Below are 72,089 nucleotides of genomic sequence, written 5' to 3'. Positions count from 1 at the left end.
CCTCATCCTTCTTGACCTGTCTGCAACCTTTGGCAGGCTTGACCACACCATCCTCATCCAATACCTATCCTCTGTCATCCAGCTGTGTGGGATTGCACTCGCCTGGTTCCATTCTTATCTATCCAGTTGTAGCCAGAGAATCACCTGCAATGGCTTCTCTTCCCATTCCAACACTGTTACATTTTGAACTATACTCGGCCCCTTCCTACTTCTCATCTACATGCTGCTCCTCGGTGCCAACATCCAAAAACACATCAGGTTTGGAGTCATGCCTAGCACAAAGGAAGATGGTTGTGGTTGTTGGAGGTCAATCATCTTAGTCCCAGACAATCACTGCAGGAGTTCCTCAGGGTAGTGACCATCTTCAGCTGCTTCATCAATGACCTTCCCTCCATCATAAGGTCAGAAGTGGGGATGTTCGCTGATGATTGGACAATGTTCAGCACCATTTGCAACTCCTCAGTAATGAAGCACCCAGTGTCCAAATGCAGCAAGACTTGGACAACATCCAGGTTTGGGCTGATAAATGGCAAGTAACATTCACGCCACACAAGTGTCAGGCAATGACCATCTCAAACAAGAGAGAATCTAACTACCCCTCTTGATGATCAATGACATTACCGTCACTGAATCCCGCACTATTAACATCATGGGGACTACCATTGACCAGAAACTGAACTGGACCAGCCGCTTAAATGCTATGGCTACAAGAGCAGGTCAGAGGCTAGGAATCCGACGGCAAGTAACCCATCTCCTGTCTCCCCAGTGCCTGTCCACCATTTACAAGGCACAAGTCAGGACTGTGATGGAATACTCTCCAGTTGTCTGGATGGGTTCAGCTCCAACAACACTCAAGAAGCTCGACACCATCCAGGACAAAGCAGCTCACTTGATTGGCACCCTTCAACACCACCTTCAACGTTCACTCCCTTCACCACTGACATACATCTACAAGATGCACTGCAGTAATTCACCAAGGCTCCTTCAACAGCACCTTTTAAACCCATGATCTCTACTACCCAGAAGGACAAGGGCAGCAGATACATGGGAACACCACCACCTGCAAGTTCCCCTCCAACTTACACATCATCCTACTTGGAACTATATCACCGTTTCTTCACTGTCACTGGGTCAAACTCCTGGAACTCCCTTCCCAACAGCTCTGTTGGTGTACCTCCATCCCAAGGACTACAGCAATTCAAGAAGGTGGCTGACCACCACTTTCTCAAGGGCAATTAGGGATGGGCAGTAAATGCTGGCCTAGCCAGCAACTCCCACATCCCACAAACAAATCAAAAAAAGGTTCCACATATATGCTGATGACATCCAGCTCTAATTCACCATCACCTTGCTCGAAACCTGTTCCCACCTCCCCCCACAACTTTTTCAAAATTGTCAGACTGCTTAATTGCCTGATATCCAGTACTGGATGTGTAGAAATTTCCTGCAACTAAATATTTGGTCTGACTCTATAAACACCCTTTCCTAGCCACAAGCTCCCCCGCACCCCCCTCTCTTTGGCAACTGTCTGAAGCTAAACCAGATCGTTCACAACCTTGGTGTTGTATTTAACCCCAAGATGAGCTTCCAACCATGTATCCACACAACAATGAAGACCGCCTACTTGCACCTCTGTAACATCCCCTGACTTTGCCCCGGCTCAGCTCAGTTGCTGCTGAAATTCTCATCCATGCCTTTGTGAAATGATTTATGACTTTAATCCCTTATAGGGGCTAAAACAAATCAGGAGTACATCCCCACAAATCTCCTTTAATCAAATTCAAATCAGACAAATTCTCAGACACTTATTTGGGTCCAAAGAATTGCACTAGGTTTCCCTCAAATAAAGAAAACCAACAGAGAATTTTACCATCTTTCAGATAGCCTATTTCTAATATTTTATGGTGAAGTCATAAATATCCCAGATATTATAAGGGTCTGGGAAACTCTCTTCAATATGTATCTCTCCACTTAAAGAGACACAGAGAGGGGGTTCTTGTAATTGCATACAGACTGCTACGTGAGACAATTTATTAACTTATATATATTTATTAAAGAATTTAACGTGCAATAAACTTCTTAAATGGATAGGCATATCACAATATCAAATATTACTGAGAGACTTAACACATATTCTTATTTCTAACATAGAATCCCAAAGTTTAACCTTGCTAATGTTACAGCAAAATTATCTTAGAATATCCAGAATATCCATCAAAAATTAAAGTCAATTTGTATCTTAAATCCTTGAATAAGGCATGGGATGAGAACTGTAGTTTGAGGATACAACATCTCTAAGTGTTTGCTTCAAAACCTTCTATTTTTATACTATTTCTAAGGTGTCATATGACTTTTGCATTAGATGTGACCTTCCTGTGTTCCTTTTAAAATCTATATCTTTAATTACCATTTCCACTTAATGTTTTACAGGAATTTGAAGTTGTGAGCTTTTATCTGGTCAAAATGTTTATAATTGTGTTTACTAGACTCCTTGTTCCTGTGAGTACATTCTCATTTATTGTTAATTGCCCTTTCCATGGCACTCGAAAGCAACCACCAGAGCTGATTTGTCTGCATCAACAACCCTATAAACCAATTAAGTTCATTCCTATCTCTTACTGACAGGGATATTTCAATGTATGTTTTTATCTTCCAAGTCCCTGACAACAGAGATTCTATTCTAATAGGGACCTTGAAATATTTAACTCTACCATCTTAAAGGGGAACTTCAGTGAGCTCTGAAAACTAGCCATTTATTCAATCTTTAACTCTAAAGGCATAATACACTATTTCCAAATTCTACTTAATCAAGCCTATTATACCTATATTCCATCACATTTGTTACCAGACCAGACTTGACAACTTCAATGTACCCCTGGCCCATCTTCCACTCTCTGTAACCTTAAACTCATCCAAAACTTTGTTGCCCATATCCTAGTTTGCACAAGTCCCTTTCAGCCATCACCCCTGTGCTCACTGATTTACATTGGCTCCTGATTGAGCAATGCCTCAATTTTAAATATCTCATCCTTGGTTTCAAATCTCTACATCATCTCACAGATCCCTATCTCTATAACCTCTACAACCGTCGAGATATCTGCACTCCTCTAATTCCAGCCGCTTGCACATCCCCAATATTAATCGATCCACTATTGGCTGCTGTGCCTTCAGCTGCACAGGCCCTAAGCTCTGAATTCGCTTCCTAAACCTCACCTCCTCTCTCTCCTCTTGTCTCTTTGAAGATGTTCCTTCATCCTACCTCTTTAATGAACCTTTTGGTCATCTGTCCTAATATTTCCTTCTGTCATTGGTATGAAATTTTGTTTGATAACACACATGTGATGCAAATTTCACTATGTTAATGGCACTAGATAAATGCAGGTTGTTGTTGAAAGTGTGAAAATTATTGACTTGAAATTGTTTTGTGTAAATATAGTAAACAACATGTTTCATAAGAAATGGGTTAACCTGTTAAAATAGCAAAGGAGTTTTAACAGTAGCATTAACACATTCATCACGTTTCAATGTTATTTCAAAGTATGCTTTGATATATGATGTGAAATACCTCCTGTCAATAATTTTAGCAAAAAAAAGTCACAAAATCCCATTTTGAGCTTGCACAATTTTTCCACTACAATCATTGACAAGACGAATTGCACCCTCTGAGAAAGGTACAAATTAAACTGAATGCTGCAACAGTGATTCAGTGAAATCTTCCACCACTGCAATGCAGACAAAATGTGAAATCCTTGTGTATGCTCCAGTGGATGATTAGTAGGGCAGCTCCAGTGTCTCAGGCTGAAACATTACCACCGCCAAAGACATTTGGCAGATCAATGCAGCAGCGACAATAACTTGCAGGAGGAAGAAACCTAACTGCGCACACAAATTGCCCATCATATAAGCTGCTTTATACCCCAGATCAAGCTCCTGTGGAATGCTGTTCCACCTGAGTGGCTTATGACTAATGATCATCTGAAAGAACTACAAGCTTTCAAGACAGCAGTACACAAGTACCATGAAAGCAGCATATGTTCATTCTTTTCTTCCTGCAAAGTTAACAAGATTATATTTTTACTTGCTATTGTTTACATTATCTGCAGTGCGGCTTAGGTTAATGACATTACTTAGAAAAAAAAATCAATCAATAAATGAGCAGGACTATCAGAACGCAGATGTATCTTGATATATTGCAAAGAATAGAAAATGCTCCACAAATGATAAAAGAAGGAAAAATTCCCTTGAATATTCAAGTCAGCTCATGTTAGAAACCCATGCCTGTAAGAAAGTAGAAATGCTTCTGGTAATGTTTTGATTTTTCATTTTTTTCAGCTTTCTGTGGAGCTGATTGCTCAAAGGAGGCAGTTAACCTGCGAGTAGATGAACTGACAGGTGTTCATTATGGCCACTAACCTAAACTGCTATATAGAATTTAGAGATCAACTTCTAAGTTAGAAAGATGGCTCAGAGGTGCAGCATATCACTAAATTGATCACTGCGAAAGAGAATGGCATGATTTGGGTGATCTCCTGTAATCCCTCAGGGAAGAATTTTGATCTCAACTTGATGTCAGAAGAGTTCTGGTAAGAAATTTTCCTGAGGCAGGATGGAAAATTGAGAGGGGAAGTTAACCCATACTGCTGTCATACATAAAGTAGTGTCAAATGACGTTCCACAAACTTACGAAAGGACTTGTGTTGTGGCCTCAACTATTCACCGTATTTGTTAATGACTTAGATGATGGAATAGAAAGCGACATATCCAAATTTGCAAATGACATGTCATGCAGCCTGCACCTGCCAAGAATGAGGCACATTGGCTTTGTCATGTGAACATTGATTTTTAACTGTTGCTGGAGTGAGGAAATGACTTGTTGAACAGATCAGCTCTGGCTGGAAAAAACATTTGCATACCAACAGATGGTGCTTGTGTAGACAAAGGACCATTACCTGACACATTCAACCCACAATGGATGTTGATCACTGGACAGCGAGGGGGTGGGGAAGGGCATTCTAGAGCCTGCTGGGGTGATGCAATCCACAGGGGCCAGGACTGGTTGGACCAGCTGGTCACATGACTAACTGGCTGTTCCAGGGGTTCTTTTGAACTAGCCATGGAGAGTTTGAACTGGGAAAGACTGTTTGCTCCTGGACTGATAACATCTATCCTGTCTGTTCCCATCTCTTTCTCACAAGGGTGGCACAGTGGCGCAGTGGTTAGCACCGCAGCCTCACAGCTCCAGGGACCCGAGTTCGACTCTGGGTACTGCCTGTGCGGAGTTTACAAGTTCTCCCTGTGACCGTGTGGGTTTTCGCCGGGTGCTCCGGTTTCCTCCCACAGCCGAAGACTTGCAGGTGATAGGTAAATTGGCCATTGTAAATTGCCCCTAGTGTAGGTAGGTGGTAGGGAAATATGAGATTACTGTAGGGTTAGTATAAATGGGTGGTTGTTGATCGGCACAGACTCAGTGGGCTGAAGGGCCTGTTTCAGTGCTGTATCTCTAAATAGATAAATAAAAGCCTTTGAATCCACTGAAGGCACATGGACCCCAAAAGAGAAAAGTCTCCTACAGCGAACAAGGTTTAAGAAGAATACTGGGCCCCAATGAAAAGCACGATGTACCTACAATCAGGGATTCTACAGCGAGCTCGAAGAACCACAACAGAAACTCTTCAGATATTGCCTCAAACTTTTCCACTTTATTTCTTCTGCTCTTTTCTGTCTCTATTTGCATGTGTGTATCGCATATGCATGCTAGCGTGGGTGCATCATGTATCCGTTGGCGCCAACTGAATTAGAGTTTAAGTTTAAGTTTAATAAATTTCAACCTTTCTTCTTTAAACCTAAGAAAACCTGTTTGTGGTGGTTTGAAAAGCGGTGAACCAGGATTCACCAAGGTGGCGGGGGGGTGGTGGGGGGGAACGGGGGGAGGGTGCTAAAAAGATGGTGTGTTTAAAATTAAACCCTGTTACGGTCAGACCAAGTGAAGGCTGAGAGGGACCCCTAGACGTTTTTTTCACCCGGTTGTAACAGACACAAAGATAGGCAGCATGGTAAGCATTGTAAAGGGAAGCATAAAATTACAAAGGGATATTAGTCGCTAAAGTGAATGGCAAAACTGTGGAAAATTGATTTCAATGTAGGCAAATGTGAGTTCATCCACTTTGGATCTAAAAAGGGTAGAAACGAGTACGTTCTAAATGGTGAAAAGCTAGAGACTTGGGGGTCCAGGTACACCGGTCATTAAAATACTATGAGCAGGTTACAGAAAACAATCAAAAAGGCTAATGGAATGCTCGCCTTTATATCTAGAGAAGTGGAATACAAAGGGTAGAAGCATGCTTCAGCCAAACAAAGCCTTGGTTAGACCACACCTGGAATACTGGGGGGATCTTATGCCTTTTGAAAATAATCACGTGTCGGGACCATTCTGGGAGGAAGAGAAGGAGCAAGAAGTGGAGGAAGTGGAGGCAAGGAAGCAGAGGAAGGGAGGTGGCATCCAGGGTCCCTACACTCCTGATAAACTGTCTATGAGCAGCTAATGAGACTCTGGTTCCCCTAAGATATCACCCCATCATCACCATTTCTCCCCACTTCCCCACCTTTTAATCCATCTGCTATGTACCATCATTGGCCAAAATCCTGCAATAAAAGCCATGAATAAAAAAAAACAAAAACCATTCAATACCAAATTTATCCAACAACAGATCAAATAATACAAACAAAACTGGACGGTTCACCCTTGTGCTACCCCATTGGCTGCACCATAGCTGGTGGAAGGCTGCTGACTTTGCTGACAGATGGTCTCGCAGATGATCTTGAACAACTTTGAATCTTGCAGACCTCGCTTTCGGCTGCACCACCCCAGCATGGGCAGCAGCAGACTGGCTGTCTAAGAGGCAACAGCAAGGGCACTGGTGGAGTGGCAGTGGTGAGAGCACAAATACTGTCATCCTGAAAGAGGACAGCAGGTTCCACGGTGCCACTGCCACTCCCCAGGGGCAGCCCCTCAGCAATCCTCGTAACCTGTTAGAGGACAGATTGTGAGACTGCCACAAGGGCCTGCATGCCTCCTTGGGCACTTTTATCTGAAGTCATGATGACAGCATCTAAATGTGCATGGCAGCAAGCATGTATCTCATGACCTCAGTGTGAGCTTCTACTGCAGCACTGAGACATTGGGTGGCTTCTGCCTGTGCTGCAGTGGAAGCTGAGACACCAGCCACCAGACGCTGCATCACGGTCTGCAAGTGCTCTCATGGAGTTAGCCATAACCTCCACATTGGAAAGGATGGGCTCCAAGCTCTGTGTGAAACCCTGTGTCAAGTTAGAGCTGGACTCAAAATCACAGAATCATTACAGTGCAGAAGGAGCCATTTGGCCCATTATGTCCGCACTGGGACTCTGAATGAGCAATTCCCTCAGTTCCATTCCCCTGCCTTCTCCCTGTAACCCTGCACATTCTTCCTTTCCATATAACTGTCTAATTCCCTTTTGAATGCTTCAATTGAACCTGCCTCCACCACATTCTCAGGCAGCACCTTCCAGAGCTTAACTACTCGCTACGTGAAAAAGTTTTTCCTCGTGTCACTTTTGCTTCTCTTACCAAATACTTTCAATCTGTGCCCTCTCATTCGACTTCTCCATGCTCCTTGTCAGTGACCACAGGCTGCCTGGCAGGCCTGCCAATGCACCAAGCATCTTGGTGTGCATGCTCATCAGCCACTGCCTGCAGGCTGCCCCATCAAAGTCCTCATCCCCTGAAACAGATTTTGTCTGCAATCTCACCCTCCAGGGAGCTGGCACATGACCTATCCTTTTCCCCGGCCTAGCTGCAGCCCACTAGTGCCCGGTGACTCACCACATGCTAATCCTAGCTCTATACTACTCTCTAAGGTACGCTCACTATGCTGTTGTCTAAGCTGGTGTTTATGATTGTTAGAGCTCTGGTGCAACTCTCGTCTTTCCTCATGAGGCTTTAGTGGCTGGTCAAGCGTCAATTCTTGGATATCTGAAAGCAGAAATGCAGAAGTGGGGGAGGGGTTAGAGTGAGCGAAGGGGGTGGGTGTAAAAGAAGAGATCCATCTGCAGTTTGCACTTCATGCCAAATGGCAGGATAAGGGTGAGATGGAATTTGGCAAGGGGCATAAGCCTGGAACATACCACCATCCTGAATGTTCAGTGATGCCAGATGCAACAACCTCAGTCACAGCCAGTCCCATGATGCAGAGCACCATCTCCTCCAGTGGGTTTCGGTGATGCAGGTGTACCTGTCCTCCTCCGGTTCTGCTTGACTCCCTCCTATTATTTGCCAGCTTGTCCTGCAAGAGAGAGGGGAAAATGCAGTTATTGCAATGTGTTTGGGTGATATGACTGCTATCGTTGAATTGCTGGAGGTATATGGAAGCAGCGAGAGGTGGATGTAAAGAGGGCAGCATTGGAAGGTGTGTGAGGGTGAGGTGGACTATCTAAATGGGAAGTCTGAGTCCCGATTGCTAGAGATTTCTGATGGGCGAGTGACGGAGGTATGGTGCATTGAGTAGTGTGAGAGGTTGGTGGTGCGGTGGGTAGGAGATGTCATGTCAAGATGTATGTGCTGACCTTGACCACCCTTATGAGGTCATTAAATTTCTTCTGGCACTGCTGCCAGGTCCGGGGGCCAGACTCCAGGAATTGACCCCTCTGGCCACCTTCTCCTATTCCCTTCTCAGGGTTTGCCTTGAGGGCCTCCTGCAGAAACATTGCTTCTGTCCTCCTTTCCAGTTCCTGTACAAATGCCTCCAGCACTGCATTCAAAAACCTGGGAGCTATCTTTCTTGTCTGCTGCTCCATCTGGACTGCTTCGCCTTGTAGCCACTTCCTTCACAGACAGTTTGCAGCAGCTATGGTATAATGAGAGAAGCTCCTCTTTAAGAGGGGCCGGGAAAATACCAGGCAGCCATGCCTTGCTGGATGGCTTGCCAATGCATTCCTGCCACTGGCGAGCTTTCCCAGGGGTGGCTGGGAAGTGGATCAGTTACCCCAGTTCACAGAAGTGGGCAGCCAATTAACATTGTTAAAGCTTCAATTAGGGTTGATTTTGTGGCCTTGCCGGCATTTTGCTGGTGGTGGAGTGGCCCCGCCATGTTTGGCGGCTGCCTCCTTGCGGCAGGCCAGGGAGTCATCAGAGGCTCCATGCCGCAAAGAGTGGGCTGCTTTTACAAAAGGCCGCAGTTGCAGCCAAGACCAATCCAGTGAATGGGTCGCTCTTCCAACCCATTTGACATACTGGTCTAGATCCTGATTTTTTATTCACTGATGTGCAAGCCAGCAAGGGTGCCTCCATGTTGAGTCGCCCTCTCAGTCTCCGACCTGACTGAGAAAATGTCCACCTCTCCAGGTAAGGCCACCGAGACTTCAGAGCCGTTGGCCCTCTGATTGGGCCTGCAGCATCAAGAGCCCGCCCACCATCCTTAATAGGATGGTGAGCTCGGAGGCAGCCAATTAGGAGGCTACCTCCAGAAGATCGCTTCGCTGGTCTCACTCCTGTCAAGTGCAGGCTTGGGACCCCCATTTGGTCCTGATGGCAGGGTCCAAAGCCCATGGCAAAATTCAGTCTATGAGCTCTGCTTCTCTCTCCACAAGTGCTTCCAGACCTGTTGAGTGTTTCCAGCAATTTCTGTTTTTAATTCAGTGGTTTTTACTTCCTGGTTTGTTGTCTGTGAGAATACTTCAATGTGATTGGCTGCTTCCCCTGCTTGATGGCATCACTTCTGCTGGATGCCTGGAGATCCCCTTGACTTGGCACCAGATTCAAACTGACGTCAGAAAAAGGGAAGTCTGTGCCACTGAGATCATTAGGTCTTTGTGGGCAATTTCTTCGAGGTCAGTGGCGGGTATCATTGCTTTGCTGATCCATAAAATCCATCTCAATCTGATCTACATAAAAGCAACTGTGAACTGGCAGGTTCTAGAACTCTATTTATGCATTCTTGAAGAATGCATAAGCTGACCTAAACAAGCCAGAAGCTTTGAGTATATCTGGGAAACAAAGAACAGAATTAACTAAGAAGGTTGTTGGTCCTCAGTAACTATTGTGATTCTGTTTCCATAGCACAGCTATTTAGAAACTGATCAAAAAGAATTAGCTATGGAATAGACAAATGCAATAAAGAAACCCTAATGCATTGAAGCAAAATCTGCCCCATGATACCACAATGTGTACCATGATTCTCAAAGAAGGTCCACTTTGTTGCAGATCTCAGCCTTGTCCATTTTAGAGCTGTTTATGCAAAAACCCCAGTAGATCAAATATACTTGGACTGCGAGGCAGCATCTTCCAATTGTTTGAGGCTCTCTATGTTTTCATTTGAACCAGTATAGTCACATATTCACTGTAGCCTTCAATTATAAACCCTTCAGCTCACTTTTCAATAGTCTTTCATCAAAGCCATCAACTCATATTGAACAACAGACACTGAAATGACAGGCTTATGATGACCAAACAGCGTACTGGTCAGCAAAGAATAACTCTGTGGGCTGTCTCTTGAAGAATTTCACAAAGCAGCAACAGATAACTGCATAGAAACTGATCTCACTAAAGCCCTCATTAATTTCTTCTCCTTTCATGCAATATTCAGAGCCATGATGCTGGAAGAATTCTAGAAAGATGCTGTGTTCAGCCCGTGCTCAGGAAGTTACAGACAGCTGGAAAGAAGATGACTGAAATTACGAACATTCATATAATGTCTTTCTCAATCTCAGGATGTCCCAAAACACTTCATGGCCAATGAATTACTTACAAAGTTGCAATGCAAGGAAGCATGGCAGCTAATTTGTGCATAGCAAAGTTTCATACAGAACAATGAGATAATGACTAGAAAATCTGTTTCACTGACCTTAGTTGAGAGATAAATGGTGGCCAGGTTTCTTGAAAATCTTCTTGCTCTTCTTGGAATAGTGCCAAAAGATTTTCTACCTCAGAGGGCAGATGGTGCTTTGGTTTAACATCTCATCTAAGATTTCAATGAGACGGGACAGAGTGTAAGACAGCTAAGGCCCCAGCATGATGCATCCTCATCTTCACCACTTGTGTTGCCCCTGACTCTACCCATTCCCACAATCTGCATTACTTGCTGCTCGATTGGGAAGAGGACCTGGACAGATGCTTTTCCTCCTCCTTTACTTGTCTCCTTTCTGTTATTGTTCACCAGCTTTGTCTGCATAAAGAAAAGGAGGATGTTAAAGGTAGCCGAGTGAAATGCTTTGTTATTTAATCTCCAGGCATCCAGCAGAAATGATGCCATCAAGCAGGGGAAGAAGCCAATCACATTGAAGTTTTCTCACAGACAACAAACCAGGAAGTAAAAACCACTGAATTAAAAACAGAAATTGCTGGAAACACTCAACAGGTCTGGAAACATTTGTCAAGGTAGAATAAATGTGAAGGATGGTGGAGGCGTGAGGAGGTGAAGGCAGTAACAATGAGGAAAGTTGAAGGTGCAGAACGTGGCATTAGGAGCAATTGGTTGTGGAGTGAAGTGTGCTGTAGTGAATGGAGAGGGTGTTGGTAATTGGGGAAGGGAAGGCTGGTGAGTGTTGGGACTTCAGGCGGTGTAGGGTGAAGCTGAGAATAATGTAAGATAGGCATTATCTTATCTTGATTCTTAACTTAGCAACCCTGCTCAGGTCATTGAACTTCATCCTGCATTACAGTCATTTCCTGGGGGAAGTGCTCCTGGAGTTGATGTATTCTGCCACCTGTGCCCATTCTTGCTGATACCTTCCTGCATGGTGGGAAGAGAATGTTGCTGCTGCAACCAATCCCCTCCACCAGGACCTCCAATGTTGTTTCTGAGAAGTGGTGAGGGGGGTTAGTGTGAGAGTGTGCCCTTGAAGCCTCTCCTTGGCCAATTGTCTCCTGAATTGCCTTCTGGTTTCCAGCAATCCTAGTGCATGACCCCTTTATGAGTTGCAAATTGCCTTTAAATATTGGCAGGGATGCCAAATAGTCACACCCCTGGTTAAGTGAGCTGCCAATTAACAATGGTACTGGTGTTTGAAGCCTGACTCTTTCATGATAATGAGGGCTCCAGACCAATTCTGTTTGCTAATTGTACCACCTGATTGGAGCCATGCTGCCTGTGTAGCTGCGGGAAACAGGCCCACATGAGTTTCTGCCCCATTGACTGTTATTTTTATAAAAATAACCTTTTGGTCAATGGAGCAGAATAAAATCTTTTTATTAGGCATGTAGGTGATTCTAGCAAGGTCGTATTTATTGTCCATTCTTCGTTGCTTGCAGAATGTGATGATGGGCCTTCTTCTTGAACAGCTCACTGAAAATTAGATTCTTTGGTGCTAAGCCAGGAAGTTCGTAACCTGATGTATTGGGGAATTAAGGTTTGGCAAAAGCGAAAGGATCAGAAAACAGGAGCACCCTTGCACCCTCGATTCAACAAATCTATCTCTAATTCCTTCCTACAATAAACACGAAAGACTATTATTCTGTTCTATTGTATCCTAGGAATTGTAAAGACGTTCTTCAAAATTTGAATAACTAGTGATATTACTAATATCTGTTCAAGCTGATAGTATGATGCAAGATATGGCCTGCTCAAAATAATACGCTCAATCAAGATAGGAAGAACAGCAACCCACATGCAACATAACATCTTTGACAGGTATAGTTGAACTCCCAGTAAAGTTCTGTATTCTTATGACAATATTTCAAATATCTAAGCAAATCATGGGCCAATCTGCACAGTGTCCATGCAGCAGTGGCAACCACAAGCTAACTAAACCAGTCAATAGTCACCTGTTTCTTCAATTCATACTTTGTCCCCTAACAAAGCACACAACCTATACATTTCAACTCTGTGCCATTAACACCAGATTGGTAGACAAGCAGACTCTACTATTTAAAATTATTTTCTAAGTGTTTCTTCATTAGTTTGCTTGATGATGTAAAGAACAGTCCTGATGATACATTATAATGATAAATTAAATCGATTACTTTCATTGTATAGTTTGGTCTGATTTATTGAATTCATAATGTTTATTAAGAACAGTCAAAATGATTCACCAGATCAGAAACTTGGGAAATTAAATAATATATTTAAACAGAGAAAGAAAATGAATTGTTCATTTATTCATTACTAATCATGTATGCTCACTTTCAAATGATTGCAATAATTAAGAATCTTCATGCTGTTTTCATTCTACAACCCATGACGGATTTGCTTCAGTGTCACACGTGAAGAATAGCCAAGTAGGCAAGGTGCCAGAAATCTGCTGGTACCCATAGAACCATAACTTAGTGAAAGTTTCCATCATCAGAAAATAAATACTTTCATTTATATCATACTTAATAGAATCACTCAAGCAACTTAAAACTCTTTACACGCAATTAATTATTTTAAAGTTCAGTGCAGTGTTAGGTTTGTGCCACTATTTTCTCACATGGTAGTTCTCTCAAAAAACACTGAGATTAATGATCGCCTATTTCCCCATTCATACCAGCGGTTGCCTCTGCCTCTACATCAGTCCATCTGCTGCTGGATAGGGTGGAAGCTGAGAGATTGTTTCCACTGGTCAGGGAATCTAGAACGCAGGGGTACAGTCTCAGGATAAGGGGCTGATCATTCACGACTGAAATGAGGAGAAATTACATCACTCAAAGGGTTGTGAATCTTTGGAGTTCTCTACCCTAGAGTGTTGTGGATGCTCCATTGTTGAATACATTTAATGCTGGGTTAGATAGATTTTTGGCTTTACAGGGAATCAAGGGATATTGGCAGCGTGCGGGAAAGTGGAACTGAAGTCCAAGATCAGCCATGATCGTATTGAATGGCAGAGCAGGCTCGATGGGTCATTTGGTCTGCTGCTGCTCCTATTTCTGTGTTCTTGTGTTCTAAAAACCTCAGACATGTCATTCCTCCAGACTCTCCTACTCCAATGCTCTACTGGTAAGCTTCACATCTTGCACCTCGTGTAAACTTTAGCACATCCAAAGCTTTCTTCGCATGTCTAATTCCACATCTAGTCCTGCTTGCCCATCATCACTGTTCTGGCTGGCGTGCACTGGCTTTCTGTCCCCCACATCTCATATTTAAAATGCTCATGCTCTCCACCTTCCTCTCTTTCTTTAATACCCTCCTGTAATAATTTTCTTTTAACCCATTTAATTGCAAAATGTTTTGTCACCCCTCTTAAAAACTAGTTTTTTGATTCAGCACCTATTTTTTTCTTTTCATTCTATGCAGCACCTTGGGATGATTCTCTACATTAAAGGCACTATATAAATGCACATTGTTGTTGTGGTTGTTGTTATTGTTGTTGTAGTAATAGCAGCAGGAAAAGATTAAGTGGGTGAAATTGGTCTTTGCTAATTGTACAAAATAGACTTACAGTGAACAGCAACCAATATAACTCATTCAATATGAGCCTCTTTTCCACTACTGCTGAAGACCAATTTATTTTATTTTATTCATTTGTGGGATGTGAGCATAACTGGCAGGAACAGCGTTTATTGCCCATCCCTAATTACCCTTGATAAAGTCGTGGTGATCTGCCTTCTTGAACTGCCACAGTCCATATGGTGTAGTTACACCCACAGTGCTGTTAGGGAAGGAGTTCCAGGATTTTGAACCAGCGACAGTGAAGGAATGGTGATGTAGTTCCAAGTCAGGATTGTGCTTGAAGTGGTGGGAAATGTGCAAGTGCTGGTATTGTCATGTGTCTGTTGCCCTTGTCCTTCGAGGTGGTTGAGGTTGTGGGTTTGGAAAGTGTTGTTGCAGGAGCCTTGGCAAGTTGCTGCAGTGCATCTTGTAGATGGTACACACTGCAGGCACTGTGTGTCAGTGGCAGAGGGCTTGAGTATTTAAGGGGTGCTGATCAAGCAGGTTGCTTTGTCCTGGATGGTGTCGAGCTTGTTGAGTGTTGTTGGAGCTGCACTCATCCAGGCAAGTGAAGAGTATTCGATCACGCTCAGGACTTGTGCATTGTCGATGGTGAACAGGCTTAGGGAAGTCAGGAGATGAATTACTCACCACAGAATTCCTAACCTCTGATTTTACCCCCTAATATGTTATCTAGCATCTTTATTTAGGGCAAGTGATCTATTGTGGTCAGATATCTGTCAGATAGAATTGCAGTGGCACTTATGTTACCCCTTTCTGCTTGTGTCTATCTACCTCCTGCACTATGCACTGTCCAAGCTGAAATTTCTTCCCTCTCTCACTTCGTATGGCACTGAGACTTTTCCATTTTTCTTTTCTATTGTTGCTGTTTGTCCTCCTGAGATAAAGGTCACATCTTCTTTTCAGATGCACTGTGCGAAAATGGAACCACAGAACGGAAATCAACAATTTTATGAGTTCAAGGATATTTTGTGTAAAATTTTATACTGCCCATGAAATAAATCATACTACAAGCAGTAAATATAAAAATGGTAGGATTTGTCACAGTTTGAAAAATCACTTTTCTCTGTGGCAATGCAGTACCCTTTTAATGCTTCCTTATTGGAGAAAAAGGGTAAAAAATCCATATTTTCAATGAAGGTAAGGCTGAATTTTTCTTGCTGGAACTAATTTACAACATCCATAACTTTTCATTATAAAGACAAAGCAACAGTGACACAAATATTCAGCATTCAGCTATATTGGATGTATGCATGACATCTCAGATTTTTGATTGAGGTAATGAGGCCTCCCAACAGCACAGTAGGTAAAGATACTGCTTGCTGCTCTGCACAGCAAAACAGTGCAAAAAGTCCAATGTTTTAATTCTTCCTCCGAGAACTCTACAGTCCTCCAACTCTGCCCTCTTGTGCATCCCCAACTTCCTTTGCACCACCATTGGCAATTGTCTTCAGCTGTTTAGGCCGTAAACTCTGGAATACCCTCCCTAAACCTCTCCATCTTCCTCTCCTCCTTTAAGGACTCTTAACGTGATTGATTCTTAACTGTACTCTGAAATGGCCCAGCAAGCCATTCAGTGGTATTCAAGAAAATGGCTTCTCAAAGACAATTAGGGATAAACAATATGTGTTGGCCTTGCCAGCAATGCCCACCTCCTGTGAATGAATAAAAAAAAGTCATAAAAAAGAATCAAATGGATTGCATTAAGAAATGCAAACAAAAGCAAGGAGACACAGCCAACATTTTGCCTCTGGGGAGATCGCAAACTGTGCTTCTTTTTTTAAAAAAAGGTCAACATCATGATCCGAGGAATTATAAGCCTGTTAGCTTGACATCTGCAGTAGGAGAAACCGTGTTATCTACTACAAAGGAAAACATTCAAGCATGTTTAAAAAGAAAAATCAATAATTCCAAGCCAACAAGACTTTATGAAAGGCAGGTCATGCCGAACAAATTTAATTGCAATTCTTTGAGGATGGAACAGAATTAAGAGATGCTGGTTATACAACCAATATTTTATAAAGGTATTGATCAATGACTGTACTTGTAATGGCAGACTGTTGACCTATGGAGTGTCCAAGATCAATTCTAGAACCCCTGCAGTTCACAATATAGCAAAATTAGCAAGGATGTGCCCACAAAGGAGAGCCTGATTGGAATGTGTGTTGGTAATTTGGGGCTTTGGGATTATAATGATATCCCTGACTTCTGTATGCATCTAATGAGGCTCTACTAGCTGAATTTACTGTTATAGTGATTTATAATCTCAATGAAGGGATTAAAAATGAAATAACTATGTTTATATGTACTACTAAATTTTTTAAAGAAGTAAGGCTGAATTTTACTAGCCCCTCGATGCCGCAGATCACGGTGTGAGAGCCGGTAAAATCCTGCAGGGAGAAGCCCGCCTCGACCTGTGACGTTGAGAAGGGCCCGCTGCAAATTACCGGCGGTGGGGGGGGACCTTGCGGCGGCCGGCCACACGGCAGTGGCACCCTAATTACAATATGTTAAATGGTACTTACTTCTGCAGATTATGCAGCCCGCTGCTTCTCCATTGACACTTCCCGATTTTTCACTGAATGGCGGCCATCACGTGCCGTCCCGTTCATGATTTGAAAAGCCGGTGGGTCCACAGAAACAGAAGGTTTCATGGCAGAAGGTAAATCCTTTTTAGGGGTCCCACTTTGCATACTGGAAGGGAGCAGGGGGGGCGTTACAGGGGTCTCACTCTGCATTCCTAAAGGGAGGGGGGTCTGGGATTACTGGAGAGAAAGCTCTGCTTGCATGAGGAAGGTACTGTGTACCCTCCCTCCATTAACAGTGTATGCTCAGTGTTTGCTTGTGTTTATGAAGGAGCAATAGCACACTAGGCACCCTGTGTGTGGGGAGGGTGCCAGAAACGGCAGGAGCATTAAGGTTATATGGACGGTCGGGGCAATCGATTCAGCTGGTAGGATCTTGATGTGGTCATGCTGTGCAACTCTGAGTGTTGACCAAGATGGGCAATGCCATGACATGCCACATAGTTGATCCAGGAAAGCAGCTGATGTACCCGTCAACACCAATCCCTGCCCTGACGGGAACCTTCGAATACATGAAGGGTTCAACTTTATTTGTCACATGGAAATAGGTACGGCTCATCCTACATTGTGTGATCCTCTGCTCGTCAGGATCTGTATGCGCCACAGGCAATATCAACAGGCAGGTGTGATCCACCTAGTGGCCCCCTTTCGTGAGCAGCAGCCCGCAAGGGAAGCCTGCCATTACGATTGCCGTGCATCTGCAGGCCCCACATGACATGCAATCGGTGTCAGAGCACCAGTGTCAGAGGCAATTGCACATATAGAGAGGGTGATGACATGTCTCTGTGCCTTGCTCAAGGATGACCTGAAGCCCATGGGCTCCGATGGACAACCCATAACTTTCTTCCTCATAGTGGCAGCGATTCTGAAGCCTGACACCTCTGCATCTTTTTTAGGGCCCACCAGGAACCTTTGTAGGGTCACACAGTCAGCAGTGCACCACTGCATCAAGGAGGTCACCAATGCTCTGCACCGGAGGGCCAGTGAGGATGTCTGCTTCAGGATGGACTCTCACATCCAGGGCCAGAGGGCCATTGGTTCTGGCACCATTGCCGGAGAACCATAGGTTGTAATGTTCATAGACTGCACTCATGTGGACATCAGGCCTCCCGCCAGGCTCCCACCTGCAAGTGTCACCATTAAAGGAGCCCTCTCAATCTAGGTGAAGCTGGTATGTAATCACCGCAGATGCTTGCAGCAAATGTGTGACTGCTTCTCAGGCAGCTGCCATGACACCTGGGTCGTGCGCCAGTCCCGGCTGCCACCACTGTTCACTGAACTGGCTCAGATGGAGGGTGGCTTCTTTGAGATAAGGGCTATCCTTTGCAGACATGGCTCCTGACACTGGTGAGAGACCCCACCACTGCTGCAGAGGAGAGATACAATGCCACTGAGCTACATGAGCCACCACTGAGCAGGAGATCGGCATGCTGAAAGAGTGCCTCCAATGCCTGTATGGATAGGGTGATGCCCTGTACTACGGGCCAAAAAGGCCAGCTCCTTTCTTTGCTGCTCTGCACAGCTACGCACTCAGAAGGGGCCAGGCCTGACATGATGAGGAGAGATGACAACAGGATTCCCCCTCAGACTATGAGGACGCTGAGGACCGACAAATGAAAGATGCATGGGAAGGCAGATGACACCCAGGCTCTCCATGCAGGGCTAGCAGTGAGGTAGGGATGTACGGAAGTGGCTTATCAGACAAAGGCTGTCTGCTCCATAGGAACTGACGTGAGCTCTGCAAGCCATACATCACCTTCGCTCGCCTGCTGTGCACCAGTCCACATCTGCAGCATCGTTGTGTAAACATTAGAGGCAGCAGCTGATTGAGCCATTGTCCATGTCACTGCATCTGTGGAGATGCTTATAGGTAATGATGGCATGGCAATGATGTTATTGCATACATTGGCTCTCCTGAGGGCCAACGGTGCAAAGGGATGTAACATTGGCACTGCATGCTAGCACACATCATTCACACAGAGAAAAGGACACTCATGTTGATGAGGAACATTTAGTGAAAGACATAGTTACATTGTTGTGACACCCGTGCATTCCCATTTGCATCAGTGTGTTCTCTGTAAACGTCTGTAATACTTTTATTGGTATATTTCAGTCCCACGTCCTGGAATGTGCAAAATTAAGATTATTTACCCAGGTGCGGCTACTAGAAGGAGTGTTACACTTGAGTGGAAGAAGAGGATCACAACTTCACAGGACACTGGGACACAGCAGGGTAAGTATGTGGCAGCAAAGCGGAAGGTGCTGGGGTCACTCAGCAGGTCAGGGAGCATCTGTGGAAAGAGAAGCAGAGTTATCTCTCAGGTCTGTGAACATGGACACGTTAACTCTGCTTCCCTCTCCACAGATGCTGCCTGACCTGCTAGATTTCTGCAGCACTTTCTGCTTTGCTGCCAAATTGACAGCAGCCCGACTCTTCAGCAGTCAGGTAAGTATTCTTTGACAGCTGTCAGGAAGCAAATGCTGGGCTCTTTAAATAGGCCCCAGCACCTGCTGCACAAGGGTTCCTCACTGTGCCGAATGTCCCTTCTCCCCGCGTAATATTGTGAGGGGGGGAGGCTCGGCGCAGTGATGTTAATGAGCCCCCGTGCGTAATATCGTGGTATTTAACGGCCGCCGCACTGAGTTTTAAGTGCGTCACGACGGAGTGTGGCGCCAGGATAAAATTCAGCCCATAGAGTGTGAATCAGGTTATGAGGCCCAAACTGATTCCAGAAGATGAAAATACGCTCATGGGAAACACGTACACACTTCACTAGTCACTTTGTTGCTTGTACCTTATTTCCTTAATAAAAACAAAAAATGTTGGTAATACATAGCATGTCTGTCAGCAATCGAAAAAGGTAGATTGCCATTTTGGGTGGAGCCACTTCATCAAACTCCATTTGAAACACTAAGGAGGAAAATTTGTATTAGACCTGAAAATGGGGATTTCTGTGTGCGATTAACCTGCATTCATTCATTGTATTGCAGGCAGTATGTTAAATTTATGGAGCTGAATTTTCAGGGCCCCCCAAAGTCTGACAGTCAGAACCAATGCTGCGGAGACTGTGACTCTACAGGCATATGGTCACAGACATCTTCTCCGAAGACCTTGTACCTGGCAACACTGGTCACCATGCCCTGCCAGTGGCCGTCAAAGTCACTGTGGCCTCGAACTTCTTTGCTTCTGGCTCCTTCCAAAGATCAGCTGTGGGCCTTAGTGCCATCACGAAAATGGCTGCACACCATGACGTCTGGGGGATTACTGATGCCCTCTTTGCCAGAGCTGGACAGCACATTCACTTAACAACAGACACAGCCTCGCAGGGACAGATGGCATTGGGTTTTGCCTCCATTGCTGGATTCCCATAGGTACAGGGCGTTATTGATTGTACCCATGTGGCCATCAAGGCACCCAGCTACCAGCCACTCAGATCCATCAATAGGAAGGGCTTCCACTCCCTCAACATACAACTGATCCCCGAACACAACAAGAGTTTCTTCCATGCACTCCATTTCCTAGCAGCTGCCATGACACCTTTATCCTCTACTAGTCTAGGCTTCCTTCAGATCTTCACTCCAACCCCCAAAGTGCATGGATGTTTCCTAGGGGACAAGGGATATGCCTTGAAGAGATGGCTGCTGTCCCCTCTTCAGGAGCTCCAGAAAGGTGCAGAGGTGATATAACCAAGGTCACCTGCTCAGTAGGACAACCACTGAGCAGGCCATCAGGCTTTTGAAGATGCAATTCCGGTGCATGGACCAATTGGGTGGTGCCCTCCAATACCCTCCTGCAAGGGTCTCGGCCATTGTGGTGGTCTGCTGTGCTCTCTGTAACATGACCCTCCAGTGAGGTGTGGAGATTGAGGATGATGAGGCCCTGGAAGGAGACAGATTTTTGGGGGAAGAGTAGGAGCAGAAGGTGAGAGAGGAGGAGAAAGAGGAAGCGAAGGGAAATGACGCTGAACAAAGAGGTGCCCCTGCTGCATGCTGAGGTAGGAAGGAATCCAGCCAACTAAGTCCGAAACTGTACCCTCTCTTGTTGGACTTGCTACATACTGGCCAAAAAAGTTCTCCTGAATGCACCTCAAGATTTCTGCTCCCTCAATTCCCTTCACACTAAAACTATCCCAGTTTAAATTAGGGTAGTTAAAATCCCCTACTATTGCTGCCCTATTGTTTTTGCGCTTCCCAGAGATTTGCCTACATATCTGCTCTTCTATCTCCCTCTGACTGTTTGGGCATCTATAGTACACTCCCAGCAGTGTGATTGCCCCTGTTTTGTTCCTTAGCTCAATCCATACGGCCTCATTTGATGAACCTTCGACCATATTATCCTTCCTCACAACTGTAATTGTTTTTTGACCAAAATAGCTATCCCCTCTTTTTTTATCCTTTCACTATCGTGTCTGAAAACCCTGTAAACGGGAACGTTGAGCTGCCATTCCTGTCCCTCCTTAAGCCATGTTTCTGTAATAGCTATCGTGGTAGTAGTCATAATGCTTTTATCCTGCACCAGTCCACTGCTCTTTCAGCCATTTCATCAAACCAGAGGGTGGCTGCTGGGTAACGAAGGCCATCCACTTAACACCTGGCTCATGACTCTGCTCTGTAACCCAACCACATGTGGCCAGCATGCGTACAATAAGAACCACGTTACATGAAACATCATAGAGCAGACCATTGGATACTGAAGAAATGGTTCCCTTACCTGTACCACTCTGAAGGAGCCCTCCAGTACTCATCAGAGCGTGTGTCCTGATTTGCGGTGGTTTGCCACAACCTCCACAGCCTGACCATCATAAGGACGCAGCACTTGCCACCAGGGATACTGAGAGCAGCTCAGAAGCAGGAGGAGGAAAAGATGGAAGAGGAGAAGGAGGCAGAGGAGGAGGAGAAGGAGGAAGGGAGAAGGCAGCAGGCACATCTCTGTTCTGGCTGGGCTGTCCATAATTGACTCATTTGGCGACAGTTCCTGTGAACACAATCCCAAATCCGCATTGTCCAACAATCTCACACTTTACCATTCCTCAGCTTCAGACCATCACAACATCTTCTTGGCTCCCATGTTGAAATAAAAGCCACCACAAACTAACCATTCCATAGCAACTTCATCCAAAAAAACATCCAAAAATATATACTAAAGTCAACTGACCGCCCTTGTGCATTCCCTGAGTACCTGTTTTATGGGTGCCTTTGCCTGGCCTAATGCTCCTACACAATGCTACCCCATTGGTTGCAGTATGACTGGCCGAAGGCTGCTGTCTTTCAATGGGGGAAACAGCAGATGACCTTGCAGGACATCTTCGAGCAGGTCTGAGCCTGGAAAGCCGAGCTTTGAACTGCACCACCTCAGCAAGTGCACAGCTGGCTGGTTGACAGGCAACAGCAGGTGCACTGGTGGAGTGGTAGTGGTGGGAGCAAGAAAGCCACTATCTTGTGAGAGGACAGCAGGCATGTGCTCCACGGAGCCACTACCACTCTCCTGGGATGGCGCCTCAGCAATCCTAGCAATCTGCTGGAGTACAGATTGCTGGGCTGCAGTGTAACCCTGAAATCCACTTCAAAGGGAGAGAGAAAACAGGAACTACGGCCAGTTAGCCTGACATTAGTCACTGGAAAAATGCTAGAATCAATTATTAAGGAAGTCTTAACAATGGACTTAGAAAATCATAGTATGATCAGACAAAGCCAACACGGTTTTATGAAAGGGAAATAGTGTTTATCAAATTTATTAAACTTTTTTGAAGATGTAACTAGTAGGGTAGATAGAGGTGAGCCAGTAGATGTAGTGTACTTGGATTTCCAAAAGGCATCCGATAAGATGCCACATCTAAGGAAGGATATACTTGCCTTGGAGGCAGTACAGTGAAGGTTCACTGGATTGGTTCTTGGGATGAGTGTGTTGTCCTATGATGAGAAGATGATTAAATTGGGCCTATACTGTCTGGAGTTTTGAAGAATGGGAGATAATCTGATTGAAACATACAAGATTCTGAAGGAGCTTGACAGGGTAGACACTGAGAGGTTGTTCCCATAGCTGGAGAATCTAGAACATGGAAGCCCAGTCTCAGGATAAGGGGTCAGTTACATATTGGGTGGCCCAAATAAGGAAGACTAAAATGAAGAGTGGCCAGTTCACGTATGAGTTTATTGCGTCATTGCATACTGCGCATGCTCTGACATCTTATCTCATTAATAGAATATATGAATACATTCCACTGCTTCCCCCTTCTGAAATAAAAATATTTTTGTTTCTTTTCAATCAGAACAAACCATACTTTCTTTCCATATGCTTTTCTTTTATACATTTAGAAAGCGATGAGTTATGCATAAAACAAATTCCTTATTCTTTAAAACATGCATCTTAACATATGTAATTTTTTGCAATCTTAACTCACAATAAATATACTGAAAGCATGAATTAATGTGTTTCGAGTGCTTAGTTCAACCAGCCTTATTTCATAATTTCTTGCAATTGTGTTTATATATGTATATGCACTTCACAATGATATCAACCGAAGGGCCGAAGGGCCTGTTTCTGTGTTGCATAACTCTTATGATTCTATGACTATACCAGCATTTGGTATACCTCTAAACATATGTTTATCTATCTATATATAGGCATATGTATATATATATATATATATATATAATATACACACACACATAGAACTATTTCCTGTTTCACTAATTATAGAACCTCAATAGTAAAATGGATAAAGAACTGGCTGGGCAACAGGAGACAGAGAGTAGCAGTGGAAGGGAGTTTCTCAAAATGGAGACGTGTGACCAGTGGTGTTCCACAGGGATCCGTGCTGGGACCACTGTTGTTTGTGATATACATAAATGATTTGGAGGAATGTATAGGTGGTCTGATTAGCAAGTTTGCAGACGACACTAAGATTGGTGGAGTAGCAGATAGGGAAGGGGACTGTCAGAGAATACATAGAATATGCATAGATTGGAGAGTTGGGCAGAGAAATGGCAGATGGAGTTCAATCCGGGCAAATGCGAGGTGATGCATTTTGGAAGATCCAATTCAAGAGTGAACTATACAATAAATGGAAAAGTCCTGGGGAAAATTGATGTACAGAGAGATTTGGGTGTTCAGGTCCATTGTTCCCTGAAGGTGGCAACGCAGGTCAATAGAGTGGTCAAGAAGGCAGACGGCACGCTTTCCTTCATCGGACGGGGTATTGAGTATAAGAGTTGACAGGTCATGTTACAGTTGTATAAGACTTTGGTTCGGCCACATTTGGAATACTGCGTGCAGTTCTGGTCGCCACATTACCAAAAGGATGTGGATGCTTTGGAGAGGGTGCAGAGGAGGTTCACCAGGATGTTGCCTGGTATGGAGGGCGCTAGCTATGAAGAGAGGTTGAGTAGATTAGGATTATTTTCATTAGAAAGACGGAGGTTGAGGGGGGACCTGATTGAGGTGTACAAAATCATGAGAGGTATAGACAGGGTGGATAGCAAGAAGCTTTTTCCCAGAGTGTGGGATTCAATTACTAGGGGTCACGAGTTCAAAGTGAGAGGGGAAAAGTTTAGGGGGGATATGCGTGGAAAGTTCTTTACGCAGAGGGTGGTGGGTGCCTGGAACGCGTTGCCAGCGGAGGTGGTAGACGCGGGCACGATAGCGTCTTTTAAGATGTATCTAGGCAGATAAATGTATGGGCAGGAAGCAAAGAGATACAGACCCTTAGAAAATAGGCGACATGTTTAGATAGAGGATCTGGATCGGCGCAGGCTTGGAGGGCCGGAGGGCCTGTTCCTGTGCTGTAATTTTCTTTGTTCTTTGTTCTAATAAGCTAATCTTTATGATTATACATCCTTGACATAATTACAACTGGCTTTCTTTTCTTGAACTACAGCTACAAATCAACTGGTTTACAAAGCCTTCCTGATCTCCTTACAGGTTTTGGTGTAGAGTCAGGTTTTGGACTGCTTAGTTTTGGTTCAATACTCAAAGAAGATCCTGTTTCTTTCTGAGAAGTTGGTACTGCAGACACTGAAGAACTTGTTCACACTCTGGTCTGACCTCGTGATCAAGCGGATCATGCTTGTGTTTTGGTTCATCCCTTGCTGGGATTATGTGATCTATATGAACACGTCTCACCTTTCCGTCAACTTCAACCCACTTATATTACATTTCCCACATCCCATTTGTGTGACTTGTGTGGAGTTGTGGGGTGCTCAGAACACAAACATGCTCATTTTGCCTGAAACTGCACTCACTTTTGTTTGTGTCGTACTGATGGTCCCAGTGGGGCACCTGAGGATTCACAGCTGCCGGCCCTCTAATTGGGCTGGCAGCATCTACATCCCTCCCATTTTCTTTAGTTGGACAACGAGCCTGGGGTCAACCAAGTAAGAGGCCGACTCCCTTAAAATTGCTGAGGCAATCCCGCTGCCAACAAGTGCGGGCTCTAGATCCCCGTTTGGTCCTGACGTTGGGGTCCCATAACCTGCTGTAAAATCCTGCCCTGTGAGTTTGCCGCCCAACCTAGACACACGCCACAGAGAGCGAGAGAGAGAGAGAGAGAGAGAGAAAAAGATGCGGGATACAGAACCACGACGCAGAACTCGCGTATGTACAGCAAACGAGCACCCTGCATCACACATTTGCTCATTGCCGGTCCTCTCTGAGCAAAAAAAGCAGAGAAAACTCGCAGGATAATTTTCACTCGCAGGATAAACTAGTTAGTCCATTGACACTGTAACTGTCTAATTTACCATGCTGTTCTAAGTATTTGTTAAAATAACAGTTATTCCCCTGACAGAAATGGTAGTAATGCTGGGAAATAAAAATTTTGTGTATGATTAAGAAAACTTTGATTCATAGAATTTAAGTGCAGAGAGGTTATCAGCTCTAGTGTCTGAAACCTGTCAACATATCCACAAACGGGACTGTCCCGGCAGACCCATTGTGTCAGCCTGCTCCTGCCCCACTGAACTTATTTCTTCCTATCTAGACTCTATCTTTTCTCCACTGGTCCAGTCTCTTCCCACCTACATCTGTGACTCTTCTGATGCCCTACGTCATTTTGACAACTTCCAGTTTCCTGGTCTCAACCGTCTCCTCTTCACTATGGACGTCCAATTGCTCTACACCTCCATCCCCCACCAGGATGGTTTGAGGGCTCTCCGCTTCTTCCTTGAACAGAGGCCCAGCCAGTCCCCATCCACCACCACCCTCCTCCGCCTGGCTGAACTTGTTCTCACATTGAACAACTTCTCCTTCAACTCCACGCACTTCCTTCAAATAAAAGGTGTTGCTATGGGTACCTGCATGGGTCCTAGTTATGCCTGTCTTTTTGTGGGATATGTCGAGCATTCTTTGTTCCAGTCCTACTCAGGCCCCCTCCCCCAACTCTTTTTCCGGTACATTGATGACTGTATTGGTGCCGTTTCCTGCTCCTGCCCCGAACTGGAAAACTTTATCAACTTTGCTTCCAATTTCCACCCTTCTCTCACCTTTACATGGTCCATCTCTGACACTTCCCTTCCCTTCCTCGACTTCTCTGTCTCCATCTCTGGGGATAGGTTGTCTACTAATATCCATTATAAGACCACCGACTCCCACAGCTACCTCGACTACACTTCTTCACACCCTACCTCCTGTAAGGACTCCATTCCATTCTCTGAGTTTCTCCGTCTCTGACGCATCTGCTCTGATGATGCTACCTTCCATGACGGTGCTTCTGATATGACCTCCTTTTTCCTCAACCGAGGATTTCCCCCCACTGTGGTTGACAGGGCCCTCAACCATGTCCAGCCCATTCCCCGCACCTCTACCCTCACCCCTTCCCCTCCCTCCCAGAACAGTGACAGGGTTCCCCTTGTCCTCACTTTCCACCCCATCAGCCTCCATATCCAAAGGATCATCCTCCGCTATTTCCGTCACCTCCAGCGTGATGCCACTACCAGTCGCATCTTCCCCTCCTTTACCATGTCAGCATTCCGAAGGGATTGTTCCCTCCGCGACACCCTGGTCCACTCCTCCATTACCCCCACCACCTCGTCCCCGTCCCATGGCAGCTTCCCCTGCAATTGCAGGAGGTGTAATACCTGCCCATTTACCTCCTCTCTCCTCACTATCCCAGGCCCCAAACACTCCTTTGAGGTGAAGCAGCGATTTACTTGTACTTCTTTCAATGTAGTATACTGTATTCACTGCTCACAGCGTGGTCTCCTCTACATTGGGGAGACCAAGCGCAGCCTGGGTGACCGCTTTGCGGATCACCTCCGTTCAGTCCGCAAGCAGGACCCTGAGCTTCCGATTGCTTGCCATTTCAACACTCCCCCCTGCTCTCATGCTCACATCTCTGTCCTGGGATTGCTGCAGTATTCCAGTGAACATCAACGCAAGCTCGAGGAACAGCATCTCATCTACCGATTAGGCACACTACAGCCTGCCGGACTAAACATTGAGTTCAATAATTTCAGAGCATGACAGTCCCCCATTTTACTTTCATTTTTAGTTATTTTTTCTTCCTTTTTTTTTACATTCTTTTTTACATTTTTTACAATTTTTTTTTGCATTTATTTCATTTCATCTTAGTTTGTTCAGTTTGCTTACCCACTGTTTTTTATTTTCAGTTTTGCACTTGCTGCTGTTCAATATTCAGTGCATTAACACCTAATTTGTACTAATGCTTTGTCTATCAACACATCATTAACATATTGTTTGCCTTTGCTCCATGACCTTTTGGTCAACTATGTGGCCTGGTCCAATCTAAACCTCCTTTGTTATCTCTTGCCCCACCCCCACCTCACTTGCTTATAACTTGTGACTTTTCTAATATTTGTCAGTTCTGAAGAAGGGTCACTGACCCGAAACGTTAACTCTGCTTCTCTTTTCACAGATGCTGCCAGACCTGATGAGTGGTTCCAGCATTTCTTGTTTTTATTTCAGATTTCCAGCATCCGCAGTATTTTGCTTTTATATCAACAGTAGGTGTCAGCTTAAGCGATCCATTAGAAATCTTTCTTCATGGCCACTACTTTCTTCTTGGAAATGTTCAGTGGGTGCTTATGCCATCTTTTATAAATTTGGGACAACTGTTTGTGAAGCCTCTGACTGGTGTCATTTGCAGCGGTGATGATTTCTTTCCCAGAGGAACTGAAAATATGAGATCACTCATAATTCTTCTCAAACTGAAAGTTGCTAGGTAACAGTTGCTTCATCCCTTGTGGTCGACTGCAAAATTGCTTGTACCCTCGTGACAAAAAAAGTCACATGCAAAGGATTTTAATGCTACCATAAGAATGTGTTTTAAAGAAGAGAATTATCACATTGCTTAGAATTTGACCATCAGAAACATTTTTTTTGTAATTACATCAAGCTAAAACCTAAACAAAGCATAACATTTTGGCAAAAATAAATTAAAAAGTCATTGATTCCTGTGTCATTTGAAATAATCAGATGAGCACAGGGCGCAGTGGTTAGCATCGCAGCCTCACAGCTCCAGCAACCCGGGTTCAATTCTGGGTACTGCCTGTGTGGAGTTTGTAAGTTCTCCCTGTGTCTGTGTGGGTTTCCTCCGGGTGCTCCGGTTTCCTCCCACAGCCAAAAGACTTGCAGGTTGATAGGTAAATTGGCCATTATAAATTGCCCCTAGTATAGGTAGGTGGTAGGGGAATATAGAGACAGGTGGGGATGTGGTAGGAATATGGGATTAGTGTAGGATTAGTATAAATGGGTGGGTGATGGTCGGCACAGACTCGGTGGGCCGAGGGGCCTGTTTCAGTGCTGTATCTATAAATAAAAATAAATAAAATAAGCATGTTCTGTCAGTTTTCATGAGTTCATTTTAAATTCTGATTCGCATAAATAAGTGATCAGTATTAAATTCACAAATTCATATAGGATTGTGAACCGAGTTTCATATCTTTTTACTGATGCGAAATTAATTTTTGCTTTTATTTTATTTTTATTACTTTTTATTTTTATAATAATAACTGGTTAGAGGCTACACAGAGCTTAATCAATGATTTAACTGCTTAAGATAGTGGGTTGGTAGCTGTGTCTTACTACAAATAGTCTGTGCTGAGATAACTGATCTCACCCAAGCTTGCGATGAAGGTATTATAATAGGCTGCATTTCGAGAGAGTTAAAAACAGCTAATGTTCCTACTCCTGATGACCATGCAGCTGGAAATGCAGACATACATTTGCCTTTGCTGAGGACCAGGCTTGCCTATAATGTACCTTACATTTAAAGACACTGCTGCCAGGCTCACTTGTGGGGCTGGACTTTATGCAGGAGGCGGGCCTCCCGGCGCCAGGCTGAAATGTTGGGCGGAAACCCGCCTCTGCATTTTTTCTGACCCCCAGAGCGATCCTCTGGTCTTTTGGGTCAAAGTTCAAGGAGACAGGCTCCCTGTCCCTTTAAATATTTAATAGAGATGGGGATCCCGCCCCCAAGATATGCCAGCCAATCACAGGGCTGACAGCTCAGCAGTATCGGCAGCCCTAATGGGAGTGGTGGCCACTGCCATTACTGCAGGGACCTCAGACCCAGACCCAGTGCTGGCACCTTGGACCTCAGGTAAGTGAGACGGGATCGCTGGGACCAGTCCAGAATGCCCCGGTGAGGAGGGTTGGGCATTTCGTCCAGGTGGAGGGTGGTCCCGGGGTGTACATCTGTTCCTGGTGGGGGTCCTCCATGGGCCACAAATTGCCCACAAAGAAGGGACCCCGCAAGTCCGCAGGGAAGGCACCTCATTTTCCAAAGCGTTTCCCCCCCCCACCCCCGCGTGGCAGAAGCCCCCCTTCCACCGTTGGTAAGATCCCAGCGGTGGCAAGAAGAAGCCCTTATTTGACCTCTGGGCAAAAAAGCCATTGTCAGCCTATCCCGCTTCCAGGGGAAGCAGAACTGGGATTCCCAGCATTGCTGTAGTGGGAGATTCTGCCCCAATTCTCTGGCACCCCCATAACAAAATCCGCCATTGGGACGAGCACAAAATCTGGCCCGTGAAGTGTTGCCACTTAGGAAAGGGCTGCTGGCACTGATAGAACCATGGGCTGGATTTCATAGTCCAGCGGCCAGGAGCTGTCCCCCATGGGACCTGCACTGCCGTGCCACCGCGATTCTGCGCCACGTGGCCACTTTACATATTCATGGCGACCACCCCCACCCCGCCCAATCACGGGGCCTGCAGACAGTTCAACAAAGTGCAGAGGTGCTCCTTCCCCACACATAACGTGCAGAGTTCACCCCTCCGCCCACCACTCATCAGCATGTAGCGTTCACCCCTCCCTCCACACCCATCAGAGTGCAGAGTTCACCCCTTCCCCACCTTGGTGGCGCCAGCTTTCCCTGGATGGGAAAGTGAAGGTACGTGAGTGCCACCCGTTGGGCTGAGAATCGGGAACGGAAGGTAAGATCACTGTGGTTTATATTTTAATTCATGCAAATGTGTTATTTAAATATGCTAAGTCAGGTCCCCTTGCACAACGGCTGTGGGGCTGCCACGGAGCTTCCCCACCACCGGGTAGATCAGGCTTGACAATCCTGGCATTGGGTTCTGTGGCGGCTGCTGCTGCTCTGATTTTATACCCCCCCCCCCGCCCCACCCTGCCACTGAGCCCGACGTCGATCTGTGCTGTAATAACTCTATATCTCAGGACGGAGTCTACACTTCTAATAGAGAGAGAAGAAAGCAAAAAAAAAGTGCCAAGAAATTATTGTCATATGCAGACTGCCCTCTGAAGCACTTCAACAGCATGAATGTGACAATACCTTTTTAAAATAGACAGCTTTAAATCATTATGAGCTACACTGTAGTGCCATGTCTTCTTGACAGTCAAATTACACATGAAAAAAATAAAATGCTTCCAATGTTCCTGACATAGAAATAAAAAGTAATTTGTGGAAATATACATATTTAAAATATTTAGATAAAGGAATTTCTATATATGCATTTATGGCATTAATCTACAGTTTGATTACATCACAGGGCTGAATTTTCACTTTGAGGGTGGGAAACAGGAGCCAGGACTCCTTCCATGTCCCGAACTCACCGCTGCAAGTGGAAACAGTCACTCACTGGGATCTTGATTGGGTCCTTTGAACTTAGGCCTGTAGTGCTGCATCTGAGAACCTAGGAATGCTCTCTCTGGTCCAATGTTCCATTGATCTAATTTCTTCCTGGTCTGCATATTATTCCCAGCCACCTCCACCTGCAGCCAGAATGCTAGCTAGCCTTGCATGAAGCTGAGCCTCCCGCTGAGTGTGCAGCCACTCAGCAGTGCATTTAGTGCTGGACTGCATGCCGCATTCATAGAGATGAGCAGGTAGCATGAAGTTTGCATGCTGACTGCATCACTTCCGTCAGGCATGGGTTAATGGTGCAACACAATTCCTGCGCCTGTAAATGGGTCTTATCGAATACCGCCCTCCATCCCCAGGGATCCCATCTCACTCCAAATGAATAAGGTTGAAAATAGCTAAACTACTATTCCAAATGTGAACCCTGTGCAATGTCCCAGTAGATACACATCATCCAGCAACATTGAAAACTGACTGTCAGTGGTTCAACACGTTTGTTGTCTTATTTTACCAAATCAGATTAGTTGGAGCATGGGACTGAAAGTTGTTACAAACAAGTAGATTGGTTGAAAAGTGGTTCTGAAAACTGTTAGTACTGTAGTGTTTGATCAATCACGGTTTGATTGTATCAGTCTGTCCACTTATCTGTGTTCACTGTGTGTGATTACTGAAGCCTCTGGGTGATACTGATAGAAGCTTCCACATGATACAGGCTGCTCTCAAGACTTGTACTGAAATCCTGTAAGAACTTTTAAGTTAATGTGTTGTAAATAAACCAGTTGGTTATTTAACACATGTGCATTGCATCTGCATTGCTTTGAGTTAAATCAGATATTACAAACTAAACCCAGTAACCCAGTGTAATCATAACAACTAGAACCAATCAGATTTGCTGGAAGACAAAAAACTACAATGAGATGTTAAGTTCTCCCTCTACTGGTTGCTCATTAACTTGAGGTATTGATGGTCTAAGATGTGTTTATGGTTTCTCAGAATCACATTTACACATGTGCGCACATGTGTCCATTATGCACCTTTGCATCAATTTAAAAAGAATAGTCCCTCATAGGAAGATTCTGGGGCATGCCTTGTGAATGTCTTATGTGAAGAATAATTTTCGCAAGACTAGTTGCTACTACCTCTTTGAGAGAATAAGTGTTCCTGCTGTGAATTCCTTAATTGCCTTTATTTAAGCATTCCTGACAGCGTGCTGGCAGAATTGCCAAAGCTTGGAAACAAAATAGGGAGTACGATTGGAGTAGCAATGAGCTTCACTTTATTTTAAAAAGATACCAGTGAATTGCATTTTGAGAATTTTACTACCATATACTAATGTCATTTTGAAGTGCACCACTGAACTTATTATGTGTGAGCCAGCATGTGGTCATGTTCTGCAACTTTCAGTTTACTGATGTACTCATGATGGACATCCCTTTGTTACTTTATACTAACTGAGAAGAGAGCCCAAACCATCCATATTAGAGCTGTCAACATCCATAAGGTAATGTGACAAGTGACAATAATTATTGAGAAGATGATACATTGCAAACCTCAGCCTATCAGTCAGGTCCACCTGAAAACACAAGATACAGTCCCCAGTGTCTGTTCCCACATTGATGTGCCCTTTACATTTTTCTCCAGTAATTGCAGTTTGTTGTCATTTGCATTTCCAGCACGAGAAAATAAACCTTTTTGACAGGGTCAAAAGAGCAATAGATTAGAAGTGACTGTTGGCAATAACAGCAGGTCAATGCTCAATGCATTTGCATGACATGCCTTTGTCTACTATTTAAAGAAGGTATTAACTCATTTGTTTTAACTGGATTAATGCTTAAGTTAAGATAACAGGCAAAAATCTACATATTTCGACCAAATTACTGATAATCACCAAAATATTTTAGCCTTTTCCATGTTCATGCTTTAAAAACAAAAAATGTTTGAAATGCAAAAAGATGGTATTAAGTCACCTTTATTCTTCCTGACATTACACAAAAATAAAAATTGTTTAAGTAAAGTAGTTAAAGAGAGTCCAGGTGCTCTCCTGCTTGAATTTGGTCTGTTATCGGGTCCAGTTCAGAAACAGATGTGATGGTGAGCCAATTTTGTCTTGTGAATGTGGAAATCATTGCCAATTGGCATTATTATAGATGTGTGTTGCAAAATGTTCTAGTTCATGAATTAAAATTAAGTATCTGGGGTTAGATTAATAATGAACTAATCAGGATCCTGTAATGCCATATTGAAGTTCCTACTTTTATTTTCATATTTAAACAAATATGTGTTGGAAGCTGATTTCATAAATAATTTTAAAAGGGAGTTGAACAGATACTTGAGGATGGAGAACTTATAGGATTGCAGGGTTGTGGGATTAAGCACGACTGCTCTTGCCAAAGAGCCAGCACAGGTACAATGGGCCAAATGGCCTCCTTCTGTGCTGTAAGCTTCTATGATTCTACGTAACCATTCCAGCATAAATTATTTTGACTGAAAAGGAAAAATTAGAGTAGACTTCAAAATGCATCACTTTAAGACCAAGGTTGTTCTCCAGTGGTGGTCTTCCCTTCTTGCAGCACTGCTGAAATCCCAGTTTCCTAGGTTACAGTTCATCCTGTCTGCATTTATTTTAAATTGGCCATCTCAGAATGGCTAATGTGGGAGATGGTGAAAAATACATTGGTACATGAGGAAGTACTCTTCTGAGACTGGCATCAAGGAACATTGTTTGAACTCAGTAGAAAGAACATATATGTTAGGAGTCAAACATATATGGCATAATCTTACGTTTCCATATGTAATATACTTGGATCACCATAAAGCTTGATATAAACTGGCAGCTCTGAACTTGGTGTAACCATTTAACTCCTGCAAAAACTTAGAATACTTAGTGATCAAGTTGGTAATATAGCAGGTGACAGTCACACACCTGAAGGTCTTAGATTTAATCCCCAGTCTGTACTGAGTTAGTGGATCTCAGAGTGACATTACAGGTGCTATAATTTACGTTAGTGACCCTGGGCAAGGGAAAGGAAAATCAACCAGTGTTACAATGACCTCTGAGGAAAAACAGTGAAAATGGAAAATGCTGAAAGCACTCAGCAGATCTGGCAGCATCTGTGGAGAGAGAAATAGAGTTAACGTGTTAGGCTGATGACCCTTGATGACTAGAGGAACAATGCTAGTGTGTGGACATTGGTTCATGCTTACTTGCAATGCCCTCTCATAGTTGAATATCCTCACAACAATCACCTTGCCAGATGTGCGGATGTGAGAAATACTATCTGGACAAGGTATTGGAAGAAGAGTAAATTCCTTCAGAAGAGAAGGAGGTGTAAAGGGATAAAAACAAAGGGGAGAAAAAAGGCATCTTTTCTGTTCCTGTACAAGAGTCAGTCTGAGTAGTGAAAAAAAAACACATAATGCCAGCAGGTAGATATTGACCTTGTCAGGGCACAATGCTTCCTAAATATTCACATTGTCGGAAATGATTGTATTTTAAATAATATTCAAAGTTTTGACTGTGCACAGAATACTGTGGTTACCTTTAAATGGCGAGAAATGTGAGGCTGTTTTTTCCTGCCAGCATGCAATTTATTTTCTTTTTACATTTAATCTCCCTTTACTGCTTCACTGGGCAGAACAAAACAAAAAAGAAGTTTTGTGAGGCACCTGCCATTTCACAAATACAAGATTAAAATAAACAACACAACAATTATGGTTTTAATAGGCAAAACCCCAAGGGGCTTCTTCACTGAAGGAGAAAAATCACAGAATAATTCACATAAATTGACATTCTTGCCACTTTGGTACAATTTGTTGTTGGTTAACAGTCAGCATGACTGCTATGGTTACTTGGAAAATTGATTTAAAATACTAGCCTATCCACACACAGTAAAACACAGCCAATCATAATGCAAAATTCTGATAAACTGACCAATTGCTTCAATTTATAGCAAACTATGGTACCTATTTACGTACCGTAGCTATCTTTTCTTGCTATTTAAAGGAGATGATATAAAGGATAGTGACAATTGTGATTCGGGTAAATTGTTCGCTTGGGTGAAGCTTTCAAGTATGAGGAGAGGCAATTTAAAACTGGACCAAAAAAGGTTGGTGCGTAGACGGGAACCATTAGTGCTGCATTGGTTCCTGAATAAGTTGAGGAAGTTTTGCGGGTGGGGGGGTTGCGGGGATTGTGGATGGAGAATGGAGAGTGGAGACTGGGGTGGGACTAGAGAGGTTAATTGGTGGTCAATGGGTGAAATTTGATAGCCTGGGGGAACCCTAGCTTTGGGGCCTTGCTCAATGGGACAGGGAAAGTCACGAGCTGGGTTTGATGGATTGTTACATCTGGCATGGGCTAAATTGGTGATTTTTATGCTGATTGTAGGCCTACAAAATGAGCTCAACAATGGTAAGTTTGGACACGGAATGTCCAGAGGGTAATTGAAACTTTGATAATGCTATCACACAATTAGGTGGTTCATTCCATGAAAAAGATGGAATTATCTTTTGTTGCAAAGTATAAATGCATATTAAAGTGGCGGAATATTTATAATAATACAACCACATATGTAAATTATCAGGAAGATTATAAACAAAATGGCTTAGCTTGACATAGACAAAAATTGACCAGGCAATGAATAACCTTTTAAACTCATCGGCATTTAAAATGTTGCCTTTAATTGCTTATGCCGCAGAATTTTCTGCTAGCATGAGGAGGTTTTAATAAACTTGGCCTTTTCTCACATCAAAGCTAACCTGAAAGAACTGCAATTATAAAAGAAGTGATTGCAAAATATTTTTCAGTTTAATATTAATAAGATTCAATTAATTAAGTTAATTGGGTCTTCATTTACTGCTGATCAGTAAATACCTCAACACCACCTGTCATCAAGCATTTCCATAACCATCATCATGAATTGTCCTGTGCATTTGGAATTATGTGAATATATTAAATATGCTGGTTTCTATTAATTATGTATTGAGAATAACTGGGTGAAATCACGCTATGTGATATTAGCGTAAGAATCTTTAATGGATTCATATGAAAATCCTTTGTCCACTATTTTAATGGGAGCTTTAATCCATGGATAATATCTCTATTAACAAAGGAATTCTGTATAAATGCATTGAGCATTTAAATGCATTTTTCATACAGTGCAATTTCCACTCTAGTTCCTAGTTATTTTAATACCATTAATTGGAGGTTGCTTTTATCTAAGCATTTCAGTATAAGAAAAACACTCCATCTTGAAAGCCCCTAGCATTGCAATATAACTGTGAAAAGGCTGAAGCATTTGCAACTATCTTTAACCACAAGAGCCGAGCGGATAATCCATTTCGGCCTCCTCCTGTGGTCCCCAGCATCACAGATGCCAGTCTTCAGCTAATCAGATTCACTCCACGTGATATCAAAAAGTCACTGTATATTACAAAGGCTATGGGTCCTAGCAACATCCCGGCTGTAGTACTGAAGACTTGTGCAGCAGAACTAGCCGGACCCCTAGCCAAGATGTTCTAGTACAGCTACAACACTGGCATCTACCCGACAATGTGGAAAATTGCCCAGGTATGTCCTGTCCACAAAAAGCAGGACAAATCCAATTACTGCCCCATCAGTCTATTCTCAATCATCAGCAAAGTGATGGAAGGTGTCGTCAGCAGTGCTGTTAAGCGTCACTTAAACAGCAACCACATGCGCACTGGTGCTCAGTTTGGGTTCTACCAGGGCCACTCAGTTCTAGACCTCATTACAGCCTTTGTCAAAACATGGACAAAAGAGCTGAACTCAAGAAGTGAAGTGACAGAGATTGCCCTTGACTTCAAGTGTGGTCTGAGTGTGGTATCAAGGAGCCCTAGCCAAATTTAAATCAATGGGAATTAGGGAGAAAACTCTCCACTGGTTGGAGTCATACTTAGCACAAAGGAAGATGGTTGTGATTGTTGGAGGCCAATCATCTCAGTCCCAGGAGATTGTGCAGGAGTTCCTCAGGATAGTATCCTCGGCCAGACCATCTTCAGCTGTTTCATCAATGACCTTCTCTCCATCATCAGGTCAGAAGTGGGGATGTTCGCTGATGATTGTATGATGTTCAGTACCATTTGCAACTCCTCAGATACTGAAGCAGTCCTTGTCCATATGCAGCAAGACCTGGACTGCATTCAAACTTGGGCTGATAAGTGGCAAGTAACATTCGTGCTACACAAGTGCCAGGCAATGACCATCTCAAACAAGAGAGAATCTAATCATCTCCCCCTGACATTCGATGGCATTACAATCGCTGAATAACTCACTATAAACATCCTGGGAGCTTACCATTGTCCAGAAACTAACTGGACAAGCGATATAGATATTGTGGCTGCAAGAGCAGGACAGAGGCTGGGAATTCTACCGTGAGTAACCCACCTCCTGACTCCCCAAAGCCTGCCCAACCTCTACAAGGCAGAAGTCAGGAGTATGATGGAATACTCTCCACTTGCCTGGATGAATTCAGTTCCAGCAACACTCAGGAGGATTGACACCATCCAGGACAAAGCAGCTCGCTTGATTGGAGTTCCATCCACCACCTTAAACATTCACTCCCTCCACCACCGACACACAGTGGCAGCAGTGTGTACCATCTACAAGATTCACTGCAGCAACTCACCACACATCCGTCAACAGCACCTTCCAAACCCGCGACCTCTTCCATCTAGAAGGACAAGGACAACAAATGCATGGGAACACCACCATCTGCAAGTTCCCCTCCAAGTCACATACCATCCTGACTTGGAACTACATCACTGTTCCTTCGAAGAGACAGCAGTTGGCAGGAAAAAAGACAAAAGCACAAGGAGAGAGCCAACTGTGTAACAGCTCCAACAATAAATGTTATCAACAGCACCTGTGGAAGAGTCTGTCACTCTAGAATTGGCCTTTATAGCCACTCCAGGCACTGCTTCACAAACCACTGACCACCTCTAGGCACTTTCCTATTGTCTCTCGAGACAAGGAGGCCAAAGAAGAAGAAGAAGACTGTTCCTTCACTGTCACTGGGTCAAAATCCTGGAACTCCCTCCCTAACTACACTGTGGGTGCACCTGCACCAGATGGACTGCATCAGTTCAAGAAGGCAGCTCACCACCTCCTTCTCATTGCAATCAGGGATGCTGGCCTTGCCAGCGATGCCCACATTCCACAACACGAATAAAAAGCCTTCACTAAATGATTTTATCCTTCAAAAATCTGGGATGAGCTTACGCATCTGGATGCCATAAACCTGCTGCTGTTGATGCCAAGAATGCCTGTCATAGTATCCCTTTTTAGTGTCAGATTGACCACGCTGCCTCTAAGAGTGGCTTGATTAACTTTTAGAGGCTGAACATTTGAGAAAATGCTGTTAGGCCTGACCATTTCTTTTTAATATACTTAAACCTTACAAGTCTGAAACACATCCAATTGTCTCTTGGACTAATGATTCTCTCCCATTTAATAGTTTTCCAAAGTTCTATTAACCTTTGGCAGGAAAAGATTCCATTTTGCCCAATTTTTTGATTTGTGTCCTTTGGTATCGAACGCTTTACCATTGTAAACAGTTTCGTAATTCAGATTCTGCCATTTCCAAAGAAAACTATAGCACAAAAATTCGTTGTATTTTCCACATTTTCCTCCAAAATTACACTTTGATCAAGTTTTCAATCAATGGAAATGTTTCTTCAAAAAAATCTCGCTTGTATTTCCAAAATGCATGCACTTGTTCCCATAGATGCCAACGTATAAGTTGACCTTTGAAGCCTCAAAAATGCCCTCCAAAAATGAGGTGGACTTAGATGCCGAGTACAAAAGTGAATTGCTGGCGTGGGTGTGGGTGGTCACCATTTTGAATGTGAAAGGAAAACAACACAGGTAAATTATATTAAATTAATGTGACACCGTTTATTGAATAAATTAACTGTATAAATATTCTTTTAATTACAATCAAAGCATTTTAAAACCCATCAAATCATTGTCATCAGTATCCAACACAAAGAGTAGGTATATCTTAAACTTCCACTGTTACGACAAAGGCGGGAGAAATGCATTGTCTTTCTCTAGTTCCACCTCTCCACAGGTCACAACATATATATAAATGTGTATCCAGTTACTGATGTGGCCAATTATATACTCTATCTATTTTAGTTTCAGAATAAAATCCACCAACCAGATTTCTTTAATAAACAACAAAAGTATTAATTTATTATAAAACAAGACTTAGTCAGTAAAAATGCAAAGCTTTAACACACAGTTTGAAATATGACAGTAAATATATATATTTCTGAAGAAGAATTCTGAAGAAGAATTCTGAAGAAGGGTCACTGACCTGAAACGTTAACTCTGCTTCTCTCTCCACAGATGCTGCCAGACCTGTTGAGTTTTTCCAGCACTTCCTGTTTTTATTTCAGATTTCCAGCATCCGCAGTATTTTGCTCTAATATATATATTCCCTTGTAAATACCCAACACACACACAAACACACACACACCCCTCCCCGCCACCATCCCGGTTAAAGGAAAAATAAAGATGCTTTGGCCAAAGTACTTGCTAATTCTTGAAGAAAAAGGATAAGATATGTTATGTTCCACATGGCATACAATCTGCCTCTGAGTACATGTGGGATCTTTTCAAAAGCAGTTTGTTCATGAAATGTCAATAGAAAGTCTTCCAAAAGCTCCTCAGGGGAAATGCGGCAACAGGCGTTACAGCTATCACACACTATTTTTTTTTAGGGTTACTCAGAGAGGTGGAGAAAAGATGAGCTCGGTGTTTCTTTCAGCAGGCTACAAACCCAACTGACTCAAAACAGTATTCAAAAATGAAACCCACTCTTGAGCACCATAAATCTTGACATGTCACTGCTCTTGTAAACAACTCCCATAGTCAAAGAACAAAGAACAAAGAACAGTACAGCATAGGAACAGGCCATTCGGCCCTCCAACCCTGCGCCGATCTTGATGCCTGCCTAAACTATAACCTTCTGCACTTCCGGGGTCCGTATCCCTCTATTCCCATCCTATTCATGTATTTGTCAAGATGCCTCTTAAACTTCTCTATGGTACCTGCTTCCACCACCTCCCCCGGCAACAAGTTCCAGGCACTCACCACCCTCTGTGTAAAGAACTTGCCTCGCACAACCCCTCTAAACTTTGCCCCTCTCACCTTAAACCTATGTCCCCTTGTAACTGACTCTTCCACCCTAGGAAAAAGCTTCTGACTATCCACTCTGTCCATGCCGCTTATAACTTTGTAAACCTCTGTCATGTCGCCCCTCCACCTCCGTCGTTCCAGTGAAAACAATCCGAGTTTATCCAACCTCTCCTCATAGCTAATGCCCTCCAGACCAGGCAACATCCTGGTAAACCTCTTCTGTACCCTCTCCAAAGCCTCCACGTCCTTCTGGTAGTGTGGCGACCAGAATTGCACGCAATATTCTAAGTGTGGCCGAACTAAACTTCTGTACAGCTGCAGCATGACTTGCCTATTTTTATACTTTATGCCCCGACCGATGAAAGCAAGCATGCCGTATGCCTTCTTGACTACCTTATCCACCTGCGTTGCCACTTTCAGTGACCTATGGACTTGTGCACCCAGATCTCTCTGTTTGTCAATACTCCTAAGGGTAAGTCAGAAGGCATCTGTTGTTTACTTAGCTGAAGATATGTGATATCCAGTAAATATTGTTTTAAAATAGCGTCCTTCCAGTGACCCAGCATCAATGAGTCACTTCAGTCCTCCAATTAATCCATCACCACAATTCTAAAACATGAGTCCTCAAAAATATTAAAAAATAGAAGCAGTTTCATAACACCACTCAGCTTCACAACACAGCCTGTTTGATCCCTTGCACTCAGGTATAAGGTACCAGTAGGTAAAATATGCATTTGTAGGATGAAAAATTGAGGCTGACTATTAATGCGAGTATATCATGTTGTGGCTGAAAAGCAGGGTGGAAGTAGTAAGTGAATACTTTGCATCTGTCTTTACCAAGGAAGAAGATGCAACCCAGGCAATGTTGAAAGAGGAGGTAAGTCAGACGCTCAAGGGGCTTAAAATTGATAGAGGAAGTATTAGATAGGCTGTCTGTGCTTAAAGTGGATAAGGCACCAGGGCCAGATGAGATGCATCCAAGGTTCCTGTGGGAAGTGAGGATGGAAATCACAGAGGCGCTGGCCATAATTTTTCAGTCTTCCTCAGACTCGGGGGTGGTGCCAGAGGACTGGAGAATTGCAAATGTTCCACCCTTGTTCAAAAAAGGGTGTAAAGATAAGCCCAGCAACTACAGGTCAGTCAGTTTAACTTCGGTGGTGGGAAAACTTCTAGAAAAAATAATTCGGGACAAAATCAATAGTCACATGGACAAATGTGAGTTCATTAAGGAAAGCCAGCATGGATTTATTAAGGGAAAATTATGTTTAACTAACTTGCTGGAGTTTTTTGAGGAGGTAACAGAGAGCATTGATGAGAGCAATGCTGTTGGTGTAGTGTACATGGACTTTCAAAAGGCGTTTGATACAATGCCGCACAAAAGACTTGTGATCAAACTTGTAGCTCATGGAATAAAAGGGACAGTAGCAACATGGATAAAAAATTGACTGAGTGACAGGAAACAAAGAGTAGTGGTTAATGAATGTTTTTTGGGCTGGAGGAAGGTTTGTGGAGTTCCCCAGGGATCAGTGTTGGGACCCTTGCTTTTCCTGATATATATTAATGACCTAGACCTTGGTGTACAGGGCACAATTTCAAAGTTTGCAGATGATACAAAACTTGGAAGCGTTGTGAACTGTGAGTAGGATAGTGTAGAACTTCAAAAGGTCAGAGACAAGTTGGTGGAATGGGCAGACAGATGGCAGATGAAGTTCAATGCAGACACATGTGAAGTGATTAATTTTGGTGGGAAGAACATGGAGAGACAATAGAGAATAAAGGGTACAATTCTAAAGGGGGAGCAAGAGCAGAGAGACCTAGGTGTATATGTGCATAAATCATTGAAGGTGGCAGGACAGGTTGAGAGAGTGGTTAATAAAGCATACAGTATCCTGGGCTTTATTAATAGGGGCATTGAGTACAAGAGCAAGGATGTTATGTTGAACTTGTATAAGACACTAGTTCGGCCTCAGCTGGAGTATTGCGTCCATTTCTAGGCGCCGCACTTGAGGAAAGACGTGAGGGTATTGGAGAGAGTACAGAAAAGATTCACGAGAATGGTTCCAGGGCTGAGGAATTTCAGTTATGAAGATAGATTGGAGTAGTTAGGACTGTTTTACTTGGAGAAGAGAAGGCTGAGAGGTGATTTGATAGAGGTATTCAAAATCATGAGGCATCTGGACAGAGTGGATCGAAACTGTTCCCACTCGTGAAAGAATCGAGAAAGTATTTGGTAAGAGAAGCAAAGGTGACATGAGAAAAAACTTTTTCACGCAGCGAGTAGTTAAGGTCTGGAATGCGCTGCCTGAGAACATGGTGGAGGCAGGTTCAATTGAATCATTCAAAAGGGAATTAGACAGTTATGTGAAAAGGAAGAATGTGCAGGGTTACAGGGAGAAAGCAGGGGAATGGAACTGAGGGAGTTGCTTTTTCAGAGAGCCAGTGTGGACATGATGGGCCGAATGGCCTCCTTCTGCACTTTAACAATTCTGTGAGTCTGTAATTTGAGTGAGTATGGCATCAAGGAGCCCTAGCAAAACTGGAGTCAATGGGGATCACAGGGAAAACTCTCCAGTGATTGGAGTCACACCTCGCACAAAGGAAGATGGTTGTGGTTGTTAGAGGTCCATCATCTCAGTCCCAGGACATCACTGCAGGAGTTCCTCAGGTTAGTGTCCGAGGCCCAACCATCTTCAGCTGCTTCATCAATGACCTTCCCTCTATCATAAGTTCCGAAGTGGGGATGTTTGCTAATGATTGCACAATGTTCTGCACCATTCATGACTCCTCAGATACTGAAACAGCCCATGTCCACATACAGCAAGACCTGGACAACATTCAGGCTTGGGCTGATAAATGGCAAGTAACATTTGCGCCACATGAGTGCCAGGCAATGACTATCTCAAACAAGAGAGAGTCTAACCATCTCCCCTTGACATTCAATGGCATTACCATCATTGATTTCCCCACTGTCAACATCCTGGGGGTTATCATTGACCAGAAATAAACTGGGCCAGCCACATAAATGCCGTGGCTACAAGAACAGGTCAGAGGGTGTGAATTCTGTGGTATGTAACTCACCTCCTGTTTCCCCAATGCCTGTCCACCATCTACAAGGCACAAGTCAGGAGCGTGATCGAATATTTGCCTGGATGTGTGCAGCTCCAACAAGAAGCTCGACACCATCCGGGACAAAGCAGCCCCCTTGATTGGCACCCCATCCGCCACCTTAAACATTCACACCCTCCACCACCACAGTCGCAGCAATGTGTACCATCTACAACACGCACTGCTGCAACTCACCAATGCTCCTTCGACAGCATCTTCCAAACCCACGACCTCTCCTGCCTAGAAGGACAAGGGCAGCAATTGCATGGGAACATCACCACCTCCTGTAACTTCCCCTCCAAGCCACACACCATCCTGACTTGGAACTATATTGCTGTTCCTTCACTGTTGCTGGGTCAAAGTCCTAGAACTCCCTTCCTAACAGCCAAGGACTGCAGCGGTTCAAGAAGGTAGCTCACCACCACCTTCTCAAGGGCAATTAGGAATGGGCAATAAATGCTGGCCTGGCCAGCAACACCCACATAGCACGAACGAATTTTAAAAAAATGTTTTGATTGACAAGGGAGTCAAGTGATATGGCGGCCAGGCAGGAAGGTGGAGTTGAGGTTATAATCAGATCAGCCATGTTCTTATTGAATGGCAGAGCAGGCTTGAGGGGCTGAATGGCCTGCTCCTGCTCCTAATTCTTGTATTCTTGCCAAACACTCTACTTTCATGTTATCAGAACATTTTTATATCATGCTCCTTCTGTTCAAATCCAAATCATCAAAGTATACTGAGAGCAAAAATGGATCTGGGGCACCCTACCTCTAATTCCTCAAACACTCAGGGTTATATACGTTATATATATATAAGTTTAGCCATTTACTCTCACTTGCAGGTACTGTCAATTAGTTACCTGGATAACTTAAAACTTTTGTAAATTCTTTGGGCCTCCTTATCTCGAGAGACAATAGATATGCGCCTGGAGGTGGTCAGTGGTTTGTGAAGCAGCGCCTGGAGTGGCTATAAAGGCCAATTCTAGAGTGACAGGCTCTTCCACAGGTGCTGCAGAGAAATTTGTTTGTCGGGGCTGTTGCACAGTTGGCTCTCCCCTTGCGCCTCTGTCTTTTTTCCTGCCACTACTAAGTCTCTTCGACTCGCCACATTTTAGCCCTGTCTTTATGGCTGCCAAAATGGATCTGGGGCACCCTCCCTCTAATTCCTCAAACAGTCAGAGTTATATATATATTAGTTTAGCCATTTACTCTCACTTGCAGGTACTGTCAATTAGTTACCTGGATAACTTAAAACTTTTGTAAATATTACCATACCTTCTCGATTGTTACAGTGATACAGAGGCTGGAAAATGAGCAGATAGTTTCTCTTTACTGAGACCATTGATTTACTGTGACTGAATAAGTCAATGCTGTTTCTAATCAGGTAGTATTCTAAGAATCTTACCAGTAATTTGGAGATTACATTGCACGGTTCTGCCCATTTTACTGTGTAAACAGAAAACCGAAGAAGACCTTGGTCCTTATCACTGCTGATGGAAGTAATTAAACATAGCAAACAAGTTCTAGCTACTTGGCAATTATCACAACAGTTTTGATCATGTGACAGGGTTAATTCATGTCTAAACCATTGGCTTTGAATTCAATTCAGAGGAAACATCTGTGAATGAATAATTCATTTGCGTTGAACTTAGTGGTATTTGTGGGATAATTATGAGATTTCACAGCGATCTATAAAATATGCTCATATATCCTTTAGATTTCTCCTCCAGCTCACTCACACATAAGAGGGCAACTTGTGTTTATATAAGGATTAGTCTGCAGAACTGAGGAGAATATAGATATCGAATTGAGTGTCGCTCCTTGAACAATCATTTCTATTCAAGGAAACTTGAGGATTGATCTTCTTGTCCTTTGTTGACCTGCCTGCTTACTTATTTAATTATCTCCTCAGAAACGAGTTGCTTCGAAATTGATGGTATTTCATGTTTCACAGTAATGTTAAGAGTATGAAACGTAGCATAACATTTATGTATGCTTTATCTCCCATCAGTTAGCTGCTTTCAACTATAGTGTTGGTTGGGACATTATGTTCAGTCGCAGTTCCCCCGAGGAAGGAAAATATCAACCAGAGTTCCCACTTTTGATTGCTAACCAGTAATCTCTGCTGGAAAGTGAACACGTCATTGTCAGGTGAGGACCAATTGTGCTGAACTTTAATTCCCCAAGCCTGCCAACATTGCAGGTTCATACATAAATAACGGCTATTCGGATGAAGTACTGGAATGCTACCAGAGCCATATTTGAGCAATGAACCCCTGTTATTAAGGCAAAGTAGCATGAGATGGCACCCTCCAGGAGATCTCACAAAGCTCCCTTCCAGAATGAAGTTGTAACGCATCTCCAGAGTCACGCTGTTACTTTTGCATCTCACACACCAAGTGTCAAATTAACTGTGCTGATACTGTTCCACAATTTTAGTAATTCTACTGTAAATCCTTAAAGTAATTGTCATTGCTTACATTTGGCTTAAAGAAGAGAGGAAAGGTTCCCCCAATGATTCAGGGAACATACCAATGAGCAGGTGAGCAATAAAGACCAAAATCTAGCTGAGTACGTAGCCGAGCAAAACCAACCAAAAGCATCTTAGCCTAGAGACGCAGGGGGCAGGAGGCACGCTACATGCACCTGTTCACGTGGGCACAGGGACCACATGAAATTGGCACTGGCTGCTCATTAGAATGAGTCACAGGTGCAGCTGGTGCTACCCAAGCTGCTTATTGGCTCCGAGCATGTTTTGGCAGGGAGAGAGAAATCAGGTGTCATTTTAAATCAAAATTAAAAAAAAAATAAAAAATGTTGCTTTAAAAAATATTCCTTGACGTATTTAAGAGTAGTATTCTGCTGCAGTTTCTTTAATATGGCTGGAAAAAAGCACAAAAAATAAGCATTTTTAATCAGTCTATTCCAACCCTGTGAATAACTTGAGTTTAAGTCACTAAAAATGACATTTGCTCATTATAATAGTTTACAATAGTTAGTTTCATAGTAAATCAACAAAAGAAATTAAATTCTACAGCTTTTAAAATGTACCTATTACCATCCTTGCAACTAAAAAGGCAGCTAAATGTTAAGAGCCTCCTTGAAGGCCCGGAAACAGGTGCAATTAGTAAAATCGCAAAATGGCGATCAATTTGATCTGGAGGGATGGCCAGTTTTATTGGTGGAGCCAACTTCTTTTGCCATGTTTTCTAAATGCGCTCAAATAGGTTGTGCAAATTTGCGCATGATGTAATCTGCGCCAAAATTACACAAACCTTTGCACTGGTTTGGTGGATTTTGGGCAATGCTCCAGTTCATAATTATTTTGGGTTTGTATGGCTTCATCTCAAGTAAGGTATGATTCATTTATTCTTGCCCTTCACTGCACTAAATGTATCATCCTGTACACATTCGATCTACTCTTACTAAAACTTCGAATGTGGAATACTACAAGGCCAATTCATTTATTGATAGCAATTCCACAAAATTTGAGGTCACAAGAAGAGCATAATCTACAGCTTGAGTGCGAAATAACTGCTGAGAGCAAGGTCCAAGGCTCTGTTTTGGAAATATGCCTATGTAACTGTTCCATGTGGTGTAGAAAATGGCTACAGCCTAAAGCCTTTATTTACATATCATGACATCAGAGGTCCTTTGTGTATTCCAAGCTAAAGCATACAGAAATATTGTTCCAAACATCCTCTTTTTCATTAAAAAAATACTTTTACATTGCAACTAAAAAAAAAATATGACCAGTACATTTACACTGGTAAAACAGAATATACTTAATAAATCTGAAAAAACCTACAAAGGTGTACCAACAACTTCTGCCTTTACTTAATTGTAAGTCTATTAAGAACCTTAGGGAGCTTCCAACATACTTCAAACTGTATAGCCATCCAGAACTCTGGAATGTCCAACCCTGAAGCAAATCTGATGGGAAGTCCACAAAGCCAAAGGCTTTTGATCTTCCTAATTCTCTTTCTGTTGCAATTCCAGCACTCTCAGCTCCTTCAAAGGCTTCTTTCAAAGTTTCTTCAGTTGTGTCATCAGAAAGGCCATGAACAAACAATGTCTTGCTAGGACCATCGCCACTTCTGTGCCCTTGGATGCTGAAATCCAACCACACAGTTCTCACTTCGATTTCTGTATTGCTGTGATTCTCAAGAGCTTCTTTTGCATCCTTAATCGATTCAATTTAATAAATGCAAATCCTTTTGGCCTACACAAGAATGCAAGAAATAGGAGCAGGAGTAGACCATATGGCCCATCGAGCCTGCTCTGCCATTCAAAACGATCATGACTGATCTTAGGATTCAATTCCACTTTCCTGTGGCTCGTCATATCCCTTGATTCCCCGAGAGTCCAAAGATCTGTCTATCCCAGCCTTAAATGTATTCAACGAAGGAGCATCCAAAACCCTCTGGGGTAGAGAATTCCAAAGATTCACAACCCTTTGAGTGAAGTAATTTCTCCTCATTTCAGTATGAAATGATTGGCCCTTATACTGAGACTGTGCCCCCGTGTTTTAGATTCCCCGACCAGAGGGAATAATCTGTCAGTGCCTACCCTATCCAGCTCCTTTAGAATCTTGTATGTTTCAATGAGATTGCCTCTCATTCTTCTAAACTCCAGAAAATACAGGTCCAATTTACTTAGTCTCTCATTATAGGACAACCCCCTCATCCCAGGGACCAATCTAGTGAACTTTTGCTGTACTGCCTCCAATGCAAGTATATCCTTTCTTGAATGTGGAGACCAAACCTGCACACAGTATTCCAGGTGTGCTCTCAACAAAACCCCTGTACAATTGTCACAAGACTTCCTTATTCCTGTACCCCTTGCAATAAAGGCCAACTTGCCATTTGCCTTCCTAATTGCTTGCTGTACCTACAATTCTTTTCTTGTACTTTGATCAATGATGCTTTTTCAAAAATACTCTCAAGGGCTTCTTCTTTTGCAGAATATGCCAAGTTATTTGCAATGAGTGTATCAGAATCTGGTTGTGTTTGTCTACCCTTTACATTTAACATTCTTTGATCGCCAGTGAAATCAATTATGATGGCCCTGCCCTCAACTTCAGTGCCTTGTTTCTGTTTCAATGCTATATCTGCAGCTGCTTCATTTTCAAAGTCAAGATACACAATGCCCCAAGTCCCTGAACCATCATGAGAAGCAGGAATTCTAATGTCAATAGCATCCTCAAAAATCTCTTTTGAGGCCATCCTGAGTTACCTTGAATGGGAGATTTTTGACAAACAACATCCTGCAGTCCCTTTCTCTTTTGCTATCTGCATTGCTTTCCTTGCTGCATATTTTGTCAAGTTCGACTGCAAGTCCCAGAACTTTGTTTCCATTGAATTCCAATGCCTTTCCAGTTGCTCTTCAGTTTCAAAGTCAATGTAATTGAATTTCCTACTAGATCCAATTTGAACATCATATTCCTTTTTGGTGAAGAAACCATTTAGGTCTTTCTTTAGTTCCTCAAAGTTCTTTACAGAGTTCAAATTTACGATAGTGAAAAAGACGCATCATTTTCAGTCTTATATTTCTGATCCTCTTTCTTTCTTTTTCCAGCTTTCTTTGGCACAAATATCTCATCCTCTTCCTTTGATTTTTTTTTGATCACAGCAATTGCATGCCCGGGAATAGATTTCTCTTCTGATACATAGGGGGTTATCAGTCCATGTTTTTGACTTGTTTCAGCCAAGATGAGGGGAGTTTGCTTAATATCCACTATCTGGAACTGAAGTTCTTCTTTCTTGTCATTGCATTGGACTCTCAGCTTAGTTTGTCCTCTTGCCCATCATAGAGCCTCAACTTTATCTTTGGTTTCATGGTCAGCTCACCATCTTGAGGAATTTTACACAGTCTGCGAAACTCATGACGTTGCACGAAGAGTCAGTGTCTATCTGACACCTAATATTGGCTTGATGCTCTCCTTCTGTAGTCATCATTCCAACAGTCACAAATCACTTTTTCCTTGAGACTTGATGGCACTAACATGTTATAGTGTAGAGTGATTTGTCAGAATTATCATCCGACATCTCCCCATTAACTATCTTTACAGGCTTGCTTTACTTCTTTCTAGTGTTATGACTGAGGCAGGAGAAGTGCACTATTTATTCTAGTTCCACTTCTTCACAAATCACATATATTAATTTTTTTTTCCATTTACTGATACTGTCAATCATAGACTCTATTTTTATGCTAGAATAAAGCACACCAACCAAATTTTTTAAATAAACAACAAAATTATCAGTTTATTATAAAACAAGTCTTAACCAGTAATTGAAGCAAAGCGTAAACACACAGATCAAAATATAAAAGTTCCCCTTTTATCTTAGCCCCTCACATACACACAGAAAAAAAGAGATTTACTCTTCAGTGCTCTAGTACAAAAAAAAACACAAATTCATTGGCCAAAATACTTGCTAACTCTTGAAGAAAAACAGAGAAGATATGAAAAGATGTCAGAAGTCCTTTTCTGGTTTGGCATCCCAAATACATATAGACGGCTGTCATTAGGATCTCTTTAGAACAGGTCTTGTCAGGCAACATTGAAGATCAGTTTGGTTAGGCTTTCCAGGAAAAATGTAGTAACAGGGGTTTCAGGCAGTTTTTCTTCACTTGCTTCTCAACTTCTCAGGAAATGAAAAACTGGCAGGCTTTTCAAAGAGTTGGAACAGACTGCTCCCTTGGCATGTTTTCTCCAACTGTTTTTTCAAATCATTATCCATATCCCAACTCACTGTTCAAAGTGAAACCAATAAACAATGTCACAAGAGTCAAGCCCCCAACCCCTATAAATCTTGACCTGTCACTTCTTGGTAAACATCATTCCCTAAGTCAAAAACAACACATGTTACGTAATTTATCTGAAAACAGGTGCTGTCCAGTAACTTTTTACAATCCAAACTTCTCAGTGACCCTTGTAAAAAAAAAAAATCCACGGACTCCTTTTCAGTTTTAAAACACACATCCAAATTTAACAAAAAAAATGGAAGCACTCGTAACACTAGCAAAATGCCCGCGTGCAAAGCTTCTTGCAGATAGAGCACTGTTTTCCCCACGCTGGACATGCTTCCTTGTGGTGTGGTGTCCCTCACAGTATTTTACAACCTGTACTCTGGCCTTGATATTAGAGTCATAGAGTTAAACAGCACAGAAACAGGCCCTTTGGCCCATCGTGTCTGTGCCGGCCATCAAGCACCTATCTATTCTAATCCCATTTTCCAACATTTGGCCCCTGGCCTCTCTGAAAGTTGTCCCTCCTTTTCATCATTGGCTTATGCTTGGAAGACTTGGACTGCCTCTCAGCATAGTGCACAGCCTCATTGATTCTCCCATCAACACAATTCTGCTATTGATTAACCACCACAGAGCTTCTGCACTTGAGAGTAAGCTGCTCTTCTGTCAGCAAATGTGCTCTCACAACAGGATCTCTTGTTCCTAAGACCATCCTATCTCTGAAGAGATCATCCTTCAGTTGCCCAAACTCACAAGACTTAGCTAGATGTCTCAGTTCAGTTACATACTGATAATATTCTCCCTCTCTTCCTGAACTCTAGCGTTAAACATATAGGGATTAATTTTTAAAGCTTGCCGCCGGTCTCAGCAGTGAGCTTCAAAAACGGCACGGCTCACGCACGAGATGTGCGCTGCGGAGCCACCATGATATTTGGCACGGTGGCTCATTTACATTGAGGGGGCGGAACGCCCGTCGCCGATGATGTAGAGGGGGCGGGCGCTCTGTCTTCGGCAATGGCGTCCGGCACCACCTCAGTGACACCGGTGCCATTTTAAAGGCTTCAGGCCCTTCTGTTTCATTTCCATTTTTAACGTCACAGTTTTTTGAAAAGTTATATTAAACATTTATTCACAGTGCCAATCTCCTGTCCCATCCCCCCAATGACTAATCATTTTATTTTTTGTACTCTCCCCCCCAAAAAGTAAATTCGTGATCACGACCTTCCCCCCACCGAACCTTCTTTACTTTAACCTTCAACCCTTTCCCACCATTCCCTCAACCAATCATGTTCGTTTTTGCCATTCCCCCCCATCCTCCTGCCCTGAAAACTTCTCTCTTCCCCCCACTCCACCAGTGTTCCACCTTGGATCTCCGAACAGAGAGTCGAAGTCGCGGGGGTTCCAGCAACCACCCGGAATATCGGCATGGAACGGCTGTTGCGATGAGGTAAGTAATTATTCATTAATTACCATTCATTTTTATATTTAAACTAAGTCCCCATTGCCGAGCGGTTGGGGTGCCTTCCTGGCATCGAGGACCATGGTGAGCCTCTTCCTGAGGTATTTTCCAGGCTCCACTGCCACAACCCCGGCATCAGGGGCTGGTAAAATCCAGCCCATAGCGTTCATAAATGACATTAGTAGAGGGTTCAAACAAGAACTTCAAGGCCTCCAAAATCTCCCAAGTTTTACTTTTCTTCTCTTCAGTGAGATCTAGGCTGCAATGCAACTTGTAACATTCCTTCTCCATCAATGATAACAGAGTTGTTACTCTTACTCGGTGGTAATCTCATAATTCTGCCAGTCAGACTGGAAGAATTGTCAATTCCCTCTCAAATCTCCTTTCATGTCCATAGCAACAGGTACTGGAAAATTCAAAGCTAGAATGATTTACCCAGCTGTCAACGTCCTGTGCAAAGTTGCAAACAGGAGTTTTATTTAAACTGAAATTTTCCCTGCTGGAACTCCATGAGGCCGAATTATTCACTATTGTTTTGTATATCTGCCAATTGTCTTACGGCCATCAGAACTATGTCAAATTAGAATTAGAATTAGAACATTACAGCGCAGTACAGGCCCTTCGGCCCTCGATGTTGCGCCGACCTGTGAAACCATCTGACCTACACTATTCCATTTTCATCCATATATCTATCCAATGACCACTTAAATGCCCTGAAAGTTGGCGAATCTACTACTGCTGCAGGCAGGGCGTTCCACGCCCTTACTACTCTCTGAGTAAAGAAACTACCTCTCACATCTGTCCTATATCTATCACCCCTCAACTTGAAGCTATGTCCCCTCGTGTTTGCCATCACCATCCGAGGAAAAAGAGTCTCACTATCCACCCTATCTAACCCTCTGATTATCTTATATGTCTCTATTAAGTCACCTCTCCTCCTCCTTCTCTCCAACGAAAACAACCTCAAGTCCCTCAGCCTTTCCTCGTAAGACCTTCCCTCCATACCAGGCAACATCCTAGTAAATCTCCTCTGCACCCTTTCCATAGCTTCCACATCCTTCCTATAATGCGGTGACCAGAACTGCACGCAATACTCCAGGTGCGGTCTCACCAGAGTTTTGTACAGCTGCAGCATGACCTCGTGGCTCCGAAACTCGATCCCCCTACTAATAAAAGCTATCACACCATATGCCTTCTTAACAGCCCTATTAACCTGGTTAGCAACCTTCAGGGATTTATGCACCTGGACACCAAGATCTCTCTGTTCATCTACACTACCAAGAATCTTCCCATTAGCCCAGTACTCTGCATTCCTGTTACTCCTTCCAAAGTGAATCACCTCACAGTTTTCCGCATTAAACTCCATTTGCCATCTCTCAGCCCAGCTCTGCAGCCTATCTATGTCCCTCTGTACCCTACAACATCCTTCGGCACTATCCACAACTCCACCGACCTTAGTGTCATCTGCAAATTTACTAACCCACCCTTCTACACCCTCTTCCAGGTCATTTATAAAAATGACAAACAGCAGTGGCCCCAAAACAGATCCTTGCGGTACACCACTAGTAACTAAACTCCAGGATGAACATTTGCCATCAACCACCACCCTCTGTCTTCTTTCAGCTAGCCAATTTCTGATCCAAAGCTCTAAATCACCTTCAACCCCATACTTCCGTATTTTCTGCAATAGCCTACCGTGGGGAACCTTATCAAACGCCTTACTGAAATCCATATACACCACATCCACTGCTTTACCCTCATCCACCTGTTTGGTCACCTTCTCGAAAAACTCAGTAAGGTTTGTGAGGCACGACCTACCCGTCACAAAACCGTGCTGACTATCTCTAATGAACTTATTCTTTTCAAGATGATTATAAATCCTGTCTCTTATAACCTTTTCCAACATTTTACCCACAACCGAAGTAAGGCTCACAGGTCTATAATTACCAGGGCTGTCTCTACTCCCCTTCTTGAACAAGGGGACAACATTTGCTATCCTCCAGTCTTCCGGCACTATACCTGTCGACAATGACGACATAAAGATCAAGGACAAAGGCTCTGCAATCTCCTCCCTAGCTTCCCAGAGAATCCTAGGATAAATCCCATCTGGCCCAGGGGACTTATCTATTTTCACACTTTCCAAAATTGCTAACACCTCCTCCTTGTGAACCTCAATCCCATCTAGCCTAGTAGCCTGAATCTCAGTATTCTCAACAACATTTTCTTTCTTCTGGCAAATCCCGGCTATTCACTTCTGACACCATGTTCCATGTGGTGCATCAAATAGCTACTGCCAAAAATCTTCATTTACATATCATGATGTCAGAGGTCACATGTGTACAGCAAGCCAAAGTGCCCAAAATTATTTATAGTTGCTTGATAGTAGAGAACTTGAGTATTGTTGAATAAAGAGACTTGCTGCCGAAGCTTTTTGTCTTGCACTCATCAGGACAGATGCAAGAATGCCAAATTTCAAAGAGAGCAACAATTTATACTGGATGAGAAAAGGTGCTCATTGGTTGGCAAGTTGAATCCGCTCGAAGCGTTGTCATGGAGAATGCACCCCATGTTTTGTTTAATTCAAAAAAGGCATAATGCCTAGACATGTTCCTTTTGCCTGCAGAGGACATGTCCCTACGTATGAATATATGTAGCTTCTCGCAAGCATAAGTGAACCGCATTGCAACCCCAACTGCAATAGGCAGAAGATTAACTATACTCAGTCAGCCCATACTTGCAAAACTCAGAACACATTGTTTAACGTTAAATGTGATTCCGCGATTGGACAGCAGTTACTGAACAATAAAAAACGTGGGGTGCATTCTCCCTTAGCATGGGGAGGAAGAAAGCCAGTGAGAATAAGGAAAATAAAGAATGCAAAATTTTGATGAATGTTGAAATGTCTCTTTCAAATATATGCCAAATCTAAGAAAAAAATGCCAAATTTGATAGGGGTGTACAAAATTATGACTGGTTTAAATAAGGTAGACAAAGAAAGGTTGTTCCCATTACTGATGGTACAAGGACCAGAGGACACAGATTTAAGGTTTTGGGCAAGAGATTCAGGGAGATGCGAGGAAGAACTTTTTTTACGCAGCAAGTGGAATTCGCTGCTTATGAGGCTGGTGGAAGTGAAGATGATCAATGATTTCAAAAGAAAATTGGGTGGGTACTTGAGAGAAATAAAATTGTAGGGCTATGGGGATACAGTGGGGGAATCCAACAGACAGGATTGCTCTACAGAGAGCTGGCAAGGATTTGATGGGCCGAATGGTCTCCTTCTGTGCTATAATGACTCCGACTCTATGGGCTGGATTTTTAGGTCCCACTGGAGGTGGAAACAGGAGCTCCCGGTTGCCATTTCCGGCGCTTCGAAGTTTCACCAAGCAGTGGCAGGACGGCCTCAAGAACTTGCCCGATCCGGTAATAACGGTAATTAAGGTTGTTGAAGAGTTCTTTAAGAGTTTACTGAGGGCCATGTTCAGATTTTTGTAGCAGCACACAGGCTGCACACTCGGTCTGAGGTAGAACAGGTACCTGGAGGCAGATACAATCATGGCCACTCCAGGGAATTATGTGGGTCCATGAAAGGAAGAATGGCACAGGGGGGAACTTGGCCTTTGGCACACAGGTGCCATTAGGTGGGTAGAGGGTGCAGGGAGAGTGGTCAGTAAGTGCTTGGGCAGCACAGGGTGTTATCATGCTGCTGGAATTGCGGGGGCATAAGAGGAGTGGGGGGCGGGGGGCAAGGCTTCCAATTACAATTGGGAGTCCACCTGAGCACAAAGAAGGCAGCAGCTGGAAATGGGAGCTTGACGCTCAGATTTCGGGTCCAGTGGCAATGAGGATCAACGTTCTGCACAGGCAGGGCACAGCCCTGGCCATCAGGAAGGCAGAGAAGGACGAGGGGCAGGAAGCGGATGGAGGCAATATCCTCAGCATAGAATCTACTGCCGAAAGTGGGGCTACCTGAAGAAAGAGGACTGTTAACAATATCGGCTAACATGGTGACCAGGAGGGGAAGTTGGGTGGTCAGTGGGTTGAGGAAGCAGGAAGTGTGTCTCATGGACAAGGTGATCCCAGAGAGGGCATGAGGGAGATAGGAGAGAAACTAGAGAAAGATGCAAGTTGAGGGCGAGGGCAAAGGGGAGCATTGGAGGAAATTTGGCCAGGTGGGCACGTGGAAGGGAGGAATGTGGCGGAGTTAAGTGATTAGATGGTCTTGATCTTAGTGTTAAAGAAGTCCATAAGCTTCTTGTACTTATGCTTGGAGGTGAGGGTGGAATGGACAGGGGAGAGAAGTTTAGGAAGATGATTTGCAGTAGAGAAAGGAAGTAAGTGGTTATCTTTGCATTCCAGGATGATTCTGGAATAGTGAGCACCTTTAGCAGACAACAGCACAACCCAATAATGTTTTATGTGGTGCAGCCAGATCTGGCAGTGAATAGCTAAACCTACAGCCATATCCTTTCAGGTCTGTGTCCCAGGGACCTAAGGGAGCGGAGATGAGGACTATACCAATGGGAAAGGCCAGGGTAAGGGAGTAATGGTTTTATTGGGGACTAGGGCATCGACTATGGAGATGAGGGTGTGGTTGAGCAAAGCAGTAGCTGCAGAAATGTTGCAGCGAACAGAAGGCCAAAGGTTAGACAGTTAGAATTTTGAAAGGGTAGTTGTAAGTGAATTGGGGGATTGTTTTTCAAGGGCAGATACAGAAGGAGATAGGGTTGGGGTATGGGAGGGAAATGTGGTTAGCAAGTGATACAAGGAAGTGATCACCGATGGTCTTACCTGTGATTGATACGATGGAATTAGCAAGACCACCTGAGATGGCAATGTCATTGGGGTGGCCGTGAATATGGGTCGAGGAGTTTACATGGAGGGGGAGATTTAAGACAGTGAACTCAGAGGAGAGAGAGCATGATGAATTGCAATGGAGGTTGAAATTACCGAGGATGAGAAGTTGTTCAGTGCAGACACTGAGGGAGAAACGCAGTGAAGGTTTCTCAGTGAGAAAAATTTTACCTTATGTGGGAGACTAGTAGAGATAGTTTTGAAAGAGACGTATAAGGGGTAGAACAATGTGAGCTGCTCAGAAGAGGAAAAAGTGCCAGAGGAGTAGGAGTTCAAGCCAATGTGTGACCTAGTGATAAGCGCCACACTGCCACCAGGACCGGCTTGGCATTAAATCGGCAGCCAAATCACTGCAGTTGAGTATCGACATAATATCTAGGTTATGGTTAAAGGATACTTTCGGATTGCTGAATCCTGTCTATTTTTTATGATGATATCATATTTTGTTGAAATGTGTAACCAGAGAAAACAAGTTCAAACCAAATATACAATATGTATATCAAAAGAGGACAAGATCTAGGCCGAAAAATTGGTTTTGCATTAGAAACTTCCACAAACTAGGCAGCATGCCTGGAATCTGTGCCCAAAGTGTGGGCCCAAGACTTGCTCCAAGCTGGACCTTGAATTTCTTTCATATAAAATTGGTAAGCTGCAGACGCCAATCGGGCATCCTGAAGCAGCTTGCTGGAAAAGTTGATTGCTCAGGTACAGAGCCGGCCTGTTAAGTCCTGGGGAGGGGGAGGGTGGCAAACAGGAGGGAGAAGGAGGGGTAATTATTGGGCTGTCGGAGGCGCAGTATTGTTGCAGAACCAGGAGGAGCCCACTTGATCCTGCTGTTCCACATTGATGTAACTAAAAAGACACTTCACTTCCCTTTTTGTTGGTGGCTTCCAGTGGTACCTTTAAGGATTGCAGTAAGGCTGTTGCAGACCCAGAAAAAGTGAGTGAAGTTTATGAGGGGCATGCTCTGCCAGATCATGCTAATATTTGCGACTTGGTACTAAAACAAATGTTAGGCCCCTGATTGCCATATCATTGTCTGTTCCAAGAAGTTTTACACAAAAGAAGAGCACAAGGACATAAGAACATAAGAACGAGGAGCAGGTGTAGGCAATTCAGCCCTTCCACCATTTAATACGATCATGGCTGATCTCATCTTGGCCTCAACTCCACTTTCCTGCCCGTTCTCCATAACCCTTCAACCAATTACTAATTAAAAATCTGTCTATCTCCTCCTTAAATTAACTCAATGTCCCGGCATCCACCGCACTCTGGGGTAGTGAATTCCACAGACTCACGACCCTTTGAGAGAAGTAATTTCTCCTCATCTCTGTTTTAAATCTGCTACCCTTTATCCTAAAACTATGACCTCTTGTTATAGATAGCCCCACAAAAGGAAACATCCTCTCCATGTCCACTTTGTCAATCCCCTTAATCATCTTATATACCTCAATTAGATCTCCTCTCATTCTTCTAAACTCGAGAGAGTAAAGGCCTAAACTGCGCAATCTCTCTTCATAAGACAAACCCCACATCTCTGGAATCAATCTAGTGAGACTCCTTTGAACTGCCTCCAATGCAACTACATCCCTCCTCAAATAAGGGAACCAAAACGGTACGCAATACTCCAGGTGCGGTCTCACTAATGCCTTGTACAGTTGCAGCAACACTTCCCTACTTTTATACTCTATTCCTTTAGCAATAAATGCCAAAATTCCATTTGCCTTCCTTATTTACCTGCTGTACCTGCCTACTAGCTTTCTGCGATTCATGGATGAGGATACCTGGATCCCTCTGCACCGAAGCACTCTGAAGTTTCTCTATTATTTAGAAAATAATTTGCCTTTCTATTCTTCCGAACAAAATGGGTAACCTCACAATTATCCACGTTAAACTCCATCTGCCAAATTTTGGCCCATTTACCTAACCTATCCATATCCATTTGCAAATTTCTTATTTTTTTATTGCAACTTACTATTCCACCTATTTTAGTATTGTTGGCAAATTTGGCTATAGTACCTTCTTTCCCTGCATCAAGTCACTAATATAGATTGTAAATAGTTGGGGCCCGAGGACCGAACCCGATGGCACCCCACTAGTTATATCCTGCCAACCAGAAAAAGACCCAATTATCCCGACTCTCTGTTTTCTGTTGGCTAGCCAATCCTCTATCCAAGCTAATAAATTGCCCCTAACCCCATGTGATCTTACCTTGTGTATTCACCTTTTGTGCAGCAGCTTATCAAATGCCTCTGGAAGTCCAGATATACTACATCTACAGGATCCCCTGTAGAAAGGCAAGGCTAAAGAGTGGTGATTTGAAGAGACTTAGCAGTTGGCAGGAAAAAGGACAAAGGTGCAAGGAGAGAGCCAACTCTGTAACAGCCCCGACAACCAATTTTATCTGCAGTGCCTGTGGAAGAGTCTGTCACTCTAGAATTGGCCTTTATAGCCACTCCAGGCGCTGCTTCACAAACCACTGACCACCTCTAGGCGCTTACCCATTGTCTCTCGAGACAAGGAGGCCAAAGAAGAAGAAGACAGAATCCCCATTATGCACTTTGCTTGTTACAGCTTCGAAAAACTCTAGCAAATTAGTCAAAGAGGATTTACCCTTCATAAAACCATGCTGACTCTGATGGACTGCGTTTTGACTTTCTAAATGTCCTGTTATTACATCCTTAATGATGGATTCTAACAATTTCCCAATGACAGATGTTAAACTAACTGTTGTATAGTTTCCTACTTTCTGTCTCCCTCCCTTTTTGAATTCGCGTTTTTCCAATCCACTGGAACCTTTCCCGCATCCAGGGAATTTTGGAATATTATAATTAATGGATCCACTATCTCCGCTGCCAGTTCCTTTAAGACCCTAGGATGCAGGCCATCGGGCCCTGGGAACTTGTCTGCCTTCAATCCCAATAGTTTGCTCAGTACTTTTTTCCTAGTGATGATGATCGCTCTAAGTTCCTCCCTTTCTGTAACATCTGCATTACCTGTTACGATTGGGATGGTACTTGTGTCCTGCACTGTGAAAACTGAGGCAAAATACTGATTTAGTGTCGCTGCCATTTCTGTGTTCCCCTCAATTAACTCCCCAGTCTCATCCTCCAAGGGACTTACATTCACTTTAGCTACTCTCTTCCATTTTATATATTTATAGAAGCTTTAGTTATATCCGTTTTTATATTTTGCGCTAGTTTTCTTTCGTAATTTACCTTTGCTCTTTTTAGTACTTTTTTAGTAACCCTTTGTTGATCTTTAAAAGTTTCCCAATCTTCCAGCCTGCCACTGGCTTTTGCAATATGGTATGTCTTAGTTTTTGTCTTTATGTTATCCTTAACTTCCTTGCTTAGCCATGGATGTTTTTTCTCCCTCTTAGAATCTTTCTTCCTCTCTGGAATATATTTCGGTTGGGAGGAATTGAATATCTCCTTAAACATCTGCCACTGCTCATCAACTGTCCTACCTTTTAGTCTTCCTGCCCAGTCCACTAGGGCCAAATCTGTCCTCGTGCCTATGTAATTACATTTGTTTAACTCCAGAACGCCAGTGTGGGTCTCCAGTTTCTCACCCTTAAACTGAATTTGAAATTCTAGCATGCTATGATCACTCTTCCCTCGACGATCCTTAACTATGAGATCATTAATTAATCCCACCTCATTACACAATGCCAAATCTAGAATAGCCTTCTCCCTGGTTGGCTCCACAACATATTGCTCCAAAAAACAATCTCTAATACATTCAAAGAACTCTCCCTTGAGGCTACCCTTGCCAATTTGATTAATCCAGTCTATATGCACATTAAAATCACCCATGATTATTGCCATACCTTTCTTACAAGCCCCCGGTATTTCTTGGTTTATACTGTGCCCCACTGCGGAACTACCATTTGGGGACCAAAAGATTACTCCCACCAGGGACTTCTTTCCCTTGCTATTTCTTATTTCTACCCAGACTGATTCTACATCTTGATCTCCAGTGCCTATATTGTTTCTCACAACAGCACTGATCTCTTCCTTTACTAACAAAACTACTCTACCTCCTTTTCCTTCCTGCCTATCCTTCCGAAATACTAGGTACCCTTGGATATTCAATTCCCAAACCTGGTTGCCCTGCAACCATGTCTCAGTAATCGCCACTAAATCATACCCATTTGTCTCTATTTGCACTGTTAACTCATTTATTTTATTCTGAATGCTTCGTTCATTCAGATACCAAGCCTTTAAGTTTGTTCTGTTATCAAATTTCCCTACTCTTGTACGATTCCTTGGTGCAATACGACATTCACACGTTCTATCCCTTCCTTTAAATTTCTGGTAACAATCATCCTCAACATTAACCTGCACTCCTACCTTGTCCTTTAACTTTGACTTCCTAATTTTCCATGCAACTGAACCCTCCCCCACCAACTATTTAATTTAAAGTCCTATCTACAGCCCTAGTTATGCGATTCGCCAGGTCTCTGGTCCCAGTATGATTCAGCTGGAGCCCGTCCCATCGGAAGAGCTCCCTCCTTCCCCAGTACTGGTGCCAATGTCCCATGAAACCCATTTCTCCCACACCAATCTTTGAGCCACAGATTTACCTCTTTAATCTTATTGACCCTGTGCCAATTAGCTTGTGGCTCAGGTAGTAATCCGGAGACTGGGTATGCGGCAGGTGATGAGGGAACCAACAAGAGGGGAAATTATGCTTGACCTCGCCCTCACCAATCTGCCTGCCGCAGATGCATCTGCCCATGACAGTATTGGTAGGAGTGACCACCGCACAGTCGTTGTGGAGACGAAGTCTCGCCTTCACATTGAGGTACCCTCCTTCGTGTTGTGTGGCACTACCACCTTGCTAAATGAGATAGATTTCGAACAGATCTAGCAATGCAAAACTGGGCATCCATGAGGTGCAGTGGGCCATCAGCAGCAGCAGAATTGTACTCAACCACAATCTGTAACCTCATGGCCTGGCATATCCCCCACTCTACCATTACCATCAAGCCAGGAGACCAACCCTGGTTCAATGAAGAGTGCAGGAGGGCATGCCAGGAGCAGCACCACGCACACCTCAAAATGAGGTGTCAACCTGGTGAAGCTACAACACAGGACTATCTGCGTGCCAAACTGCGTAAGCAGCATGCGATAGACAAGGCTAAGCGATCCCATTACCAAAGGATCAGAGCTAAGCTCTGCGGCCCTGCCACATCTAGCTGTGAATGGTGGTGGACAATTAAACAACTAACTGGAGGAGGTGGCTCCACAAATATCCCCATCCTCAATGATGGGGGAGCCCAGCACAAGGCTGAAGCATTTGCAACAATCTTCAGCCAGAAGTGCCGGGTTGATGATCCATCTCGGCCTCCTCCTGAAGTCCCCAGCATCACAGATGCCATCTTCAGCCAATTCGATTCACTCCGCAGGGTAAATGGGAATCAGGGGGAAAAACCTCCGCTGGCTGGAGTCATACCTAGCACAAAGAAGATGGTTGTGATTGTTGGAGGCCAATCATCAGAGCTCCAAGACATCACTACGAGAGTTTCTCAGGGTAGTGTCCTAGGCCCAACCATCTTCAGCTGCTTCATCAATGACCTTCCTTCAATCATAGGGTCAGAAGTGGGGATGTTCACTGATGATTGCACAATGTTCAGCACCATTCGTAACTCCTCAGATACAGAAGCAGTATGTTTAGAAATGCAGCAAGACCTGGACAATATCCAGGCTTGGGCTGATAAGTAGCAAGTAACATTCGCGCCACACAAGTGCCAGGCAATGACCATCTCCAACAAGAGAGAATCTAACCATCTCCCCTTGACATTCAATGGCATTACCATAGCTGAATCCCCCACAATCAACTTCCTGGGGGTTACCATTTACCAGAAACTGAACTGGAGTAGCCATATAAATACCGTGGCTACAAGAGCAGGTCAGAGGCTAGGAATCCTGCGGCGAGTAACTCACCTCCTGACTCCCCGAAGCCTGTCCACCATCTACAAGGCACAAGTCAGGAGTGTGATGGAATACTCTCCACTAACCTGGGTGAGTGCAGCTCCAACAACACTCAAGAAGCTCGACACCATCCAGGACAAAGCAGCCCGCTTGATTGCCACCCCATCTACAAACATTCACTCCCTCCAGTGGCAGCAGTGTGTACCATCTACAAGATGCACTGCAGCAACGCACCAAGTCTCCTTCGACAGCACCTTCCAAACCCATGACCTCTACCACCTAGAAGGACAAGGGCAGCAAATGCATGGGAACACCACCACCAGCAAGTTCCCCTCCATGTCACACGCCATCCTGACTTGGAACTATATCGCCGTTCCTTCAATGTCGTTGGGTCAAAATCCTGGAACTCCCTTCCTAACAGTACTGTGGGTATACCTACCCCACATGGACTGCTGTGGTTCAAGAAGGTAGCTCACCACCACCTTCTCAAGGGCAATTAGGGATGGGCAATAAATGCTGGCCTGGCCAGCTATGTCCACATCCCATAAATGAATAAAAAACAAAATTACCTTTTTGGTTCTTCTTTTATATTTAGCCCCTAGCTGCTCATATTCCCTCAGCAGAACCTCTATCCTCATTCTAGCTATATCATTGGCACCTACGTGGACCACGACAACTGGATCTTTCCCCTCCCACTCCAAGTTCCTCTGCAGCCCAGATGAGATATCCTGAACCCTAGCACCAGGTGGGCAACAGAGCCTTCGGGACTCTCGATCCTGGCCACAGAGAACAGTGTCTATGCCCCAAACTATACTATCCCCGATTACGACTACATTTCTCTTTTCTCCCCCCACTTGAATGGCACCATGTACCATGGTGCTATGGTCAGTTTTCCCTACAGTCCCTGCTCTTGTCCACACAGGGAGCAAGAATCTCGAACCTGTTGGACAAGGCCAAGGGCTGAGGCTTCTGCAACACTACCTCCTGGATCCCTCTACCTGTCTCACAATGGGGATTATTTTTGCTACCCCACCCCCACTTTCCCAAGTCTGCACAAATGCAACCGTTGTGAATTTTTTTAATCCTTTTTATGAATGATAAATATACACAGGTAATTCCAACATACAAGATTCTGTCCTATTTACTATAATGAAAAACTTGTTGATTCAGACATGCAATAAACAGTTGTCAGCAACCTGTTAATTTATTCAAGTTACGAACGAAATGCATGCTTTATTACATATCATTGCTTCATTTATCACATACTTTTCTGATTCCTTGCTCCCCTACGAATAATTTTGCAATTATGTCCACATTTGAATTGTACCTGACTTTTATTAATTCAGTTAGCAAAATGACTGAAATCCTTCTGAATGCGGATATGTTTTTTCTCATTATTTGCCCTGACCCCTACTTTAGTGTCAGCTGCAAACTTGATGCTTCTGCTTCTGATGCCTCTGTCCGAGTCATTGGTATATCTTAAATAGCAAAGGGTCTAAAGCTGTCCCTTGATAGTTCTCTGCTGATGTGTTTTCTGGGGATGTGGTAGGAATATGGGATTAGTGTAGGATTAGTATAAATGGGTGGTTGATGGTCGGCACAGACTCGGTGGGCCGAAGGGCCTGTTTCAGTGCTGTATCTCTAAACTAAACTAAACTAAACTAAATAAATCCAACCTGTACCTTTCTCTACTAAATAACCAGTACATGTTAAAGTTTTCTATGCAACCAAGCAGCTGCTCTACACAGATCATGAAGAGCTTTCCATCCTTTTGCCATTGATCTGCAGACTACACACATTTGAAACATTTCTCCCTCTGGGAAACACAGGGAGATGAAACAAATGTGGGAAAATGCGTGGAACTTTTCCATTCAATTCGAAGGTTATGTAGATCGGATCCTGTGAGGATCAGGCAGGAGCAATGTGAATTTTTTTTTAGCGCAGTGGTGTTATTTTTCTCCTCCTCAGACGAAAAGTTAAAAAAACGAAGTGCTTTGTGTATACAGCTTTCTTTTGACCAGCATCTGATTGTCAATTCTCTGTAGAATTTAACATTATAAACCTATAAATTACACTGTAATAATGGCATTCAAACATTTAATACGTTCTTATGAGATTACTTGATTATTTTAATGGAGACATTAAGCCATTTAAAATAAAGGTAGATTTAAACAACAGTTAAACAATATAATTTCCTATGAAAGCATTAAGCAGTTAATATAAGAATATCACATATTGTCACTTCTAGGCTATGGAATTTAATTTCATTTGGTTGTGCATTGGGCATCAGGTTTGTATAATGATCCTGTGTGTGCTATCTTAACATAGTCATTAATCTATTTATTCCACACCTCAAGAAATTCTACACAAATAAGTTATAAACTGGGGTACTGGGAAAGGAAATTAAATCTTTTGTGTTTTTAAAACCATTGAATTTAAACATATAATATCATAACAAACTGAAATAGGAGGAATGTTAAAGTTGGATATTCATAGAAATATATGGGTTTGCATTATAGATAAGCTGAAATAACTTTAGGAAACATGGCTTGGAAACAATCTTTTCTTTCATTGTAAAGTCCTGGATGAATAGTTGGGTTTAACATTTGCAATGGTTAAGCTTAATGCAATCTCTGTGTCCAGTAGATTAAGTATTTTGGGGCAGAAATTGATAATAAATGTTACCCTTATTATAATATGTTAATAAAGGTCATACAATTAAATCAGGACCCATTTGTGAAATTGGTTTCTGGGAAATATGATTCTAACAGGAGGAAGGTTATAGCAGTGATATTTCAAGGAGTTTTCAAGGCTAAGTCTGTGGCTAGGTTTTATAGGTTGATGGGGTGCTTTTGTGCTTTTGTGTTCGGCTATCTAGGCTGTCTTTTGGCTATCCATTACTTTTGGAGCGTGATTTCAGGAGGTGCTGCACTTTCTACTCCTGTTGGCTTCAGCATTATCCTGCAACTTGGCTATTCTACTTGTGTTTCTCTTAAGGCTATCACACGAGGAGGAACAGCAGCAGCAGTAAATTGCTGGTGAGTCTGTTTGAAGATTGCAAAAGGCAGGAGGGCACAGGAGGCATTACGGTCTGTGAGTCTTTTGAAACAGAATCGCATAATTGAACCTGACAAAATGGCAGTGTATAAAACTGCTATGCATAAGCAGGGAAGAAGTTACTGACCTCTTCTTGCTCCAGCATTTGCAGACCAGTACTAGGTCCTGCACAGCACTTCCTGTGGTGGTGACGGTAATGGTGGCGTTAAAACATTATGCATCTGGATCATTCTAGACTCCATCCGGAGACATCAAAAACAAACTTAGCTCCCAGAGCCTTTTTTCGTCACATAGAGGGGGCTAAATTAGTTAATGCCCGTCTCTGAGCTGAAGCAGGTGCCATACTGGATTTGCACTTCAGAAGAGGCAGGTCTGAGAACAATTATAAATCGGTCCACATGCCTCATTATCTTCAGACTGGCTAGCTGCAGGTGTTATTCAGGTGTCCCAATGCAATTCGCCTTTCTGGGCCTGACTTTCTTGGATTTCAGTCATGGGGCTCAGCTAAATCCTGGAGAGGAATGGAGGCGATCAGGAGGTGGTTGAGTGTGGAGTCATGGCATCCTGAAGTATTTGAGTGAGGCAGGAGGAAGGGGCCAAGCTCCATTCTCGTCTGTGCTAATCTCACCCGGTGTGGTATTAAGTCACTTACCTAACTCTTTCTTCGGCAGACTCCTTTAAGGACCACTGGTCAGACCACTGCAAATCTGTACAAATGAATTGGAGTTTACACAGTGTAAATTTTGACTAGTTTTAAAGAATACAACAAATGGATTGTGAAACAGTCATAGGACCATCATTTCCATATTGAAATGAAGGATACACTCATTTCAGACAGCTGCCAGGTTCATCTAGAAATAGGCCCTGACAAATTTTGCAGTAGCCCAAATGCACACAAAGATCAGTCACAGGCCTTTGCAATGCTAAATTCGTCGTTATGCCAGTTTTTCAACCAAACATCAGACGTAGCGATGTTTGATTTCCTTCCTACAGTACTATCTGCTTAATCTTGAATGACCCTAATAACATTTTATTTTATTAATCATTTGTGTCTCACTGTGCTTTATGTGTGAGAAGTGATTGGAAATATCTGTGTTGTTCAGGTGCAAGTTAGAGCATTAAGGAGGAAATATTAATCTTATGGCCACCCATTTTTCATACATAAAATGGGCATGAGCCCACCCTCCCCCCAAAATTTCACATTGTGATCTGTCTCACCCGACCTGGGCCAGAACCTCACATGACACCATATTGGTTTAAGTGGCTTTTAGTTATCCAGGTTCCTTAAAAATAAGATTCCCACACCAGGTACAGGGTGCTGAATGAGAAATTCAGGTACAAAAAGATGGAGCTTGGACCATGTAAGCTCTACCAAGTTATAACCAGCCCTTAAGCAACCTGACCAACAAACCATAAAGTGTCCATGCAGGCTGCTCAAATAAAAGCTCAATAAATGTTCAATTTTTTTTTTTGTAGACCCAGAACAAATGGGAAAAGTCCACTGTTGGCATATTTGAGCTGCTCCCCCCACCAAGATCATGATTCCACCCCTTCCTCCCCATCTGCACCTGCCTCCACCCCTCTTGCTGCGAACTGCAGCAAGACACAGATTTTAGCTGGGTCAATAGTTGAATTTGGCTTGTGCCTCAAGTTAGCATGAATGGTGCAGTTTGCTCACTTCACACCCATTTTGGGTGCATGGTGAATTTCTTACCCAATATTTTTAGAAACTATGAAAAAAAAGCACCCTTCAAGACTTGCTTAAAAGAAATCAGGACTAGCTGGTAAATTAATTGCTATTGTATCAAGTCCTTTTAAGGTGACGTCCAAGTTGCCTCCAATTATTCATTATTATTGAATAAAAATAGTAAATTAACTCAGTTTCTTTATCAACTGGAATTTTCAACAGGTACCAGAAGACACATCACTGCAAATAATGAATGATTACTAATAGTTACAACTGTGGCTTCTTAACTTTTAGAGGAATAGAGTTTATTGGTGAAACGACTCACATGCCCTTTTTTTCTGTCTCTGAAGCAGAAGGTGAAGTAAGATCTTTAATTCTTTAAGCAGAGTTTAAATGACAAAACTGCCCTGTTCTACAGTCTCACATTTTAAATGCTAATGCTTATTCAACTGTAACATCTAGTCGGAATCAGTACAGACGCAAATTAAAGACCAGCAGTGAATTTGGTCCTTTACTGATCACTTCAATATTCTAAAGGTAAAGGTTTATATCTTCAATTGGCCTCAGCAGTGTCCATTCATTTCTACAACCAAGACCCAAAACTGATGGGATTAAAGTCTTCTCTGTCGAATCACTGCAGGAAGTCAAAGTGAAGTGAGTAACGATCATTTAATCCAGTTTCTAGTTGGTGCAAAGTCACAAAATATACCAAGGTCTTTTTCAGAGATTGAGGTGAAGGCAAATTGCAGGGTTAGTGACAAGCGAGCTTTACCACTGAAGTGCTTGAGTCCTTGCTATAAATGAGAAAAAAACATGGAAAATGCTTTTAATTTCCGAGTGCTGACACTCCTTACAAAATCAGATTACCTCTCCAGTGTGTGAAGCCGTGCTAATTTACGAACATACAAACATACGAATTAGGAGCAGGAGTAGGTCACGCGGCCCTTCGAGCCTGCTCCACCATTCAATAAATTCATGGCTAAAAAGAAGCACAATTATTTCCACACATCAGGAGTCATGCAAATAGATGTCAACATATCTAACATTATTCTCTCCCAACAACAATCTGATAACATCGAGCATTTTTATTAAAACCTTCAGCAGTCAGAATGTTAACCCTCCCATGGGGTCAAATGGAGATGACAGGGGCATCCAGTGCTTTCAGCCTATCTATAATTCTATGATCTACATGCCTGAATTTCTCAGAGGCAATTAGAGGAAAGGCAACACACATTCTGCCTATCTGTACTTGAAAATTGCCCTATAACTGGCATAAGACCCAATTCGCATCTGTAAGCTTCTTCCCGACTGTTTCTGGCTGGGGTGACATGGACCCATTTGCAGGGATGTCTGAAAATTGCACCAGGCAAGCCTTTGGTGGCTGAAGTGCCTGCTTCAAATGTCCACTGACGATGGCACGTCTTTCAGGTGAGAATTGCATCTCCATAGTCTCTCAGTATTACTATTGGCCCACTTAATCTAAGTTCCCTGGCTACCAAAAATTTGTTCAAGAGGTAGAGTAAGTTGTGTTTTTCTCTTTGTGTACCTCTACAAAAACCCCTTGTTTATTTATTACTTTATTAAAGATATACGTCTTTGTAGTTCCTCAATGACACAATGATATTCTTTTGATATTTAACCCCATTAGAGAAGTGTTAGACAGGAATGTTCTTTTACCACACTAAATTATAATATGTTGAACATTTCATTGTAGCCCTTTGATCCATTAATCATTCTCACTGTTATAATTAACTTTTTGCTGAGACTGTTATTGGTCATTCACCAATATTGTTTGGCAACACAATTAACATTCACAAATAACCTTCAAAGCATACCATTTTCAATATACTTCCAAGTAATTTAAATATCTCACGTTCTAAATATTTCCTGCTCCCCATAACTTCTATGGTAAATTCAAATTGTTTATTTGTTAATTGTCCAAATTTGGCTAGATGTTGAACAGTGGAAACATTTTTTTCCTATTTGTTATGAATCAACTGAATGTCATTACAACAAATATTTATAATGCTGGTTGTATTGATTTTAGTTTCTCTATCTATATTTACCCAGGCATTTTCCTCTCTAGTTTCGTGAGCAGACAAATAAGCTTTGTTACATGAAATGTTAAGCACAAGCTTCTGCAGAATGATATGGCTCTATTCCCCAGGCACATATACACTTTCTATTCATCAGTACCATTCCTTCATTTGCATCTCTCCTCCAGTCTCACATGTTATGTCTTTATAACATGTTATCCATAAACACATTCACCTTACTCAACCACACACGAGGGTCACTGACCCGAAACGTTAACTCTGCTTCTCTTTCCACAGATGCTGCCAGACCTGCTGAGTGATTCCAGCATTTCTTGTTTTTGTTTCAGATTTCCAGCATCCGCAGTATTTTGCTTTTAATTCACCTTACTCATCCTGTCTCATCTGTGCTCACCTGATGATATATGCTGGGATAATAGAGCCATAGAATCATAGAGTTGTACAGCATAGAAACAGGCCCTTCAGCCCACCGCGTCTATGCCGACCATAATGCCTATCTATACTAATCCCATCTGCCTGCATTAATTCCATATCCCTGTCCTGTCCAGATGCCTCTTAAATGTCGCTACTGTTCCTGCCTCCACCACCTCCTCAGGCAGCTCATTCCAGATACCCACTAATCTTTGTGTGAAAAATTTACCCCTTTGATCCCCTTTAAATCTCCTCCCTCTCACCTTAAATCTATGCCCTCTAATTTTAGTCACCCCGACCATGGGAAACAGACTCTGGCTATCTACCCTATCTATGCCTCTCATCATTTTATATGCCTCTATCATGTCCACTCTCAGCCTCCTTCGCTCCAGGGAAAACAGACCCAGCCTATCCAATCTCTCTTTATAACTCAAGCCCTTCAAACCAGGCAACATCCTCGTGAATCTTTTCTGCACCCTCTCCAGCTTAATCACATCTTTCCTGTGGCGACCAGAACTGCACACAGTACTCCAAATATGGCCTAACCAACGTCATGTACAACTGTAACATGACGTCCCAACTCTTGTACTCAGTGCCTCAGCCAATGAAGGCAAGCATGCCATATGCCTTCTTCACCACCCTGTCTACCTGTGTTGCCACTTTCAGGGAACTATGTACTTGCACCCCAAGGTCTCTCTGCTCAACAACACTCCCCAGGGCCCTGCCATTCACTGTATATGTCCTGCCCTGGTTTAACTTCCCAAAATGCCTCACTTCACACTTGTCTGCGTTAAATTCCATTTGCCAATCCCTTGCCAACTTTCCCAGTTGATCTATATCCTGTTGTAAACTTAGACAACCTTCTTCACTGTCCACTATACCACCAATTTGGTGTCATCTGCAACTTACTAATCATGCCCCTTACATTCACATCCAAGTCATTAATATATATGACAAACAACAGAGGGCCCAGCACCGATTCCTGCGGCACACCACTGGTCACCAGCCTCCAATCTGAAAAACGACCCTCCACTACCACGCTCTGCCTCCTATCAACAAGCCAATTTTGTATCCAATTTGCTAGCTCAACCCTGGATCCCATGTGTTCGAACCTTCTGGATCAGACTACCATGTGGGACCTTGTCAAAGGCCTTGCTAAAGTCCATGTAGACAACGTCCATCGTCCTGCCCTCGTCAATCCTCTTGGTCACCTCCTCGAAAAACTCAATCAAATTCGTGAGACATGATTTCCCACGCACAAAGCCATGCTGACTATCCCTAATCAGACCATGTCTTTCCAGATGCATATAAATCCTGTCTCTCAGAATCCCTTCTAATAACTTTCCCACCACTGATGTAAGGCTCACCGGCCTGCAGTTCCCTGGCTTATCCCTGCTGCCCTTCTTAAATAAAGGCACAACATTAGCTATCCTCCAGTCTTCCAGTACCTCACCCGTGGCTGACGATGATACAAAAATCTCTGCCAGGGCCCCAGCAATCTCCTCCCTTGCTTCCCATAGCATCCTAGGATACACCTGCTCAGGTCCTGGGGATTTATCCACCTTAATGCGCTTCAAAACCTCCAACACCTCCTCCTTTGTAATGTTGATATGCTCCAGGATATCGGTGTTCCCTCCCTTGAACTCATTAACTTCCATGACCTTCTCCACGGTAAATACGGATGAGAAATATTCATTTAAGACCTCGCCCATTTCCTGTGGCTCCACACATAGATTGCCACATTGATCATTAAGGGGACCTACTCTCTCCCTAGCTACCCTTTTACTCTTAATATACTTATAGAATCTTTTAGGATTCTCCTTTATCTTATCTGCCAGGGAAATCTCATGGCCCCTTTTGCCCTCCTAATTTCCTTCTTAAGTGTAGTCCTACATCCCCTATACTCCTTGAGGGACTCGCTCAATCCCAGCTGCATATACCTGACATATGCCTCCTTCTTTGTCCTGACCAGACCCTCAATATCCCTCGTCAACCAATTTTCCCTAAACTTGCCAGCTTTGCCCTTCCATCTAACAGGAATATTCCAGCCCTGAACTCTTCCTAACTCACTTTTAAAAGCCTCCCAAGTGCCAGACGTCCCTTTACCTGTAAACAACCTCTCCCATTCAACTTTTGAGAGTTCCTGTCTGATGCCATTGAAATTACCCTTCCCCCAATTTAGGACTTCAACTTGAGGACCAGTCCTATCCTTTTCCATAACTATCTTGAAGCTAATAGAGTTATAGTCACCGGTCCCAAAGTGCTCCCCCACTGACACTTCAACCACCTGCCCATCCTCATTTCCTAAGAGGAGGTCAAGTGTAGCCCCTTCTCTAGTAGGACTATCCACATGCTGCTTCAGAAAACTATCCTGGACACACTTAACAAATTCTTCCCCATCAGATCCCTTAGCACTAAGGCAGTCCCAGTCAATATTAGGGAAGTTAAAATCACCTACTATTGCAACCCTATAATTCCTACATATATGCTCCTCCACTTCCCTCTGACTATTGGGGGACCTATAGTATAATCCCATCAAAGTGATCACCCCTTTCTTATTTCTAAAT

The sequence above is a fragment of the Heterodontus francisci genome, chromosome 15 (assembly GCF_036365525.1).
Source record: "Heterodontus francisci isolate sHetFra1 chromosome 15, sHetFra1.hap1, whole genome shotgun sequence".
NCBI classification, from domain to species: Eukaryota; Metazoa; Chordata; class Chondrichthyes; order Heterodontiformes; family Heterodontidae; genus Heterodontus; species Heterodontus francisci.
Note: the sequence above shows the minus strand (reverse complement) of the source record.